The following is a 72,089-nucleotide window of genomic DNA, read 5'->3' on the forward strand; positions in this document are numbered from 1 at the left end:
GGTCTCCCTCCCCAAAACCCCAAGACACTGCTCACTGCACCACCTCAATGCCAAGGAGAAGGAGAAGACCCCCAAGCCCATGAGGGGCAGGATATTATATGATATGATAGGTTATTTATAACGTGCTTAATACCCAGAGGTTTCTAAGCACAGACCAGGGATCGAACCTGTGGTGCTCTGTGTCGTCTTATGGATTTAGGAGTCATTTAAGTTATTGGGTACTATGCTGGATGTGAAGGATGAGTTTATCAGAGAGATGATGAAAGGGGCAAGATGTTTGGCCGCGTCTTTGATAACTGGAGCTGGGCAGATGTCACCTTGACATTTGGAGGGTTTAAGAGAATTGATTATATCTTCAACCTCCTTAGTAGTGATGGTGGAGAATTCGAATAGGTTGTTATTATCCGTTTGTATGGTGTGGGTGTACAAGTGTTGAATGTGCTCAAGGAAATACATATTTACAAATGTGCAAGGGAAGTGCAATTTGGTGGTTTTATCAGAAGAAGATCACAATAAGCTCTTGGCAAGCAGGTCACCCGAGCCTGGACTCCACACGCTTAGTGCATGCATCCATGGCACCTGCCTGCATCCACCACATAATACTCCTCAGGGGGTGTCCACATCTGGGGTCATGAGTATATTGCGCCGGATGCAGGTGTCATGCAACATTTCACGTGCCAGAACAATCTGGCCCACCTTCTCCGACCTGCACATGAGTGCACCCCTGTCCGGTGTAAACATTGGAAGCGGGCTTTCCACAGGCCAAAGGTGTGCTCAATTGAAACCCTTGTCTGCACATGAGCTTGGTTGTATGCCACCTCCTGTGGCGTCAGGGGATTCCTCAGAGGAGTCACCAGCCACGGAGCCCATGGGCACCCAGAGCCACCTGCAAGGGGATTAGACATAGGTGTCAATCATGGTAATCTGTGGATGCGTTGCCTGTCACAGGAACATCTCAATAGGCAGTCTGCGCATGCATGTCTCGTGTCATCCCACTACACTATTTCACCTTCCAGCCTTTGCATGTGTAGTCAACTACTCAGGGGGGATGTTCGGTCTGTCATGGCACAACTTGCACACAGCTGATACTCGTAGCTTCCATGGTCGGTGGTTCACAGGTCAGACCAGTGTGCCATGTTGGTGGTTTGGGCCTGTACATTGCTCCCATGCATGTTTTTTTTAATGACCCCTGCTGGGGGTCTGGGTTACACGTGCAGGTTGTCTGTATGGATCAGTCGATGGATTCAAATACATAGTGCCCTGGTTACATGTTATGTCAAATGCCAGTGTCATGTCCCTCAGTTGCAGTTTATCAGATGACATTACATGTATAGCAGTGTTCTTCAGGCCTTGACATGCCAGACACCCCATGGGCTCCATTGGTGTTGGTGGGTCATACACCTGGTCGTTCCCCACCCCACTCAGCTCACACCAATGGTGTCTGGGGCTGGGCAGACTGTTCGAACTTCCAGGGTGTCCTAGCGGCAACTACTCTCCTTGTGTGTAAATTGTAATGTGTGGTTCGTCCTTGAATGTACGGTAACCTTGGACATTGGGTATGTTGCCTTCTGTCATCTTCACACTTCTTCCCTGGCTCTTGGGGCACCCCTTGGACATACGTTGGACACCCGGAGATGGGCCAGGCCCCTACCCTGGCAGACCATGCATGTAGTGGGATGTCTGATGTTGCATTCTGGTACCTATAGTCCAGTGTGTGTGGCTGGCCTGTTAGGGAAGTATGTCTTGGCCATTCAGTGCTGCATCGTGAGTCATGTCCTTCTCTGGTGGGTTGCAACCTGCCATGTGTTGGGTGTGCGGGTGGGTCCTGCATTTATAAGGCCTTGTCAGGGCATGCAATCTCTATGCGTCGTTAACACCCCCCATTGCATGCCACTTGTGCAGCAAGGTTAGTGTGATGGAACATGTACTCACACAATACCCAGGTCCGTTGGCCTCTTTGCCCCTCCATGTACACTGGCAGCGTGCTGTCCCGCAGGAACATGGTATCATGGGTTTATCCTATGAACCGGGAACTGCAATGGGTGATGGTGAGGTCAGCGTTACAGGTGACCAGTACATTAAGGGAATGGAATTGTTTCCGGTTTCTGTAGACCTTCTCCGAAGCTTGGGGGGCACCAGTTCCACATGCGTGCAGTACAATGCTGTTACCACATTGGGCATGCCTGCAATTGCATAGAAGTGGCCTTAGGTGGCATTCAGCTGTGCCTGGGTGGTTGGGAGGGTACTGTGCTAACCCACATGGCGCACAAGTGTCTCCGGCACCTGCACCAGCACTCTGGAGTAGGCAGGATGCGAGATGCCATGCAGCTGGCTCACAGAGTGCTAGTATGTTCCATTGGCCAGGAAGTGCAGGACCAACACCAGCTTTACCAGCGGTGGTATGGCCGTCCTGATGCCGATCCGGCTCCCTATGTCCTCCTGTATGCGGGTGCAGAGTTCTGTGATCGTCTCCCTGTTAAGGCGGTACAGGGCGAGTATTTGTGTGTCTGTGAGGGGCCACAGTGTGGCCCTTTTGCGGGGTATGGGTGCATGCTTTGCATAGCATCTCCTCACCACCTGCATCCTCCTCCTCTCCAATGCCCCCTATTGCCTCTGGTGGTCGTCCAGCGCCTGCAGCTCTAGGTAGCACTGTAATGAGTGGCAGCATGGTTGAGTGGCACAGTGTTTTTGAGGAAGGTGTGGCCCTTTTGTACTCTTCCTGTATGCATTGGGTGCAAATGGGTGTATTGAGTCCACCTGTGGCCTCATTTCCATCAACTGTGTGCATTTACCGGCTTCTATGAGGTGTTGATATCTCTGCCTTGGTTTTGCCATTATTGCCAGCTAAATTATGAATTCGAATTTGCCGGTAATACTGGTGTGCCGGTAATACCGCCACTTGTTTAAGGTCCATTCGGAAATCACGTTGGCGGTATTTCTGTAGAAGACACCAACTAGTCTCTTAACAGAGGGGTTAGATTAAAAAGAAATTGATTCCTTCACATCTGTTACCGGCCCACAGACAAGACCTACAAGATTTATTGGACCAGTTTCCAGATGTCTTCAGAAATGAGCCAGGGAGGGTAAAAGGGTTTTTTCACTACATCTGTACCCCCAAGGGAACGTTGTCCATTTAAAACCTTATCAGATCCCTGAAATAAGAAAAGAAGTGGTTATACCGGAAGTGGAGAAGATGTTGCACTCTGATATTATTTAACCACCCCAGAGTCCTTGGTCCTCCCCAATTGTACTTGTTGCCAAGCCAGATCAATCGTGGAGGTTCTGTATTGATTTCTGGAAGGTGAACACGGTGTCCCAATTCAACAGTTATCCTATGCCAAGGATAGATGACCTGATTGACCGATTGGGAGCCGCCGTTTTCCTCTCCACAATTGATGTGACAAAAGTTTAGTGGCAAGTACCTGCCAATCTGGAGCACAAGGAGAAAACAGCCTTCACCACCCCTATCAGAATATTCCAATTTGAGGTATTACCCTTTGGACTTCGCAGGGCACCAGCTACATTTCAAAGGTTAATGGACCAAAGTCCTTCAGCCATACTCCTCCTACTGTGGAGCTTATATCGATTATATAATCATCCATAGTAGAACATGGACAGAACACCTGCACAATTTCTATTTAGTCATCAGAGCCTTGAGGAAGGCCCGCCTTACTGCAAACCCAATAAAATGTTGTGTCCGGTCAAATGTTCGAAAAAAAGGATCGAATGACCTTTTGATCGAAAACAAAAGGACCAAAAAAAGGATCTAATTATTTATTTATTTATTTATTTACACATTTGTTTAGTTTAGCATGTATAAAAAACTTTTTTATAAAAAGAAAATGGGGGGTGGGGAGAACCCCCCCATAAAAAAAAAATTAAATCCTTTTTTTCGGTCCTTTTACTGTTGGAAAAAAGGCATTCGAGCCTTTTGTTTTCGAAACTTTAACCTAGAACCATAAAATGTCACCTGGCACAGTCAGCAGTCAAGTACCATGGGTTTTTTGTGGGGAGTGGACTTGTTCAATGTCACAGGTGAAAAGATAAAAGCTGTATAATAGACTCCACTACCAAATACTAAGAAAGATCTGAGAGCCTTTTTAGGGTTAGTTGGGTATTATAGACGATTAATTCCCAATTATTCCTCCATTACGTCTCGTCTTACTGATAAGCTTAAAAATGCACAACTCCAAAAGGTAAAATAGAGTACAGAAGATCAAAACTATGTTGGTAGACTTAAACACATCCTATGAGGTGAGCCAGTGTTCAAAGTGGCTAATTGTAATAAAGGATGCATCTTACAAACAGACACCTCACATGTAGGGTTAGGGGCTGTCCTTTGCCAAGATCATGATGGCATCGAACCTCCGATTCTTTATATCCGTCGGAAGTTATATCCCAGGGAAAATAACTATGCCTCAATTGTCCTTGAGGCCCTAGCCATAAAAGGGACAGTCTTTACCTAAAGTACTATCTCACTGACCGAAAATCTAGACTTATCACTGATCATTCCCCATTAGCATGGATGAGCCTCCGCAAAGATACCAACGAGCGAGTCATGTGCTGGTTTTTAGATAGGCAGCCCTATTGTTTCACGGTGAAACACTGAAAATGAAGAGACCAGGGAAATGTAGACTTCCTTTCCTGTTTCCCAACAGATGCTGAGAGAACTAGCAGCATTAAGGTAGGGTATGCGATGAATCTAATGAATCTGACTCCTTTCCCAGAGGTAACTTCTTCCCATGTGGCATGGGGATGGCAGCTGATACTGATCATGACCCTGTGGGTAGTTATGAAAGAGGACCACATGGGGGAGGCCACCCTCAAGAGGATGACCCGGCATCATTCGATGAAAACACATATCCCCTTTCCCTTTTAGGGATATCCGCTCAGTTCCTCTTGCCTTTATGGCATACTGTGGTAGACCACTCCAATCAACTATAAAACCTGCCAATAACATCTTTCATTATTCTGGAAATGAAATACCAAAAACTGCCTATTATTCCCATCTGTATGGAAACACTAGGACGAGGAAGCTGAACGGAGCAATGAAGATCAAGGAAGCCAAGAAGCCCAGGGCGAGCTCTAATGGTTGTAAGCTCATGAGAGGTGCCAGGCCATTTAAAACTCCAAACCAGAATGAAGAATTGAGATGCTGTCGGAAAGAGCCTCATCCTCTCGATGCCAACCAAGGCACTGCTGAGCCACAGAGGAGACTGTGGAGCCGGAAGGCTTGGGTAGTCGGCAGAAGAAGAAGGACTGCAGAAGCAGATTTACCATGCTGGGACCGTAGCAGGAAGCGAAAGGAGAAGTCTTCCTGATGGCCACGGGAACCGGAAGGCAGTTTCAACAGAGAGGGGCTCAACAGCTCAACAAATATAAGGAATAAACAGAAAAACAAGAGCCGCGAAGGACATGGAAGCCGCTCGGTGAAACCGGTGGGCCTGTGAATCTGAGATGGTTTTTGGGCACAGGATTTCCTGGCCTGTCTGGTTCTCTAAGTGCTGGGACATTCACCCCACCATTACATATGGTAGCAGCTCAGATGGGTGGCCAGTACACTCGAAATTATCGAGTCTTCCTGTTGCGAGGCTAAGAATTGTGGAATGGCCCGTGGAGACAGGAAAATCACACGTGACCTAAGACAGTCACCAGGAGTCCCGTTGGAGAAAATCATGCCTGATCACTGCGGGGCACCCTGCAGGGCAAAAGGCAGAGTGGAGGAGATAATGAAAAATCATACTCTTCCAGGTGAAGATGAGGGAGAAGCAATATGAAGGAGAATCGGTAACCTGTACAAAAACTTGAGGGACAGTATTGTTATCCAGAAGGTAAAAAGGAGTGTAGTAGGATATCCACAGAGACAGCCAAGATTATTGGAAAAAGCATTGAAGGGGATATACGGGATACGCCCTTTAAAATAATTGGATTTTGAGGACAGAGAAGACAAAGAAAGTGATGAAAATTGTGGGACAATTTTTTCAGATGAGGAAAGGTATGAAAGTGAAAATGAGGAAGGGAGCCGTGCAAGGCCACTCTACAGGCGTGAACCCAGAAAAAGAGACAGAGTGGACCGATATGGAAGAATTAGAAGGGAAAAAGTCGGAAACCTTTGTCATATCGCAAGCACCCAAAAGGACGGTCGCGAAGTGTAGAGGAGATAACCACATATGCAAATAGGTTAAGGGCATTACCAGGAAGAAAGAAAACGAGCATGGCACTCCCCTTCATAAAGGCGAATGATGCAACTGGATCCAAATATAATGCAGAATTAACAATATAATACATGCCCAAAAATGGAGAAGGATAATTTAAGGTGTAAGTTGCCAACTTTGACATTGGGGCCGGGAAAATGGAGTTATGAGCTAGAAAGAATGACCTTGGGAATGACGTTAGCAGTGGGTGACATAAAAAGCCTACTGGCTTTCACCATTGGGGAGAGAGCTGACGACATTGGGAAATGCGCAGGAAACCCTGGGGTGACCGCGCAGAACACAGCTCATGACAGAGCACCATTTAATAATTACATAGAGTGCACTCAGAGTACAATATCCTGATACGCCAGACATGAGTGTGATCATGACACACAAGATGCGTGATGACAAAGACCCCGTTGCTTACATTCAAGAGATTCAAGAGCGATGGCGTCTTGAGTGATTGATTAATTTAATTTGTGTAGAGCCTTACATCGCCCATAGGCCTCAAAGTCTTAAGAATTGAGAGCCTTGGAACAAAACTAAAGCTATTTGTGATCACATATTGTGTCAGGGCTACCCGAGCCAGTGCAGAGACAATTGAAAAAACTAGTGGGAATGGAAGCGAAGCCATGGTCAGAGATTCAGCTGACTATAGTACACAACACCATTGTCGATTACAGCATTATAGCAAGACAAAACCAGAAAGAAGCTTGAGTAAGGAAGGCTTTAAGAAGCAAAGTTAGTTCAGAAAAAGCTGTCATAATCTTCAATGGAAGGAGCCCTGTTGACAAGTTGCGAGGGAGTGGTTACACAAGACACACAGCAGGTACAGACAATGGCTGGAGGGAATTTCGCAGGAAGGAAATAATATAATTATTGGTCACAAGGAAGAGGGGTTGCACCTAAAGGAAGAGGGGTTGGATTTGAAGCTCCACAAGGAGGAGGGTTTAATGGGGGACAGCCCAGATTTGGAGGACCAGCGCAGCAATGTTGGGAATGTTGGACATGTGGAAAAATGGGACACATCGCTCGAGTATGCAGAAGCAGGGGAGTGAGGCAACAGAATTGTCAGGATCCAAGAGGGGGGATGGAATTTCTGCCTACATACAGTGTAGAACCACACAAATATTATGCCCAAGATCACACATAGCATCATACACATGTGCCACAAATACAGCCACCACAACTGGTACTGATGAAAGTACAACCAGCACCCATACAGACACAGCAAACGCAGATGCAACCACAAGCACCAGTACAACATAATAGTGTGGTGACTTGGAACGCTCTGGAGACCTTGTGTATACAAGTGCCAAAAAATGTTTATTTCTGACCATCTGTAACTTGATATGATGGTCCCAGCCCTTGCAGTGTTATTGTTTGTTGTATACTCAACACGTGTTTGTTTATATGTATTCAATAATTATGTCAGTTTGTGTATCGTTTTGCACTGTATTTACAAACACAAAAAATTATGTTGAAACAAAGAAAGGAACCATATGTTTCTTTGTATTTTTGCAGACTGACCCTGCAAATCCAAAACATTCCAGCGTTTGGGTGCCAACAGCAAATTATTTATTACTACTAGACCCTGTAAGTAATGTTTGATATCCCCTGAATAATGCAATGTCATGAATGTTATGTGGTAGGATACCCCCGTGTTGCATATACCTTGAGCCCTTTATCCTCCCACAAAGAGGGCAGTCCCTCCTGTTACCTAGGAACGCAAGTGCAGCAGCGCAAACACCTACACCCAGAATAGGGAGTGTGGCCGTAGTAGGAGGGAATCCTTTTACTGGGACAGGGATGAACCTATACCCACAATAGGACAGCCCACAAACTGAGTTGATGTGTTCAATCCTATCTGTTACACCAGACCCACAAGAGGAACCACAGGTCGGGGTAACCATAGGTGACAAAACATTTTCCTTCCTTGTAGATACAGGGGCGACCAGGTCATGTGTTTAAGAGGGGCGATATCCAATGTCAGGCATTGCCATGAATGCCCAATGGATAGGAGAACATGACCTTCTCATGCCACTATTATACTCCCACCAAACGCTAGTCAACATGGTGAAGAGGGATATGATGAGTAAGCTTAACATGACCATGGGCTTCATCATGAGTTGGGCAGAGCAGTAAAATAGAGCGGTAATAGTATTTACCACTCCCCCCGATCTTGAGTTGGGCGGAAAGTGGGAGTTTTACCTCCAGCTTTTTGCTGGAGGTAAAAATCTCCCCTTTCTGCCCATTATTGGCGTTATTAGCTTGGCACTAACTGCGCCAATGCTAATCGCACCAAGAAACCCCCATTTGGTCCAGTGGATCCAATGGGAATGGGGATTTACCTCCCCACCGCACCTCAGGAATCTGGTGCAAATTGCTGAGTTGCGGTAACGCTAATTGTGTTGGGCGGTATCCCGGCTCAATTAGCGCTGGCATACCGCCCAACTCAGGATTAGGCCCCATATCATTTACAGATCAGGGATTGTGTTCGCCACTCCAGGGATTCATTATATGAATGCACAGGAATTTATATCAGCATTTTTAGGGCAGAAAGCACAGTGGGGCATGCCCATGGATCTCAAAGTATTTCCATATGGAGTGAACCTCTTGCTAGTATGGTTTCCTGGGAAAAGGGCAAGATATTGCGGCTACCTGCAGAGTTTGTATTGAGGCCAGAAGTTCCCATGGATGAGGAGGAAGGACATGTGTTCCCACTAGAATTAGAAGCAGTTATACTAAGAGAGAGTGATTATTCTTGGGACTGATGATGAAGGAAAGGCGTGGCGATCAGTAATAGCTCTTCACTGAAGGACGCAGACTGACTGATTTGACAGGTGAGGAACTATTCAGAGACGAGAATTCTGATGATGAAGTAGTATTCTTCATAAGCCTCACGCATTGGGTGAAGATTGAGAACAGGGAAGTGCCACAGAGGATGGCATCGAAAGAAAATACACTGTATGATTTGGCACAGGTACCAAGCACACTGTAGACCAGCAGTCCTTATGATGTTGGCCTGCTGAAAGGAGTAGGTGCAGTTAAAATCAAATTAAAGCCAGGAGCAATCTTGCCAAGAGTGAGGCAATATCCCATGTCAAAAAAAGCAGGTGGGAGCATTTATGAGACAATTCCTGCGTTAGTGCAACAGGGAATACTAGTGCAATCAGAGTCCCCATGTAACACAGCGGTATGTACCCAGTGAAAAAATCGACAGAGGTATGGGGTCATGGAGATTTATGCCCCCTAAACAACGTTATTGAATCAGAATTTCCATTGGTTCCAAATCCAGCCACGATATTGTGTAATATCCCATCCACAGCCAAATATTTTACAGTGATAGATCTAAAGAATGCATTATTTTCAATCCCCCTTCATGAGGAGTCACAAGACCTGACCTAATTATCGTATAGAAATAAACAGTGGACACATACTTGTTTACCACAGGGTTACCGTGAGTGCCCTTCGATATTCAACAGAGTCCTCCAGTTGTATTTAGGAAACATACAATTTGACAGTACAGTGATTCAGTATGTATATGACATTCTGGTGTGCAGTGAGACAGAAGAGCAGTGCAGAAAAGGCTCAATACAGTTGATGGCAGTTTTGTCAGACAAGAGATACAAGGTAGACCAGGATAAATTACAATATTGTTTTTTTGTTTGTTTGTTTATTATTTATAATGCGCATCATACCAGGGGGTAACAGGGCGCAGCGGTTACAAGTATATGCGAAGATTAGTTACACAAGTATATACAGGATACATACAGATACAAATTATATACAGAGAGCCATATTTACAGGCATGGTATGCAACAGGAGAATATACAGCTCATTCCCAAAAAGGTGTGTGCGAAAAGATTCTGGGAGAGGGATAATTATAAGCTACAGTTGTAGCAGTGAGCATAGTATGATGGTAGTTAGGAGTGCTGGTTGTTGGATTTTAGCCATATGATAGTGTTAGCTCTAAACTTGTGGTAAGTTTGATCTAATATTAGGATAGGAGGCAGAGTGTTCCATAGTTTGGACGCTTTCACCGGGAAGCTGTTACCTCCAATTGTGGATCGTTTGTCATTGGATTGTCAGGAGGAGGTCTTGTACATTGGGTACTTGATATTTCAAGAAGGCAGAAAAGTGACCCCTGAAAGAGCAGAGACAATCATGAAAACACCCCGGCCAAAGACTGTAAGGGAAATGCAAACATTTCTGGGTCTTTGCAACTACTGCAGGTCTTTTATTGCAGTACATACGTCAGACCCTGTTAAAAGGACTCAAAGAAGCTTAGAGAGATGACAGTAGCATAGCCTGGACAGGCAAAATGACAGAAGCATTCAACGAGTTAAAAGAAACAATATGCACGGCACCCGTTCTAGAGATCCCTGATTACAGTGCAGAATTCTTTCTATTCTCGTATTCGAATGGGGTAGCAATGACAGCACTGCCCACACAGAAGACTACCTTGGGACACAAACCACTAGCATATTACAGTGGGATCCTAGATCCAGTGATGAGAGGCCATTTATTTATTTGTTTATAAAGCGCTAAAAGCCAGCAGGCATCGGAGCACTACGACTAGACAACAACTACAAACATAGAGAAATCATAACAACAAAAAAACATAAACACACAACAAAACACAACAAATCAAGGCTGATCATAATAAGGGTCATTCAAACAGGGAATTAAGCCTACGACTAGTCAACTATAAGACTTAGATTCGAAGAACCTTTAGGCAAATAATGACAAAAGGAAGTATGGCAGGGTACTGATCCTACATCTTACCACAACACAGTCCCTATTCTCCTGGGCACACCAGTCATGAATCTCAAGCCTATGTACGACTTTTAGGTTGGAGCTTCCCACCACTCCTGGCACAGTTCTTTGGCAAAGCCAAGTCAGTACTTTATTCTGTAAGACCTTGCTTGGCTCTTTCCCAGATGGTTTCTCAATCTTAGTGATAATAAAGTTCCTATGGTCCATGACAGAATCTCTTGTGGACTTGTCCCTGTGAACAATCTTTGGCTGCAGCAGACTTTGCAATTGAGAAATCTGCCAGTATCACGATGGGCTGTGAAGTAACGCTATACGTGGACCAAATTTCCACAGGTTAGCTGTGACCCATGCACTCCTTAGCTTCCATTATTTATTCAAGACATTGTGCATAGGAGAAAGTGCTTTCTTTATAGTCTTTTTTCCGTATTCTTAAGAAATTAATGTCTGAGCAACACAAAGCCGACACATGTTTCGACCTTCACAAAGCCTTCATCAGGGAAAACTTTAAGTTAAATCGTCTCTATGCTACATAAGCAGTTTTCTCATTGTATAAACGTTCCACTCCTGGTTGGCATTGCTTCATTAAGTCCTGTCAACTGATGTTTAGTTGCCTTCGATAGGTTACTGCTCTATAACATTTAAAAGTGCTATGCTTCAAGTCTTCTTGCTCTAGATCCTGGCTTCTGTTCCTATTATTTTGTAGTCTCTGCACCTATTAAGCACACAGTTTCCGTGGCCGGAAAGTGGTATAGTACTGCTGCGTGTCACCTGACTATACATGAGGATGAGGAAATCACAGTGCATTCTGATGCTGCCTGTGTGACGTCCACAGAACAGGCAGGACAGTCACTTTTGAAAAGGTGGGGCTTTCTACGCACCATCATTGGACAGGCTCATAGACGCGCTATACTCCCATCTGCCATTGCTGTGGTGAAGTGCGTGGCCCATTCTAGAGGAGGAGATTTAATTTCATACGGCAACAAGGCTGCTGACACATAGGCCAAAAAACCAGCATACTTTCCTGAAATATTTGAATTTGACACACCACCTAATAAGCACATGCGAGCGTGGAGCATGGTAATCAAAGAAGGCTTTAATTCTTTGCCCATAACACAGATAACCAATTGCAGGGACGCACGACACCTGAAGAGCAGGAGCTGTGGAAACGGAGGGGGTGCTCATTGTCCCCCACCAATGCAATGATAATGATTTGCTATTTATACAGCGCCTTAATCCAAAGCGCTTTACAGAACACATATTTACATACAATATCACCCAACCGAAACTGGTACTCATTTATCGACCTCGAAAGGATGAAAGACTGAGTTGGCCTTGCCGGGATTCGAACCTGCGACCTGCAGATCACACTCAGATCGCATGTGGCGACAGGACAGCACCGGCAAACCGTTCATGCCCCTCGCATTACTTAAAGTAACATTAGACCAGCTTCACTATCCTGCACACAGAGCACAAGAGAGTCTTGCAGCTCAGATCTCGGAAGACAGTTTTTTGCCCAACCTTGCTGAGCACGTTGCTGCATACATTGTCAATTGTGTAGTTTGCCAAAAGTTCACGGCCAAGGCACACTCTCTGAGTAGTAAGGGGAGAAATACCTTGTCCTGTTGGGCCTTTCAAGCATTTGTATAACGATTATGTGAATATGCACCAAAGTTGTAACAGCTACAGATACATGTTGGTAGTCGTATGCCCTTTCTCCCGATGGATCAAAGCAGGTCCTTGCACACATCCCGATGCCACGTGTGCTGCAAAATTCCTCATCAAGAGGTCTTCCTGAGATGGGGAGTGTGCAAAGTCCTTCGGTCAGACCCCCAATGGTGAATGTTCGGCACTAGTACCGCCGGCAGTATTACCGCTGGCGGTAATAGTGTTGAAAACCCGCAAAATCGCTGCAGATTTGCCCCCAGCTCAGAGCTGAGGGTAAATCCACCAAGCGTGCGATTTGGCGGACCCTTAAATGCAGTAGTAATAGCGTTACTGCCGCATTTAAGGTTTACCGGCAAACTCATGGTGAGGCAGAGTGTGTCACCCACAGGCAAGTAAGTGCCTATTATATCACTCTCCATGATGTCACTTCCTATGACATCACCTCAGTCAAAGGTTGCACCAAAAGACTTAGCTTCCTTTCCTGAGGTGAATTTAAAATGAGGCACTGCTGGGGTTTATATGTGTACCTTAAATAAAGTGCTTAAAACCATCACTGTGGTTAGCTCTCCATTTCAGATCCCTACCAGAACAATGCATCTAAAATTCTCCCACTCACAATCCCTTGATAAAACAACAAACCCTCCCTTACTATTTAAACCAAGTTGAATAAGAGGGCCCTGCACCCTCCATAACCTTTGACATCAATGGACTAAGGTACTGGAGTCCAACCAAGGAGGGAGACGGACGCCCGGGCTGTGTTCAAAATCATCTTTAATGCATCACAGGACATCAAGAAACAGCAGCAATGAGCTCCCAACATCAGCTCCTTTTATACTTTTTTAAGACTGATGTAACATGTCTTACAATTGCGGAATACGCATTGATTGGTCCCTGCAACTAAAAGCAAACCCCTACTTGCCTGTGATTGGCTGGTTTAACTACCACTTACCAAGCCCACATGACATATTTTGGCCTGCATGGTTTGACTGACACATAGACTAATTATACTTGTGTGAAATCCTACCGACCTTCATTATAATTCCTTCATTGCCTGCCAAAAAACAGATCATCCAGACATGCCAACTTCACTTGGCAGGCAATACTGTGGGAAATGTCATGAGCTCATCACATTTGTTGCAAGTTTAAGCAGCTGTTCTGTATATTGGTAATTTCCCAGACCTTTAGCTGGTTCCCTGACCCATCACTGTCAGAGGTTCCTGCCAAGAACTACTAAATATACAAACCAGACATTCATCTCTTCAATGAACTGCCAGTGAAATAAAATACCTGAGCCTTGGCCTGAATATTCTGTGCAGCTACCAAACAATGAGTTATTATTTCTACTTTTATGCATAACTTTTTTCTATTCAGTTTGCAGACTAGATTTTTTGATATTCATGATGTACATGTATACCCTCCACTGCGTGGGGCATTCTGACCCTAAAAAATATATGTCGCACTATTATGCATTTCTTTAAAGAAAAGTACTATAATTCTGATGTTTGCAATACAGGAACCATTGATCAGCCTGACATGTTACCTTAATTCAGTTCGAGGTGGGGGGGGGTGTTTAGGATCTCCTCTGCACTCCCCCCTCTGGCCTGTATTTAGACACCTTTTCAATACAGGGTCACTACACCCAATGTCTACCCTCCCCCATATTCAGTGTACCTATGCATCCCTGTCAGTGCGGTGATCTATCTCAATATGGGAGGTATCATAAAAACATTTCTACAAGCTCAACATTTCTAACTTAAGATATATATATATAGGTTTTTTTTAATTTAATTGCTGATTTCTTGTATCAAGCTAGTTGAGCTGCACTCTCCATAACGGTTCTAATCCCAAAACCGGATACATGTTTCATCAAAATACCATTTCTTCCTTTATTTTTTTCAGGGAAAAACACAGTAAAATAGTACAAAAACCATCAAATTATGGTCCTCCCAAGTGTAGCAAAAGGTTTGCTGAAGCGTTTACGCGTTTCGCGGCTCACTCGCCGCTTGTTCAAAAAGTGCCTCATTCCACAGGTGTTCATAAAAAAGCATCCAGCCACTGGTGGAGGTGAAAAGGAAAATAAGGACTTTTTTGCTTGCCCCACAATTACGTGCAGAACCTGTCGGCCATCTTAGCCTAGTTGTTTATATGGATAGTTAATGGATAATTCTATTTTACATATGTATCATCTATGAACCTTGCTATTTTGCCAAATGCCTATTTTACACAATTTGATATAGAATAGTCTGCTGCGTGTATGTCCTGCCGATATAATTTGCAGTGACATTGGATCCATACTGTTATATACTTGTTGTTGTGTGCATTCAAATAGTATTTAGGTCACTTTAATGTTACACTGTTCAATCCTGAAAATAACTGTGCAATCTGGTCATTTTGTATAATTACAAAGTACCTTAGTCAAAAGATGAACTTTTGCAGCGTCGGCGGCATATACCATTAGTAGCAGTTCCCAATTCTAATGGGTTATGCAGCGAGAATTCTATATATACAGAAATCTAAGTTTGCTATCTGATAAGTGCAAAGTGCAACTGCCAGCATCCAATGTTGCTATTAAAAATAACATAAAGTGCATAGTACGAAAGCAGCATATGTAGTTAATTTAAGGTTCATAGTGCCTAAAGTGCGTAGTGCATAGCAGCATCCAATAGCATATACAGTTGGTATAAAGTGCATAGTGCATCACCTTGCAATACTATACATTGTCAACAGACCATATCCATTAAACAATGTGCCTTCCTAAATCTATATCCTGGCTGGCTATCATGCCATTTTACAATGGTGTAAACTCCATGATATAATAACAACTTTTCTCTGTTTATGACAGCTGTCTTTGTTGTTTAACAAACAACTAGTTATCCATAAAGTGCCTGGTGCATAACATACTCATCTAGCCATACAGGTCCCCTAGCTATATCATAAATAATTTTCAATCATATGATTTCACATTCTTAATTACATATGTCCATAATAGCTATAGAGTGATTCAATCCATCTTTAACTTTAAACCAGGCTGGAAGCTACACAAGAAACTTGTCCAAAAAAAAAAAATATAAATATGTATCTACCTTTAACAAAAGGTTAATTGCAACGTTTTTCCTTCATGATTTATATACGTATATCCCTAAAAAGTTTTGTATGCTTCTATCTGAATCCCACCTCTATTAGCTAGTGAAATTTAAACTATTTAAGTACATCAGATGATTTTTGGCCACTATGAGAATCGAGAGAAATCATCCCTTGAGGTAACCCGCCGGCCCAACGTCTTAGTCTGTCCATGTGCACCTTTTGGTGTGCACTTTTTCCTTACTCCCACCCCACGACATATCCTTGCACCCATGCCATCTCTTTATTTATATTTCAATGTTCGGTTCTTTTCCTCAGTACATCTTCCACCGATTCGTCTTGCTTCAGCTTCTTCCACGTCCACATATCTTTTTCCTGATCTGGTAATTTTATATTTTTGTCTTTTAGGCTGCTTTGCAGCAAGTTCATAGGCCCTTTAATTCTCAGGCCAGTCCTTTTGCATTTAGTGTTTCCTTCATCACAGAACACTCGAACATTCGATTTGCATTGTCAAAGAGCAGTCAAAAAAAGGGGGAGCATTTGATTTCTTCTGGAGAACACAAGGATGGGGAGTCTTCTTAAAGGCAATTCTCAAACACAGAGTATTGAAACGATTATGACTGGGCTTCTGGCTGGGTCCCTCGATTTTTTTCTCTCTGCTCGCAGGATGGAGTGCCGTCAATCTCCTAGTGTATAGGTCTCTCCCGTCTACCTGTAATATAAAACTGAATGAGTTTCCTTTGAAAAATAAGTATATCTCTATCGTCAGTACTTCCTCTTCAAACCCTACCCTTAAAAAGCTACTTGTGTGTTTCTTTCAAACATTCCTGCCTCCTAAACAATCTCTACTACATTTTTCTTAATTTCTAATATAACAAAATGGCTGTTCCTTTCTTTCTCTTCGCACATTTTTACTTATTTTTAAATTGATGTTGGCTGATATCGGGACTTGGCCTATGATCTCGATTTAGGCAATATATACATCCACCTGTGTCTGACATTGCCCTTATTTTCTTATGGGCTTTCTTTTCTTCAAAACTACATATCTTTTTAAAGGACACATTTTTTCCCCTAAGGTCGACATTCTCAGACCAAAGAGTCATTTTTGGTCTCCTTTTTTTATAATAAAAATAATAAACAACAAACAGACAACATAACAAATTCATAACACTTCAAAAAAGGATCTCTACTTTTATTGTCCCATTTACAGAATTCTTGGAGCAACGGTAGCTAAAGAAGACAACGCTGGTGTGGGTTCTTGCTTTCTGTAGAAAACCAAAATAGAGTTACAGCCATATCTTTGCTGACAAAAGAAATTATTATTTTATTTTCAATCAAAAATGTTTTGCTAAGATCATTTCTTGACACTCTCAGCCCATTTAACTATAGGCTTGCTTTTTCTGGATTGTTGGTGCACATTAAAATAGTTGATTAATTAGCGTGGTACTCAGGCCTGTTTTTTATTTTCTTCTGCTTTGCTGAACATTCTTCTCTTTGTCTTTTGATGTCTTCCTTCTGCTCGGGTGGGTACGCGGTCTTCTTCTTTCCTTTACTGTGCCTTGATTCTGTTGAAACATAATTGACACATTTTTCAGCTCGCTGCTTGCCGCCTGCGACTCGACCTACATTAATCTTGCCTATCCCCTGTGCATACGAGTTTGACATATAAAAAAATACATTGTTTTGCCTATCCTAAACATTTCTATACTTTTGCCAAATATACCCTTTTGTCATCTGGCCATTTACCAGAATTTCAAAAAGGTTATTCCACCTTTTATCTGAAGTCTTCTGTGTCCTTGTCGTTAGAGATGGCCATACTTGCATATATACATGCTATTCTATACTCACACCTGTTTGCGCCTATCTTGGGAAAATGCTATTTATTTTAAAAACTGTATCCCTTACTGCCTTTTTTCTGTACTCACCTGGGTCCTCTTACTCCTAATAATGATCAGCGGTGGGTTCACACATTTGCGGTGTGAGCTGATACTTACTTCTTCTGACTCTAATTGTCTCACTAGTACTTACCTATTTCAAAACATAATGTTTCTTCTCATTATATTGTTATACTCTTCTAAGGCCATACAGACACTCCTCCCATGCTCAAGAAAGGACAATAGGTTTCGTCTGTAAACCATAAATCACCATCATCATATACATTCAAAATAATGTTTTGTTACTTACTCCCATTTATTCTTTGGTCTTGTTCTATAAAAAATTCTCTTATATAATCAGAATGTTCTTGGCCAAACATGCCCCTTTGGCCCTTCATTAATCACATTGGGGGTCATTACAAGTTTGGAGGTAACCACGCCGCTATTTGCGGGTGGCTGCCTCCAAAATCTTTCCGACTCCGCCCTGGTGAATGGAGTAATTACCGGTCCATTCCAAGGTTGGAGGGACCGGTAATTTCCCATTCACCAGGGCCCTTCCCCATTCCCATTGAGCCCTTATAGGGCTCAATGGGAATGGGGAAGGCGTTATTAGCACTAAAGTCCCTTTGCGGGTCCCATCCTTAAAGCCTGCTAAAAGCAGGCATTAAGGAAGAACCCGCAAAGGGAACTCGTAGTAGGGCGGTAAGGGTTTAATGCCACCGGTCTTGTTACCGGTGACCGTTAACCCTTACCGCCCTACTCGGAATGAGGCCCATTGTCTCTTTTATTAAAATACACTACACTATTCAATTATAGCCAGCACCCTCAATTGTGCTCTTTGTTTTGCAAATGTGGATATCTTATTAATGTATGCTTCTTGCTGCTTTAATATCCATTCATTCATTCATTCATTCATTCATTCATTCATTCATTCATTCATTCATTTTTTATTTATTTCACTAAATTGATGTCAATTTTTGGATTTGAGCTTCCCATTCCTATGTTTTTATCCCTATCTATTTATAAATAGCCTATATTAATTAGTCTAGTTACAACACAAACCTTCATATGTTTCATATTATAATCCCTTACCTAGGTATATTTTTATTTTGTTCCCCTATTTGTTTTAATAGAGCCATGTCAAAGGGCCTACGATCCACAGGACACTTGGCACTCTCTTCTCCAAGCGTTCCTTCATTTATGCTAAGCGCTGGTACATCATTTACCATGCATTTATAAGATCTTCTTTTCCTCTTTCAATGTGTGATGCTCCTCAAGAAACACCACTTCATCATTTGTTTAGTCTTGTCTAAATATGTCATCATCAATGATGTCAATCAACCTAGACCCTTCCTCGAGAACTATTACTGTCCTCTATAGTCCACTCTTCTTGTCCATTCCCTTGAACATTGGCATTTTCTTTTTGCACTCATGGCTGCTTCTAATTCTAGAGGGATTATCTGTCCCCCCTCTTTATACATAGGTATCCATGGTCGGAACAAAAATTCATCAAATATTCTCACCATTTTCTTCACTAGGCCAAATAGTCATGTTTAACACAAAGCTCATCTCATAATAGAACAGACCTCAGGCTCTACTAAAACACAGAGCCAACGCCCTGTGCATGCCAATATAAACTCACCCTCGTTCAAATGGTGTATCCCAAAAGTGGAACACACTATCCCTTGATCGAAAAAAATAAATCCTCATGTTACGTTTTGTCATCCAATCCCTTCCCAAAAATATTTAAGTCTGTCAAAAATATAACAAAGATCAATCATAACACATTTGTCTATAAAGACTGATTGATGATACATCAACAAAAAGAAACTCAACTTATAACTCCAAAGAACCCTCCATCTTCTGATAATTCCCACCATTTGACATCTTTCCTTCTTTGTTCAAAGACGTGCAGTCCCAGCATCTACCAATAAAGCAAAAGATTTTGCCTCCTACTGCCATATTAACCCTTGGCACCTTTTAGGGCCTAGCATCACTTAATACTTCTAAACACATCATTTCATCCTATGAGCTTATTTTATTGTGGGTGCATTCATAGCCCTGTTCATGTGAAAGAATTTCCTCCTACCACAATGGCACCTCCTATCCTGGGTGTCAATACCTATCCTGTGTTCACACATGACTGAATCTGCATGGGGGCTCACTGCACTTGCTCCTTCAGTGAATTTGTTTTTCACTTGCTCAAGCTACTGTACCCGTTATACTCTCAGTGCTCATATCTGATATACTGTCTGATCCTGGGCAAACCCTTGCCTAGTTTGTGAGCTATATACTGGAGGATAAGATGTCCCCCCTCTTGAGAATTGGCCACCTTGTGCATCTACTTGGCTTTTACATGTGCGTGCAATGTGCTCTGTCAACCCATATATTTAATATACAGGAGGAGCTCTTTGGACTAGCCCCTATGATTACATCTTCTTTCCATATTTACCATTCTGCATATTCTGGAATCTACCTTGGTTTTTCCACAAACCACCTCTTTCTCTATTTCCCATTTTTCTGCCTCATGGACAATCCCCTTCCCTCCTTAATTTACTTGGTGCTGATGGTTCGCATGTGATGTACCCATTGCCTGCTGCATTCGCAATCCTCCTTCAATCGTCAATATTGCCCCTTTTATGGCATATTTTGACAATTCCTTTTTTGAACTAACTTGGCTTTCTCGAGTTTTCCTAGCATTGTTTTTCATGTTATTCTCCCCTTTCATCAGCCTGCAATAATGCCTGATAGTCAACTGTCTCTTTGCCCATGACCTTGCTTCCACTCCCACTTGCTTCCCAAGCATCTATGTACTTGCTCAAACAGTCTCTGACATAAACTGTGGTGAAATACTGCCACTGTTTTCACCCCTGCTTGCGCTCTTCAAGAGTTCAATGCTCCTGAATTTGTGTGTGTGTGCATTTGTGTGTGCATGTGTGTGTGTGTGCATGCGTGTATGTGTGTGCATGTGTGTATGCATGTGTGTGTGTGCATGCGTGTGTACATGTGTGTGTGTTGTTATAACAGAGATTCTATCCTTAATTATCTCAATTTGTACCCCTATAAATAATGTCATCACGTATAGTAATACTCAATGCTGTACTCAATAATTGTGCCAAACCTGCCTCAATTTCCTTTGTCAATGCCCAGCCTGGCTATACCTCACTCATAAATACTTTTCTGTTTAAACAGCCCCTGCAAAACCCCCAAATAATACCCTCCTTATTCTTAGAAGCCAAACCATCCGGATGTGTGTTTATACAAAAAATACTTTTTCAACCTAATGTTTCCTCAATCCGTCTGTTTTAAATGTACCAGGTCTTTTACTCATTTTGTGTGTGCATTTAGCCTCAGTGCGCTTTTGCAAGCACTTCCCCCTATTGCCCTTGCTTCCTCAGTATAAATACACATTTTAGCACTTTTAAATGCAATTCCCATGTTTTCCCAAAATTGTTTTTGTCTCATTTACCCTAGCCATTCCCCATAAATATTCACTATGCTTAGTTCAATATCATCCACTAATAAATTAGCCTACTTTTTGCTGTAATTTGCACTCATAATTACATTTTTACTCTCAGCAACACTGTGTGATCCTAGACACGTATTTTATTTTTATTCTCCAAATGTCCCCATATTGCATAGACATAATGTATGGTGAGGGAAACATTGTTCCCCCTCTTGGCACCCCTCCAATGTGCTCTAAATCTTTGGTGCATATATCTTACATTTCCATGCATAACACCCCTCTACATTGTATTGCAATTCATATCCCATGCTGCTTTTCTGTCCCTTAATTATCATTATTCGCACTAATGCAGTCACCCACAGTACTCCAACTGTGCTTCCATTTAGCAACCTGTCCTTTTTTCTCCTATAGCGCATTAAAGACCATTTTAACATAAATAATATTTTTCTTCTTTCCTTCTCATTTCCATAATTGGTCTGTGCATGTTCCAAGATCCACGCTCTTTCTAAATGCCCCATCCCTCCTCAATAAGGGAGGGCTACTTGCCACACATAAAATCAACATAGCAGGGGCGCTCTGGTGTGTGCCTAACAATAAAGCATTCATCAACACCCCATTAAATGACCAAACAACCCCCTAAAAATAGGAGTTTGACTTATGCAACCCTAAACAGCAACTCAATGGGGCCCCCAAGCTCTCTCATATACAACAGCTTGGGGGACACTTCCAATACAAATACAATATATTCACAACAAAGTTAAACTAAATATATAACTCTTCAAAAACAAAAAAGCAATTTTTTCAAAAATGTACACTTTGCTTAGCTAGATAACTAGGGGTTAACTTACCTCGCAACATATCAATTAAAACCATTGCATCTCTCAACATCTATTTTTAACAATCATGCACTTAATACCATAGAAAAATGATATTTTTCAAAACATATTCATTTGTCAATTGCTCAATAAATATAAGTCATTTCAACCCCTAACTAAGTGTCCCCACTAAGGACCATAACCACTACACAGCTGTACCTTAAAAACTTCAAAACATAACACATTAATTTAATGCATTCGGGTTCAAGTCCATATTTCCGTTTTGGAGTCTAGTCGTACTCCACTGAGCAGAGTGTTGGACCCGTGTTTTTGTATTCTACTGGATTCTACTGCTGAATTAAAGAAAAAGGACTGTGCCTTTAACTGTAGGCACCTCCTTTAAAAACTCCTTCCAGGTGCATAGCGCCGCTTTGGAGTCCAGTCGTACTCCAGTGAGCAGAGCGTTGGACCTGTGTTTTTGTATTCTACTGAATTCTACTGCTGAATTAAGGAAAAAAGACTGTACCTTTAACTGGAGGCACCTCCTTTAAAAACTCCTTTCAGGTGGGTAGCGCCACGCATGAGTCCATGTTGGAGTCTAGACGTACTCCAGTGAGCAGAGCGTTGGACCCGTGTTTTTGTGTTCTAATGCATTCTACTATTGAATTAAGGAAAAAGGACTGCCTTTAACTGGAGGCACCTCCTTTAAAAACTCCTTGCAGGCGCGTAGCACCACGCGTGAGTCCGTGTTCGAGTCCAGTCGGACTCGAGTCACAATCCAGCTCTATCCGGAGTCATAGACGCTGAGGATTCACAAGACAACCCCAGTCGACCGAACACCAGAGCGAAGTTGCGTCTTGTGACACCACAGGAAAAAATGCTGATTGGCACAGCGCGGACTGCGAGGGCAAAAGGCAGGCCAGACTCTGTAAGTGAAATCAGCATAAACACGAACATTGAGCATGAGAGCATGGTGTGTGGTGAAACTGAAAGGGGTGCGCATGCGAGCAGTGAGAAAGATATCAGCCGGGAAAGCTCCAAAGCGATGAGCAAAGCGATGAGTAGTCAGACAGTAAACCTCGATGTGACTGATGCTGAACTGAATGAGATCGGGACATTCATAGACTCGACTCGCGAAATGCCAGGCTTGGGTTGCACAACAAACAAGAAGTCATTGACGATAGATTCAAACTCAGCAGTACTCCCACCACACACTCCAAAAGAGCCACTAAGCGAAAGCCAAGCAGCACCATTCAACCTAATGGGTGCAAAAGGGTCTTCGAGCGAGAAAGGATAGGGTGCCCGATTCCCAACAAGGGAAAGCAAAACCAAAACTGAAAACAAAAGGCTAAATAAAAGCCAGTCGAAAACAAACAGTAGAACAGACCATGGAATCTGCAATGCCACTGATGAAGGAGGAGATTCTAAGGTGGCAGATACGGAAACCACCAACAGTGACATCACCAACATTACAGCCGATGGGGAACATGCCGTGAACACAGACGAACAAAATTATCAAGGAAAAGTTCCAAGAAACGATTACAGTCTACAAGAGGTAAAACAGGCTGTGAATGACAACAAGGAAAACAAGGAAAGGAATATAACTGAATCAAATGAAAGGAGCTCAATGGAAACACATTTTCCAATGGATACAAAAGGTTCAACAGTCACACTCAATGAAAAGTCCATCGAAGAGTCTAATGAAGAAACGTTTAATATTTATGAGGATGAGGACTCACTGCCAGTGGCCAAATTACAAGATAAAGGCTGGCATAACGAACATTCTAATACGAATAAGGAAGTGGATCGAGACGAACCACTGAACAACCCGTTAAGGACGCAAATGTCAACTCTGCTGATTGGGAAGAGGAGAAAATCACGATGTGTAAGTCTCTAAAAACATCAATAGCAGACAAGAGTTTGAATGGCGTCAGGAATAAAAAGGAGACATTGCGTCAAGGGCCTCAAAACTCAGAAGGAAATACGCGACCAAGTATGAATCGAATTAGAAATAAGTCCACAAATGGACAGGTTGGAGGACAAGACAGTATCTATCCAGTTTTTCTCACAAAACCAGTGCAGTTGAAAGAAAGAAAAGAAAAAGTAGATAACACTGAAGGACAGCCAAAAAGCAAAAATAAAAATATGGCAGAAAAAGAAAGAAAAAAAACCCAAAAAACATAAAAAATGGAGTAAGAAGAAAAGTGAATGGGCCTCATTACACGGTAGGCGGTAAGGGTTTACTGGTACCGGTAAATCCTTACCACCTTACTACGAGGTCCCTTTGCGGGTTGGGGAATTTAACGCCTGCTTTTTGCAAAGGGACCAGTGGAGCTAATTACGGTACCGCAATTTGCAGTACCGTAATTAGCGCCTTCCCCATTCCCATAGAGCCCTACGGGGCACAAATGGGAATGGGGAAGGGCAATGGTGGAAGGGGGAATTACTGCCCCGCGAACCTTGGAATGGGGCCGTAATTCCCCTTTCCACCAAGGCGGTGCCGGTATTTTACTGGCATGAACCATGGCGCTAATAGCCTACTGTGTAATGAGGCCCAATGGGTTTACGAAACATTCAAACGCTGCTGTGTACTAAACCTTCAACACAACGCAACCGGCAAGAGGATGGTGAGCAGGGGAACAAACCTGAACATACAAGAAAAGTTGCTATAAATTTAGATACAACAGAAGATGACTGTAAAAATGACGCAGACACAGAAGACAAGGAGATTACACATGATCTGATAGACAACGCATATTTCTACATTGAAGGAAACAAATCCAAATCAGACATTGAAGCAACCGAAGAGTTGCAAAATGAGCCGGCAGCATCATACGGTACTAATAGAGAACAAAATGCAAGTGCAAGCTCTGTCAGTCAAGAAGAAGAAGCAGATGGTGAAAGCTCCTGGGAAGAATCACCATTCCTCACGATGGAACAGAAACAGAAATTGAGATGTTTTCAAGAAAAGAAAACGACGATGGATCAGGCAAAAAGCGCCATAGCAAACCCCAAAAACTGGAATCCTAAAAGAGCAGTGGAAAAAACAAACCACCTACATCCATCAAAAACGGGCGTGGCTAAGAGGCCATGAGATAGTACGTAACTCTGAGGGAGCTCCTGTTGATCCGACAGAAGATTCATTCGAAAATGCTGCAGAAACATCGCCCAGCAGAATGAAATAAGGAGCAGGGACGTGTGAATAGATATGGCACGCGAAGGGGGAACAACGGAGGCTGATGATGTAGTGTTTGACCCACAACGGGTTAAAAACATGCGAAACCCCCCCAGACCGAAATCCAAGATGGCGGTATCCCGGGAACAAAGAAAAGAGGCGCAGGACGAAGGCGACCGTAGTAGTTGTACCTACATCCATCAAAAGGGAGGGACTACATCGACTCAGTTAGCTCAAAAAATAGACTAAAAGTGAGACTTGAAAATATCTCTAAGGAAAGGACTGACACAAACCTATACTGGACAAATCTGCTTCACTTGCTTCATTGTGAAGCATCACTGAAAAGCATCTCATCGGACGACATCACTGTAATAGAATACACAGACGAAACAAGAGTGGCCAGAGTGATTTTGCACCTAAACTCATCTAAAGTAAACAATCTATTAATGAAAAGAAGCACAAAATTACTCAAATTGGGATTTGAAGTTAATGAGCACAGGCCAACCGCTGTTGAAAGCCCAACACAAATATTTAAAAACAGAGAAAGAGAAACAAAAACAGAGGAGAGGGCAGAACACAGGACCCAACAAAGAGATAAGGCATCAATGGGAAGAAAAACACTAAAGATCACGTTTGAAAATACCAGACTAGAAAATCAGAACACCAACTCAAGGAACAATAAAAGAGAATAACCACAAACCAATGCTTACTGGTCCTGGCTGGCAAAGACATTAACCAACCCAAAAAAGGATTAGCAAACGAAGGAAGAGGAGAGCCAACACGACTATTTAATATCATGGAAAACGAGAGGATTCATGCACTTGTTCAAGAAAACAGACCAACATCTGAGAGAGCAAACATCATATGTCTACAAGAGACCTGGTTACAGGAAATGCCATTATGTAAAAACTACGAGGTACTTATGAACTCAGCTAAAAAAAGGAATCAATGGAGGACCCTTTGTAGGACTGTTGATGCTGGTGAATCAAATTTCAGGAACCATAATAATAAACCATGGAAACCCAACTACATACATGCAGTGGGCAATAATTCAAAACAAAGATCATGAATCCTCAAAAGAACGAAAAATATTGGTAATAAACACCTATTGGAACCTAGCAAGAATCAATACGTTAAAGCTGATGAGTGGAATTAACAAAATAATAAAAGAAGCAATGGCAGCAAATCTTTGGCTGAGCATAGTTTTTTGCAGAGAACTAAACATAAAATCCATGAACAAACAGGGCCTCCCGATCCTCGACTACTTAAGAATAGGCAAGACTAATGTAGCTAAGTGGATAGAGATGGCAGAATCAAACAACCTATACATGTTGAATGGACAAGTAAAGGGAGACATTCCAAGCAATACAACTTGGACAAATGGGACTCACAAATCAACAATCGATTATGTTTGGATCTGAAAGAACCATTTGCACAATATCAAATGCTTCGAAGTATTAAAACAACATGCAAGCGATCACAACATTTTGAGACTAATATGGATTGGAGAAAAAGACAACAAGGCAAATGAGAAGGTAATACCCTTGGAAGTGAATCAGGGAGGCAATCGGTTGAGGCTAAGAAAAATTGACATCTTAGCAATAACTGAAAAATACGACGAGCAAACAAGGCAGGGAAAATGTGACACATCATATGATTCCCTATAATAGATCTACAAAGTAAAAAATAACTGGAATGAAATTGCCACTACTAGAGCCAAAACACCAATACAGTGAGACAGTGGTCAAGAAGAGGAAACAACTAAGACAAGAAATAAAACAAATAAAGATATTAAACAAAAGCTCTGAAGAAAAAACACGTCAAATTAAAATAAAGAAACAACACTACAGGAACTGGCGGATCAGGTTTAGACAACATCTAGACCAAGAACAAGGGTGAAAAGATGCTGAAAGCAGTGACACAAGCAACAACAAGTAACATGTGGACAATAATAAACAACCAAACTTTAAACCAACAGAGTCGCTTGATGAGCGAAGTCTCAGAAACAGACTGGATTAACCACTACTCGAGAGTATTTGGCAGTGGAGACAACATACTAGAAGACTCATCGATGAACACCAATCATCAATGGAGACTGGAGACAGATGAAGGTCAAATTGTGCAAATGATAAAAAAGCTGAAAGACTCCTCAGCGGCAGGGCCAGACAGGCTAGCAAACTTAGACCTAAAAAAAGATCAACAAAGTGGACCGCATTGATTAACCTGATATTCAAGAACATTGCGAAACAAAAACTAATACCAGTATCTTGGACAACAAGCATTAAGGTTCCAATTTTCAAAAAAGGAAAAAGAGACAACCCAACAAACTATCGGCCCATAGCTTTGCTCAATGGATTTAGGAAGATGTTATCTCAAACCTGCTGAGAAACCTGACGGAGTGGGCTGGAAACAACCAGATCATCGACCCCCGCCAAACAGGCTTTACGAAGGGTACCGGGACAGAACTAGATCTGTTCATTTTAGCATTATTTAAATTGAATGCCATCAGAGCTAAAGACAAAAACATCTAGCCTTTATAGATCTAAGGCAAGCTTTTGATGGAGTGAATCGGCCCAAGCTATGGAAGAAATTGCAGAACTGGAAGTGCCCAGAAGAGATCCTACAGCCCATCAAAGCCATCCACGAGAATATAACCACGTGAGTAAGGATCAACAACGAACAAGCCCTATCCGCGGAAATAATGACAAAAAAAGCGGTTAAGCAGGGATGCCTACTTGCCGCCACCCTCTTCAAGCTTTACATCGCCGACCTACCAGAAGCTCTGAGACAAACAAGGCACTTTACCCTGAAAATCAACAACCTTGAGTTCTTGATGATATGCTATGCGGATGACATAGGGCCTCATTATGACCCAGGCGGCCACGGAATGAACGGGGCCGCCCTATTCCGAGGTCTGCAGCGGGTCTGACCAGACGTCCTTAGCGGGACCCGCTAGCAGTAGAGGTTGCTAACAACGGGCCTGTTATCAACGGGCCCGTTGTTATCACCTTCCCCATTCCCATTGAATGGGGAAGTACCGGGTCTGGGTCCCACGAATGGGATTTACTGGGCCCTCCAAGGTCGGAATGGCCCAGCAAGTCCCCTTTCGCGGGACCCAGACCTGGAACCCGGTATGGAGGCAGCCATGCCCTTAGTAAGTGCATGGCTGCCTCCATACTCGTAATGAGGCCCACAGTACCTGTGGATCAAACCCAAATCATCCTACAACATCAACTAAAGAAACTTCAAGAATATATGCAGACAAATAACCTTATAATAAGCATCCATAAATCTAAAATCCTAACAATAGGAGAAACAAACAAAGCCAGCAACAAGAGATTACATTGGAAAATTGGAGAGGAGAGATTGGAAGAAGTAAGAGAGATTCCATACTTGGGAATAATATTCAACCAGTCTGTGGCAGAAAAACTGTGGGAACACAAACTTTCTGTAAATGTAACAAGGTTATGCACACAAGGAACTATACTGAATGGGCGATTTGGAAAATTCTCACTAGTCCCCCTGCAATCCTTTTATGTACAGAAGGTGATGTCTATCATTGCGTACAGTGGGGAAGCAGGGTTTAACTTGTCTTGGAGAACATGGGCAAAGATAGAAAGCAGGTTTTGCAAACCTATTCTGAAGCTGCTGAGATGTCTCCCAATTGCTGCCATAAGAGCTGAGTTAGTCCTACAATCTCTCTACTCAGTAATAAGATGGAAGTCAATAGCCCTGCTGAGAAAGCTCGCCCTGCTTGAACCAGTGATTGGCTATGAAATCCTATCAACACACGAGAACGGAAAGAGTGCAGTTCTACTGAACAGCTGGAAGGACAAATGGACTCAACAATTACAAAAACTAGATTAATCACTGGAAGAATTGATCACGAATCCAGACAAAGTAAAAGAAAAACTAAAAAGGGAGGACTGGATAAGAAAAAGAGAATCAAAGCATGACTACAAATCACAACAAAATGCAGCCAATGAACACCGGAAAAGGGACACTATGCTTCAATACCTGACGAAATTTCCCACAAAACACCTTCGGGAGAAGATGATGCATATAAGATTAGATGTCTACCCTACTAATGAGTTTAGACAATAGAGGCCAGCGAGGCGTGAATGACATACAGTGCAGATTCTGCAAAATACAAAGATCACTGGAATCCACGAGACACATGCTATTGGAGTGTACTGCAGTAGCAGATGAAAGAACATGATGTCTAAATAGCTACTCGGAACACTTCAAAACTAAAACAGAAGAGGAATGGCGGAGAGACTTTGTGCAATGAAGAAACTCGAGATTCACGTGCGCCGGAATAAACTTCTTAGATAACTTGATGAGAAAGCTAGAAACATCCTAAAAAGGGACAAGAAACAGGAAGAGAGTTAGACAAGCACCAAGTCTGGACATATGTAAAAAGCGATACTGAGATCTTAGGGGAATAGAGTGATGACAAATAAGAAATAGATGTAAACAATGGTAATTGGAAATGTGTAAAATGTTTTTGTATAAAGTATGTCACAATAAAAAAATATATATATTTCCATATGCGTCCTGGTGAGCCCTGGGCCACTTCCAGGCTGGCACCAGAAAAAAACTGATTTTTCAAAATTGCACAATATAAATCTCTAAACACTTTCCTTGCATGCTTACACATATATTACGGTCAATCCCACAAATTTTAATCATATTTCCATACATTTTTTATGACAATTTTAATGTAATTATTCCGTTTTTTCAATGTGAATGCACATACAAATGATGTCCTAATCCACCCATAGGCTTGCTAAAACATTTAACAACCGCATATTGCTTTTTCTCCTGTGCAAGCTGTCACAGTTACATTAACTCAAATAACTATTCCTGTCTCCTTCGTGCAACAGCCCTGCTTTTTTTTCTTGCAATCATAAATTACCCTCTGAACTTTGCCAACTTGTTATCTCTCAGTCCTTGAATCAGGCACCGTAGACGTTCCCAACAGCGGTCTCAAACACACAAATCTCCATTGCCAACTGTCAATGATGACTTTTATTAGCTGCGTAGTGCATCTAAAAGTGGTGCTGAGTTAGTAAAATCTCACTTTAAAAATGTGCAATACACTTTATCTCCTTGGTTTTCACTAGTCCCTGCCTATTTTTAGATGGTGCACACCACCTTTCTTAAATAAAGAATATTTTTTCTTGACTTCCTCTTATTTTATAGTTCATTGTCACTCCTCGACATCTTGATTTCACAACAAACATATAATGGACAGACAGACTAGCAGTCTCCAACATGTATTTTCTCCCAGCGCTCCTTGCTGCTATTACTTGCCCCTAAAATACCCTGATAGGGGTGTGAATTGTCTTCTCTCACAGAACTATCTGTGTGCAGCCTAGTTTTACCCGCTTTGGTTTTAAGACAACTCCTTCTAGACGCTCGTTGAGTGTAGGACTCTGGGCTTTCTTTTGGAATGCTCCTCGTCCATATACCTTATTCGACACTCTTCGTCATATGCTGAACACCTATCTGCCCCGTTACTGTTCACTATTATCACAATCCTTATCTAAAATTACCCCATTCTTCTTCTAAACTACCAGATACCCCTTAATAATACATGCCTTTATTTTCTCCCTCCTTATTTCAGTGTCAAATCCCTTGACCTCCTCCTCCCCTGAATCCCAACTCTCCTCTTCCTCCTCACCTGAAATGCGGGTGTCAGGACTACTCTTTGCCAGAGGACACCGGGATCTGTAGTCTTTTTTTTTAAATGTAGGTAAGGCCTACCCCGGGAGGAAGCCACAGTGACTGCCTACCAAAGCGCAGATCCGTGGCTCCTCTTCCGGGATTGGCAAATGGGGATAAAGGCATAATGCAGCAGAAAAAACCCCAATGGCAGATGAATTAAGCAATGTTCTTCTGTAACTTGCGAAGGCAATGGCGTCCCGGTGGAAGGTAGGCTCCAACTATACCCACAGGATTTAGGAGATGGGTTGGTGAAGATGACGATAGCCTAGAACAGAAGGAGTGCAAGCAGTAAGCAGCAGGGCCCAGATGGATCCGAGAGAATAGGAGACTTCACTCCTTGAACCAGTAAGGAGAGGACGGATAAGAGACAGACGATAAGAGAGAGAGCCAGTGAAGCAAGACAGAAAACAGAGGAAGGAGCCCACCCAGAGGAGTAGGGAGAGGACCGCAGGACCAGAGATCCAGCTGAGAGTAACGAAAGCCGTCGCCCGGCAGAGGTTGCAGGAGAGGTCGCAAAACCCAAGCAGCACCGGAGCAAGGAAGGTGGAGAGACAGAAAAATAGAACGAGCAAGGGAGAGCGAGAGACCTGGACAAGGGAGAAAGGGAGCCACGGCAAGAGGCGTGGAGAACAGGCAAAAAAAATACAAAGGGAGTTCCAACAAGGAACAGAGGGAAACACTAGCGTGACAAACCAAAAGCCAAGGGAAAAGGTTGCAACGCGCTGCTTGCTGGAGGGGGAGTGACTAAATACCTCCGGCAGTGGCCATCAGGGGAAACAACTAGACTGCTGCTGCAGTGTGGGAAGGAACGTGGCAGAACTGCCTAATGGCCGCCCAATCTCACCCGAGGCCACAGGAGCCATGCAGACAGGCGCATGAAACCCAGTCCCCCATAATACATACCTCAATCCACAGATGTCAAAGCGCCATGCTGTCAGTCATAGGAGAGCCCCCCTGGCAAGATGAGGGCACACTACAGATTTCTTTACTTACCCTGCCACTCTTACCAGTTCCCATCTCCCAGTCCTGCCAGCATGTGCTTCTGGATTCTTGGCTTGTGGAAAGATATTTCAGAGTCCCTTTGTGGTCGCCAAGTGAAGAGGAGGGCCCTGCATCCTCCATAACCTTTGACATCAGTGGGCTGAGGTGCTGTAGACCATCCAAGGAGGGAGACAGATGCCCGGGCTGTGTTCAAAATCATCTTTAATGCATCACAGGACACCAGGAAACAGCAGCAATGAGCTCCCAAAATCAGCTCCTTTTATACATTGTTAAGATTGATGTAACATTTCTTACAATTGTGCAATACACAATGATTGGTCCCTGCAACTAAAAGCAAACCCCTACTTGCCTGTAATTTGCTGGTGTAACTGCCACTCACCAGGCCCACATGACATCATTTGGCATGCATGGTTTGACTGACACATAGGCTAATTAAACCTGTGTGAGATCCTACTGACCATCATTATAATTCCTTCATTGCCTGTCAAAAAAAAGATCGGCCAGACCTGCCAACTTCACTTGGCAGGCGATAATGTGGGAAATGTCATGAGCTCATCACATTTGTTGCAAGTTTAAGCAGCTGTTCTGTCTAATTGGTAATTTCCAAGACCTTTAGCTGGTTCCCTGACTCATCACTGTCAGAGGTACCTGTCAAGAAATTCTAAATATACACACCAGTCATTCATCTCTTCAGTGAACTGCCAGTGACATGCTGATGAACTGTTGCCAAAGAATTACTTAATTATCTTGCATGAATAAAGGCTTTACCACCATTTTGTTTCATCTGCATCCATTTGAGAAAATACCTGAGCCTTGGCGTGAACATTCTGTGCAGCTACCAAACGATGAGTTATTATTTCTACTTTTATGCATAACATTTTTCCTATTCAGTTTTCAGACTAGATTTTTGATAATGATGTACGTGTACTATCTGAAATACCCTCTACTGCATGCATCATTCTGACCCTAAAAAATATAAGTTGCTCTATTATGCATTTTTTTGTCCTAAAAAGTACTATCATTCAGATTTTTGCTATACTAGAACCATTGATCAGCCTGACATGTTATCTGCATTCAGTTTGAGGGGGAGGGAGGGCGGGTCTAGGACCTCCTCCACAAAGCCATTTATCTTAAACATTGCAGACAGCAGCGTCAAGTCAGTCACTTCTTTTAAGGGTGTTAATCTCATCTTTCTTAACACCAGCCTAAGACTAGGCCAAACAAGAAAAAAAAGATAATAAAAATGTAAGACTTCAGGGCCCAATTAAATCATAGCCCCTTAGATACCCTTTCATCCTCCCGCTAACCTGATGCAGGCAGGTTAAACATTTCCTAGTCTGGGATCTTCTGTGGCGGAAAGTGCGCTGTGCAGGCAGTGGTTTCCACGGCATACTCCTCTTCCCTTCCGATGTTCATTAGGGACAGTTTCATGCAGGTTCACCTACAGAATGGTGAGCCATGGATGACTTTATTCTTTATTTTATTCTCAGGTGTCCTGGAAGAAGTTATATAAGCGCCCCAGCCACATAATCTTCCGTGATCATGTAGACGAGGTATACTCCCCTGTGTCGGATTTTCAGACGAAAGGTGACTTGAGTTGCAGCGAGGCCGTTCCACATCTGAGGTTAAGTATACAATGTAGTGTTAAGGCTTAAGGCTCTATCTGAGCATTGCATGAAATGTGGTGCAGCCTATAGGTGGATGTGATTCACAGATTGGGCTTTGCGATGCTGCCCATTTTTGTGCACCATGTGTGCCCTGGCACAGTGCAGGAATAAGACACAGGACACATCTGTGCAGCTTCTGTCTCAGACTCCCAAGCACTGGGGTAAGATATTTATTTTCAGGCCGAGATGGCAATGCTTGATAGGCCTGAGAGTGGGTGTAAATGGCTGGGGGAGCAGTTCATTTAGATACAAATCTATGCGGGGCCTCACACATAACTGATGGGACAGGTCTCCTGAGGCTCATGTTTTATCAAATTAGGAAGTTAATAACTTGTGCAGATTCCCTCAGACCCAAGTCTTCACCAAAGCGAGACAACACAAAATATTCCAGATTGCCTCAGAAATCAGTGTGACCAAGCAAAGCAGGGTGCCTCATTCTTCAATCTTTATCAATGCAAAAGGTCTCTCAATGAAGCAGTGAGACAAAGACACACCGTGCAACCTTCATGTAAGACCCAGGGAGCCTCTGGGGACCAGAGACACCCATCTTCTGTGCGAGAGCTCCCTGGAAGCGGTGCATGGGGGATTGCCTAGTGCCTCTCTATACACCCCTCGACCATGTTTTCCACATTAACATCCCACTTCATTATGTCCTCTGTTGTTGTCCCAACATATAAAATCTACTTCTAGAGAGAGTACACACAACCTGCCTACTGGTAGTCATGGGCTAAAACATAACCCTGTTTTCTCATAATTACCCGAGGGAAGCAGTATAGAGAGCTTCCCATGTGATAAGGCTGGTGATGGGGAACCCATAGACCAAGCTCTGGTATGATTCACATGTGTTTATCATGCCTTTAAGAACTCTTCCCAAAAGTACCCTGTGACAGTCGCTTGGAGGAAAGCATGCACTGCCACTCCCCATAGAAAGCACTTCGTCTTATCTAACTGTGTTGCGGAAGACCACTACCCCTTACCTTTTCCCTGAAAGGCTGCATACTGATGAAGCACAGCAGAGCCACAGAGTGTGCACATTACCCCCGCCTAACTTCATAATGGTGAGTCAGCATTTTAAATCCCATATCCTCCAAGAGGAGAACACATGGGTAAATGGTGAGACTAACTGAGGCTCACACGTAGCATAAGGGGGAAGAAGTGCTTTCTGGTAGACAAAGTCAAGAAAAGAGCTGGGCCCTACAGCCCAGAAATGTTGCAGTTAAGCAAAGAAACAGCTTCGCACTATAACCCTGGATCTGCATTATAATATTTCCTGGGGAAGACAAGTATTCCCATAGAAGGCTCCTGGAATCACAGTGACCCACCCCACCCTGACACCTTAAGGGAAGATCTATACACAAATATACAAAATTACATTACTAGGCAGCAGTGGAAGGAGTGGCATGTTAGGTAGGGAGGATGGGGGAGTTGTTGGGGAAGCTTCCTCTTTGGCAAGCATGTGAAGTGTAATGCAGGTTTTGAAGAGATCCAAAGTTGGGCTGATTTTGATTGTGATGGGCAGTTGGTTCCAATGGAGCAGTGAGAAAAAGCAGGAGTGAGAAGCATCATGGGGCATGGGACAGTGAGGTTGAGTGTAGAGGAGGGGTGGAAAGAATGAGCTGTTTGTAGACAGGGACACAGTTGACCAGGTACTGAGGAATCAGACCATTGATGGCTTTATAAACAAAGAGATGGAACTTGAAAAGGGTGTGGTTGTGCATGAAGAGCCAACCAGCATGGTGTTGATAGGTAAAAATGGGGAGGATCTGGGAAGGTTGTACATGGCAAAGTTGAGGACTTTGTCTAGAGGAAGCAAGGAACAAAGGGGGGCAAGGTGTTAGCATTAGCAGTTGCCGAGGTAGGTGAGCACACAGCTGGAGTATAGAGGTTTTGTAGGGTGGTGAGTAAACAAATTGATGCATTTTTAGAATGTTGAGAGGGTTACTATAAACAGCAGAGGCAATGGTAGTACTGATGTTTTGCAGTCAGTGGTTGCTATCAAAGGGGACCCCATGGTTGTTGGGAGAGGGTGCACAAAGTTCAATCGTGAAGAAGCTAGGAGAAGCCAGGGAAGGGGTGGCATTGAACGGTGGGAGAAAGAGGACTTACATTTTTGAAGAATTCAGCAGGTGGCAGCAGAGAACCAAACTGTGATTGATTGCTGAGGCAGTTTGTCATCTGTTCTGAGATGGCTGATGTGAAGGAGAAAAATATTTGAGTGTTGTCAGCAAAGTGGTGATAGTGAAACATAAAGGACAAGATACATCTTCCTAAGACAGAAGGAAAGAGGGTAAAGGGCAGAAGCCCACAAACTGATCCTTGGGTGATACTGACAAGGACAGTGGTGGGTTTGTAGGTTTGCAAATTCCAGGAGATTTGAAAGGAGCAACCTTTCAGGTAGGAGGCAAACCAGGCTTGAGCATATATGTAAAACCTAAGATCATGGAGTGCAAGGAAGAGAGAGGACTGTTTGCCAGTGTTGAAAATGGCAGGAACATGCAAAAGTAAAGAAGTGGTGACCATCAGAGAGAAGGTTGGAGGCATGCATGAGTGCAGCATTGGTGGAGTGCCAAATTGAAGTTGATTCCCAAGGCCATTGTACTTAAGGTACTTAGTGATCCGGTTGAAGACCACCCACTCAAGGTCCGTCGAACACTGGGATAGGAGAAAAACAGGGGCAGTTTGGTCAGTAGAAGGTTTTGCTAAAAGAGGTGGGACAGTTACAGATTTGAAGGAGACAGGAGAGAGTACAGCCGAGAGATTAAAGAGCTCAAAGAGATGGGAGCAGGTGACTGAGATTACATCTTTGACCGTTTCATGAGCAAACGGGTCCAAGCTCATTACCACCTGTAGACCATTTTTATTGCCTGACAGCTGCATCACTCTACCTAGAGCACTAATACTGTCTAGATTACACTATTGCAATGCACTCTACTGAGCTACCATGACCCAAAATATCAACAAGCTCCAAGTGGTACATAATAACGCTCTCCGAGCTGCATTAAACATTCCTAAGAGTTCACACATCTCAGCCACCAGAAGAAACCATCAATGGCTCGCAGAGCGTATCCAATTCAAAACACTTGTGTTGACATACAAATGCATACACAAGCGAGCACTGAAATACCTCACAGACAAATTCACTCCTAATCAATCATCTAGAACTACACGCGCTGCTTACACGCACTGCCTCACCATACCTATGTTCAAGCGCCAGAAGTCAGGCGGATGCAGCTTCCCAGTGATAGCAGCCAAACAGTGGAATAATCTACCGGCTACACTCAGATCTGCTAGTGCCTATTGGGCATTCCGCAAACACCTTAAAACGTGGCTGTTCACCCAAGAACGTGATAGATAACAGACTGCTTTTTATATAGCCTGAATTGTCTCGCCCATCTTTTTTCGCTGTTACTGCTGGCAACCTGTAACCCTTGCCTTATGAATACATGTTATCACACTGAGCCTCCTGGTATTATATCAACAATGCACTGTCTGCCACTGGCAACATGTAATCATACTATCCTATGTATAACACTGTACTGCATTGCATTCAAGTCTACAACCATGTCAAGTACAATTATGTAACCTATGCAACCTATGCAACTCACGCTGCGGGTTATTTGTCAAGAAATGCGCCTAGATGCCTTCTGGCTATGAGTGCTATATAAATAACAAATAAACACATAAATAAACAGGAGCCAAGATGGGTTGGTGCTGCAAAGGATTACGTTGAGAAAGATTGCTGGCAAAGGTGTTTAACTGTGTGTCTGATTTTTATTCTGTTGATCCGTCACAGGCAGATTCTCTCAGGCGCATATACTTGACAATGCTTAAGCACATCTTTCAGACCCCAATTATTGATGCTAGATGAGCCCACTGTATAAAACTCACACCTTTCTCAAACCAGGAAATAGAACTTCAGGGAAACAATGAGCAGCTGGTGCGTGACTTTATGAAATCCGGCACAGGGACTCCTCCTGCCTGCCATCAGCATGAAACGCTTCTTGTCAAACAGATAATGGGTCCAACAAATGCTTTATGACACATTAAGCGGGAGCTATTAAGATTACTATTACTGAAATAGCCGCAGTAACTATTTACATTGATAGACAGATACCGAGGGCAGACTAGAGCCTCCAAGTCCCACAAGTTTGCCCTTTACCTCCCTCTCTAGGAAAAGTGGATGGTAATTAGTCACCAGGTCCCAATAAAGTAGTGTCTTCATGTGGAGGAGTCTTAAAGGAATGTGACCAAGCAGTTCGGGCTGGACTGCCTCTTTTTGGAGTGGGATGAAGCCTGATTTGCATATGGTCTTTCCCCTGTATTTATGTATTGGACATTTGTATGGCGCCTATACACACATTGTTTCCAGGTGCCACAAGACAAGAAGGGTGAACAGGGGGTGCATGGTATATCATAAGAAAAACAGCAATAAGAAAAAGAGATGGTTATATTGACCTTGTGACAATCCCATTGTGCAAGCGCTTAAGGAGATAAGTGCAAGAGGGAGGGGGTAGAGGGAGAAGTGCAATAGTGGCAGGGGGCAAGTGCTGTACAGGCCAAGGTGGCAAGTGCCAGGGGAAAGATGGGGAGGCAAGGCAAAGTGCAGTGGGCAGGCGGACTGGGGAGGGATAGTCCGGGAAAGTGAGCCCAAGGGCAAGAGCTGGCAAAGGATGCTGAGAGGGACTGGTAGCGGGTGGTCTGGTCCCTGTAAGACTCAGAAGGAACCAGGCTCCAGTCACAGCTGAAGGTGGAGAGCTTAGCAAGGGAGGGGGAAATGGCAGGCAGAGGAGAAAAGGAAGGTCTTGAGAAGTTTCCGGGAACTTTAGAAGATCCAGCTCCAGTCTGATGGGTAGAGGGAGGATGTTCCAGAGGGAGGCACCAGCTGAGGAGAGGGATCTACTTCCAACTCGCTGCTTGGAAAAAACGTTTGACCTGCATAGAGTTGGAGCCAAAGGACTGAAGGGTTCCGGCTGGCGGTATTTAGGGAAGGAAAGCTGGATGTAGAGGTCCCAGGCCCCCCGACAGCCTTGTGGATGATGCAGATGATTTTGAATTTGATCCTTGCAGTCACCGGGAGCCAATGTAGAGATTTTAGGGCTGGAGAGATGCAGTCTCTGAGCTTGAGGCCAAGGATAAATCTTGCAGCCCTATTCTGGATTAGTTGGAGGGGGTGAAGGGAGGAAAGAGGAAAGTTGAGGAAGAGGCTGTTATAGTAGTCAGTTGTAGAGAGAATTATAATGCAAGGTTCGGGCGGGTATCTTGCGCTCAAACCATATATTTTTTTGCTTTAGTTACAGAAATTATTATTTTTACAAGTCCATCCTTTTTATCCATAGATTACTTCCAAATCAATCCAAAAATCAGTTGGCATAATGTTTCTCCAAAATGAGTAATTTTAATTCCTCAAGCAAACTCACAGCCGACACGTGTTTCGACCTCAGGTCGTTCTCAAGGCTGTACCAAATTACATATTCATCAGGTATATACATTTTGTATATGTTTTTTGAGAAAACCATACCATACAGTGTCACATACCAGGGTAGGATGATGGGAAAGTCACGTCATATTCAAGTAAGTAAATTCCAGTTTCAAAGAAAAACAAATAAAAACCATAAATTAGTGTCAAATTTTGGTCAAATAAGCATCATTACACAAGCCTCATGTATAGTTGGTTATTATCATTTGTCAATTTATAACCCACACACCATGTGAACCCATTCCAGCAAACCCATAATGTGAGTAGCTAATTAGAAACTAGAAATATGTTGAAATATCATATTGTTGCATTATTGAACACAAAATTAAAGGGTGTTGTGGGATTTATGCTTACCCCAAATGTCCTCCCTATATCTTTTTGATTTTGGTTTTCAATGCCCGGCAATTTCATTTGACAATTCCTTTCAAGCCTATATAGAAAAACCCTGATGTATTATATAGTATTGTGAGCAGTATCTACAATTCCATAAACCGGTCCTTGAATAATTGAAAAATTCACCGACCTGTGCGGATGATTGTGTTGGATTAGAATCAGTGAGTATTTGTAAATTCCAGTAGTCTTAAAGTTCGTTATTTTTTATGCTCCAAGGTTCGTGGACCAACTATAAAATAATAATTTCAACTTAATAAAATCATACATAAATTGTAACCATTCGAAATTATAGATAATGTATTTATCCTTAACTAAATTTCCCCATCTCCCTCTAAATCCTTTTCTGTCGAATCCCATTGTCCCATGTCTTTCTATATTTCTTAGTTTCTCGTTAGTAAGTGGGGCCACAATAGACTAGCTTTGTCCCATAGAGACTGTGCTTTGCAACACCACCAACCAAACCTATACTAATACCAGATGCCACACAAGGGGCAGGGGAGGGGGCAAGCGGAAGCGGGAGTGGAAGCTCCGACGACGATCAGGGATGTCCTGGAATTCTGATCAGGTCAAGCAGCAAGAAAGGACAGGGGATTCAGAGAAATGTGATATAGTGATAAATGTGTCAATTATTCAAGGATCAATTTATGGAACTGTAGATACTGCTCACAATACTATATAATACATCAGGGTTTTTCTATATAGGCTTGAAAGGAATTGTCAAATGAAATTGGCGGGCATTGAAAACCGAAATCAAAAAGATATAGGAAGGACATTTGGGGTAAGCATAAATCCCACAAGACCCTTTAATTTTGTGTTCAATAATGCAACAATATGATATTTCAACATATTTCTAGTTTCTAATTAGCTACTCAGATTATGGGTTTGCTGGAATGGGTTCACATGGTGTGTGGGTTATAAATTGACAAATGATAATAACCAACTATACATGATGCTTATATAATGATGCTTATTTGACCAAAATGTGACACTAATTTATGGTTTTTATTTGTTTTTCTTTGAAACTGGAATTTACTTACTTGAATATGACGTGACTTTCCCATCATCTTACCCTGGTATGTGACACTGTATGGTATGGTTTTCTCAAAAAACGTATACAAAATGTATATACCTGATGAATATGTAATTTGGTACAGCCTTGAGAACGACCTGAGGTCGAAACACGTGTCGGCTGTGTGTTTGCTTGAGGAATTAAAATTACTCATTTTGGAGAAACATTATGCCAACTGATTTTTGGATTGATTTGGAAGTAATCTATGGATAAAAGGGATGGACTTGTAAAAATAATAATTTCTGTAACTAAAGCAAAAAAATATATGGTTTGAGCGCAAGATACCCGCCCAAACCTTGCATTATAATTTTTACTTCTACAAGCTTTGTGGGAAGCTAGAGGGTAGGATATAACTTGCTGCCAACCTGTTCATTTAAGGGTTTTGAGTGGGCACTAGCACAAACAATTCAATAGCGATCCCACTTTCTTGTTAGGTGTAGAGAGAACCAGAGCTCTGGAGACATTAAACTTCTGGGGGTAGGTGAGGAAAGGTAGAATGCCCCTGAAGAGATGGAGCTGAAAATTGGACTTTTGTCAAGGTCCGTGATGTGTGTAGAGAATGAGAGAGAGGAGTCAAAGATCATTCCATTTCTTTTTGCTTCACAAGTGAGTGAGGGGAGGGGACCCAAGGAGCCTTGCCAGAGAGTGAGGGGGAAATTGGGCATCCCAATGAGAAGGATCTTAGTCTTGCTGGCATTGAGGAAGAGCACCATGCTTGAATAGCAGTCAGGCAGTCAGGTATAAGGCAGGAAGAGGAGGAGGAGGAAGGGAAAGGAAGCCGGAAGTAGAGCTGTGTGCTGTCTGCGTAACACTGGAAGTGAGGAGAGTAGGTGGAGATCAGGTGGGCAAAAAGGGCCAGTTAGATGTTGTAAAGCCAGGGCGATAGGGTAGAGCTCTGAAGGACGCTACAAGTAGAGAGTGAGGCGGAGGACAGAAAATGACCCATTTGAACTTGGGAGGCTCTGTTAGAGAGGAAAGAGGTTAGCCACGCCAGTGCCCTGTCAGTGATGCCTAGGGTATCACAGAGACGGTTTATGAGGATGGAGTGGTTGACAGTGTCAAAGGACAAGGAGAGATCGAGGCGGATCAGCACAGATGGAGAATTAGAGTCGAGATTGGAGAGTAGGTCTTCTCGGGTATTCAAGAGAGCGGTTTCCATTTCGGTGTGAAGGGTCAGTTAGGGGATGACCAGCTTCTTCATGAGTTTGCCCAAAAAAGGGGTGATAGAGTTAGGTTGATAGTTAGCCAGGCAAGAGGGGTCAGCAGACAGCTTTTTTAGGAGAGGGTGAACAAGGGAGTGCTTGAGGGGTTGAGGGAAAGAGCCTGTGGCAAAAGAGTGGTTGCAGACGTTAGCCAAGGCAGGGGCAAGAATGTTGATGTTGTCCTTGATGGTCCTAGAGCAGCAGAGTAGCACCTGTTTAGAGGAGACTTACATAGAGCAGACAACTCTAGAGATCTTATCTGGTGCAATGGGAGAGAGTGAAGCGAGTACGGGAGAAGGGAGTCAGAAGAGGTGGATGGAGGAGGGGTGTGGGGATAGGGAGCTGATGACAGAGAGGACAGGATGTCAAGAGTTTTGGAGGAAATGTGGGAGGCCAATACAGAGCATAAGGCCTTAGAGGGGGAGGAGAAGAGGAGACTGCGGTAGGATTGGCGAGTTCCTTGTAAATTTTAAAGAGTTGAGCCGTGTTGTTTGTTGCTCCAGATATGCAAGCTTGGACATGAGCTCTTTTTTTGGAGCAGATGGAGGGACTGTTGTGATGTGCTTGGTTAGTCTGATGTGGTTTGTCATGTGATTTATGATGTCACCTGAGTGCCTGTGGAATGTTGATGTATGAGTGGGAGAATGCTGTGGTGAGTGTTCTATGTTGTTTCAGTTGAGCCCTCCCTCCTGGATGACTAGTATTGCGTCGGGATGACAAGTGGTGCTTCAGGGTGGCAGCCTGAAGGCTCGCCTGTTGGCAGGGGCGAGCAGGAGGACCAAAGTTGTTTTGTGTTGGTTATGGTATTGTGGGTTAGGTATAGCCTTGGATCTGGGCTGGTTTGTGTCTAGAGTGGGAGTCTAGAGTCTGCCCGTGGCAGGGGTGGATGGGAGGTGATTAGTGTTGTTATTGATGGTGTTTAAGAATGATAGGCAGAGTTCTGGAATTGCATAGTTGTGGGTTTCTCATGTAAAACTTCCATTGCTCTCTGGTTTGGATGTGATGTGTGTTGTTTTGTGAAAATGTTTGGTAAGGAGGGAGATGTGTTGTGAAGCTCCTGTTGCAAGTGTGTTTGGTAAGGAGGGAGATGTGTTGTGTTGTGCTTGGTTAGTCTGATGTGGTTTGTCATGTGATTTATGATGTCACCTGAGTGCCTGTGGAATGTTGATGTATGAGTGGGAGAATGCTGTGGTGAGTGTTCTATGTTGTTTCAGTTGAGCCCTCCCTCCCTGGGTGATGGGTGCCGGTGTCTCTCTTTATTGCTTATGTCTAATACCTGATGTCTAAGTGTCATGTAACAGTAACTGAAGAAACCAAAGTAAACTTATCAAGTAACCTAAAGCAGTCTGGACCTTCCTTCATAACAGGGACGCTATTGCATTTGGAGTAGGCGGCAGGCCAGTTTGTCAGAGGATGAACTAGATGTCTGCCACTTACGCTCAGCAACTTTGCACTTTAGTTTCAGAGCGGCTAAGTCAGAGTCATACCAAAAGTTGCATTTGGTGGCAGGCTTCATGTGAATCCTCATGACAGGGGCAAGGATGTCCAGGGTGTTAGTGATAGAGAGATGGAGGTTAGTAAGGACAGAGTCAGGGGGAGAATCCAAAGCAAGGGACGGGGGAGGGATGTAGGAGGAAGGAGGAGGCAAAGGCAGAAACTGACACATGCTTCATCAGTCGCATGACGGAGAAGGAGGCTAGTGATGGGATAATGAGAATGGGGACAGAGGAGGTCAATGAAGGAGGAGAGGAGAGAGTGGTCAGAAAAGAATAGAGGGGTAGTAAGGGGGTTGGAAAGAGGAATGCCTGCCTGTCGAGTTGAGAGCATCCAAGGTGTGCCTTGCAAAGTGGGTAGGGCCAGAGGCAAGGATAGTGAGGGAGAGAGAGTTGCAGAGGTCACGGAAAAGAGAGGTGGCCGCATCAGGGGAAACGAGATGGATGTTGAAATCACCAAGGAGGATGAGTTTGGGGGAGGAGGAACGAACGAAGAGAAGAGGCAAAGTTGGCCTATTCAGAGAGAAAAAGGCATGTGGTCTGTAGATGGTAGCAAGAGTGACAGAGAAAGAAGGTGAGGTAGATAGACTGCAGACTAGGCTTTCAAAGGAAGAGTAGGAGGGGGGACAGAGGAGTAATGGAGAGGGTTAGAGTCACTAAGTAGCTAGAAAACAATAGGTGTGCTGCAGGTCTAAAGGCTTGGCAGTCTGAAGAATGATGGTTTGAATGGTTGCCCAGAGCTATGCTAGAGGTTAAGATTACATTTTACAGCCATCATCTCTCTTGCTTCAGTTATTTTACTCTAATCATATTTCAGAGGGTAATGCTATTATAATGATCAAAGACATTAATCAACTAGACATTTAATATGGCAGGTTGTTTTCTTACTGGGTAATACTGGGTATTATTGGGCATTGCTGTCATAATCTTCAGGGGTATTATGATAATATGCCAAAGGTATTTTGCTATAACATCATAAGGTAGGGTGTTATGACTGCAGGCTAGGAGCATGTATCAGTAGCATTACCTAGGATGTACATCTGATGTCTAATCCTTGGCCCTGTGTCCACTGGCTGTGTTCCAGGCCTATTGTGCTCTCCTCAGCCACATCCATCCCCCTCCGCTATCAATGGCATTTCGCACCTTTGAGCTTGCGCTCGCAAGGTGGCCGGACCGATGAGAACGCTCAAGGTGCAGTATATCATGTACACCTCAAACAGTTCTTTCTCATGGGCATCCTTATCCACACGGACACCCCAGACCCGGTGTCTTCAGAGTCCCCTTTGAAGACCCCTGTCCTTGCAATCAACCCATGTCCGTGTCCATTGACTGTTTTCCGGGCCTTTTGCGCTCTCCTCATCCATCCCCCTCCGCTATCAATGGCATTTCGCACCTGTGGGAGTGCACTCGCAAGGGGCCTGGGAGGATGGGAATGCTCAAGGTGCAGAATACCATGTACACCTCAAAGGGTTCTTTCGCATGGGCACCCTTAACCACGTGAACACCCCAAAACCAATGTCTCCAGACTCCGCTTTGAAGACCCTGTCTCTGCAATCAACACATGTATGTGTCCATTGACTGTGTTCCAGGACTATTGCACTCCCCTCGTCCATATCTATTCCCTTCCGTTATCAACAACAGTTTGCACCTGTGGGTGTGTGTTCTCAAGTGTGCTGCACTGGCGGGATTAAGAAGGTCAAACATTGTCATAGACGCCTGGTGGTGTCACACATTCACATACACACCCACTTTTGTAAGCCTTTATAAACACTTTAGAAGTTGCCAAGAAAACATCTTTGGAATCGACAACGGATATCGCCATCTCTCCACCTTTTACCTTTCTCGCTGAATCCCCTTTTCTATTGCTTTATAGTCAATGTACACCCTATACTCATTTTATTTTATTCAAAAAGTCTACACTATTATCAACTGTCCTACACATTTCTATCTCTGGATTTAGCACATAACAGTAGAGTATTGTTTCCAAATGTAATCTTTCGTAGTGCATGTTTTAAATGCATGTTTGTTTAGGTGCCTTTTTTTAATATATAAAGTATATTTTTTGTTTATTATCAAAGGAATGTGATGTTTGGTTTACTCACTGTGATACTTTTTTAATAGTCATATTTATTTATATTTCTTTGACAGATCATAAGGACAATCCAACAAAGGCCTTATTGTATCATTTTGAGTTGAACTAATAGCAGCCACGCTAAAAGTCAAAAGTACAGTCCTGCATGTTTTTCCAAAGGATTTAAATTTATTTCAAAAATGGCTCTTGCGCTGCTGATTTACAGTTTCCGAAATTGAAAGCAGAGCCAAGGATGTCTTGGATAATGTAAGGGGAAATACATTTCGCATCTGCAGCATGAACTTCTTAATTTTGCATTTATATAGCGCTACGAACCCTCAGGTATCTGAGCACTGCTTATTATTACCCACGTTGTGTGGTGCTCATTTATTGACCTCGGAAGGATGAAAGGCTGAGTTTGGCCCTGCCGGGCTTCGAACCTGCGCCAGCAGACTCAGCATGGATGTCAAAGTGAGCGCTCTACTCGCTGTACTATCTTAGAAGATATTTACGAACATCGCAGTACACCAAGGCATAAAATAAGCAGTGTTGCATAGTAATTTGCTATGCAATTCTGTAGGTTTGCTACTTGTTTAGCACAGATTGTGTTTGAATTACCTTGTTCAATGAAAGCACAGCTCACCTTGCATTACTGTCTTCTCCCTTGGGCTCTCAGAACCCTCATTTCTCTGTACACCGCAAGGTAAAAGGTCAAAGGGGCCCCCCTGTTAAGAGCCAAATGCCTGTGTGGGAGTGCTAAACAAGAATTATTTTTTCTTTTTCCAATAATTGCAAACCAGAAGTAATAGGGGTGATACTTTTACTAAGCCAACTATATCCACTTTTGCATAGACTAGTGTGTGTTAACTTAATTTTTTAAATGACAGTTCTGCAATTCCATTCCTAAAAATGTAGGTTGTTACATAATGCATAATTACAATATTGTTCCTGCAAAACACATAAATGAATTTTATGAATTTGTAATGTGCTATGTATTCTGGCAGAATAAACTGCAGTAAAATTCCCAGCAAGCTCTAACCGAAACTCTCCTGAAAAGTATGGGTTTATTTTTGAGGGATTTACGAAAGCCAATAAGTTCTGTCATGTTGCGTAATTGCCAAGGTAAGTATTTCAGAGTCTAAGGCCATAGACTGAGAACTGACATGTACCTCTAGAAGAGCAACTAGAAGATGGTACTACCACCAACAGCTTATCTGAGGTCGGCTTAGTTGGTACCAGCTCAATATGGCTGCAAGATGAGCAGGAGCAAGGTTGCAAAGGAACCTGAAAACCAGGCATAAAAGATTGAAATAGATTGTTTTCCTTCTCCGGGAGGCAGTGTAGAGCTCTGCGAAGTGCTTAAATGGCTGTTATTTGAGGAACTTTAAAGATTAGCCAAACAGAGGCATTTTGGGCTCTCTGGAGTCTAGTCTGTTGATTCTCTGGGGTGCCTGCAAGCACGCTATTTCCATCAAGCAAAGTGGGAATTGACTAAAGATCCTACTACTGTATCATGGTCTGTTTGTGGTATAAAGGGGAGACCAATACTCGGAAGGCGTAAAGAGTGGAAAACAGATTGAACCTTGGCACCAACCTGGTTTTCGCACACCGGGTTCGCTTGCCACCTAAAGCCGAGGGTCTTTTGTTTAGATGCATAAGTAAGACTTGATCCCCGAAAATGAGAGGGCATTTAGAATCAACTTTAAGCAGATGTTTGGGTCCAAAAAAGGCCACCTGTTCTCGGAAAGGACTCCTGACTGTTGCCAACTTTAAAGAAAACTGGAGTATCGTCTGCAGATTAGTGGAAACTTAGATTACATTTCCTGGAAATACTCGAATGGTTTCATGTACAGATTAAAAAGGAGATGCGAGAGTTGAAGAACCTTGGGGAACACCACAGCTCAGTGGTAGCGTGTCTGAAAGGTACCCATCGCATTTAACTTGTTGGTGATGTCCAGGCAAAATGGAATTTAACCATACTAGGGATTTCTTCTAGACTCCCCCTATTGTCCTTAGGCTTGAGAGTAAAATTCTGTGATCTACTGTATCAAAAGCAGGGATTTCTTCTAGACTCCCCCTATTGTCCTTAGGCTTGAGAGTAAAATTCTGTGATCTACTGTATCAAAAGCTGCAGAGAGGTCCAGCATCACTAGAAGGTAGAGTTCAACCGTTTCTACCCAGTCAAGAACATTGTCCCACACTGCCACCAATGCCATTTCCGCACCATGTTTCAGGTGCAAAACGTTTGTAAAAAAGTCCAGAAGTTAATGTTTCTCCATGTGATCTTGGAGCTGAATGGTCACTATTTTCTCCAAGATCTTTCCTGGTCAAGGAAGGCTGGCCACTGGGCGATAATTATGAAGGTCGCTGGGGACAAGATTAGATTGTTTTAGAAGAGGAGTAACTATGTTCCATTTCATTTCAGGTGCAACTACTCCTTCTAGCAATGAAAGATTTATGAAGTTGGTCATACACTGAACATATCAGCAGCATGATATTTTGCTGTACTGGCAGGAAGGACAAAATGTGCTGTGGGTGGGTTTCAGTTAATTTAATAAAGCGCAAATGATGTCCTGGAAAACTGGCATGAATTCAAACTTGTAGGGGTATCGTAGTATGCAATGAGGAGAGAAATAGTGGTCAGTATATTTGAGATTACTTAAATTGTATTGATAAAGTGTTAAAAGTGTTGCCTTGAGAGGATAGGGGCACAATGAACTATGAGATGCAGCTAGAGTGAAAACATAGTTGTCAGAGAACGATTCCGGGGGTCTGTTGTATGATGCCTGAATTATATTATGTAGATATTTGGATTTGGCTTCAAAAATTGCAACTTTATTTCGTTTTAATGCCATTTAAGCATTCGTTGCAGATAAATGGCTTCTCTGCTTTCTCCATAAATTTTCCATCTGTTGATATGTTTTCTTCAGGGAGGCTAATTGAGGGGAATACCAAGGGATGCAAGGTTTTTTAATTTTCTTCTGTACAAAAAGCAGATATTCATTACAGATAGCATCTAATACCCTACGTCCTTGTCTGAATAACTCCTCACAATTAAGTCACATGTTAATGGAGGCTAAGGCATTTACTTACAGAGTATTGGGAATAGCCTCGAAATCCTTTCTCCTCCGGTAATATGAATTGTTTCCTATGAATGAAGCTGGGAGGTTGGCAAGACACGAGTGAGAACATGCTAACAGAGTGATCCATCTAGGAAACAGGGCAAATACTGGACAACATAATTCAAGGTCAACGAGTTAAAATATGTTCTAGGCAATGGTCATGAAGGTGTGTAGGGGATACATCCAACTGACTCCTATCATGACTGTTCAGAATGTCCCAGGGATCAGCTGAGTCTGGTGAAGAGGGATCCTCTAACCATATGTTAGTCTCTGATGCATGCCATCTGCTGTTGTCTGATTCCTATGTTGGGGAGGTAAACGTCAAAATTGGTGAAGAAAGTCTTTGTGGGGCCGGGGGAGGGGGTGATAGGCTAATGTAAGTTTAAAGAAAAAGATGGGGGAAAGCCATACCTTTAAGTGGTCATCCTGAGAGACATTGTTCCATTTTAAAGATTCCATATGGGAGACCTTCAAGCTGGATCTATGGATGACTACAAAACCTCCTCCTCTTTTTGACGTGTGATTGATAGTTTGATTGATAGTTTGAATTTGGTACTCTAACGGGACTAGGCGATGATACATGGCTGGCAATGCCTCATTGAACCATTTTTCGGTAATGAATAGTAAATCTAGGCCATCTTCTTCTATTAGGCCATTAAGTTCATCTGCATGAAGAACCACTGATCTAGCTTTCACTAGCGCTGCTTCACCTAAGAGTGAAGGTGAAATGTCATCACTCAGACTTTTATCTAACGAGAGGTTTACAATGTCAATATCTCAAAGTCTGCATAATGTACATAGTTGTTAAGCGCCCTAGATTGTACCTATATTTTAGCCGTACCTCCCTATGATACCTAATTCTGGCCATGGGATTTGACAAACTGTCTGCAAGGGCACCAATGTAGGGAACTTACCCGCAGGTCTTAAAGTGAGAGGTGTGAGCAGACTCTGTTGAAAAACAGGTAGTGTTCCGTGCCAAGCTGCTGTCCCCGGTCAGAACAGGCCAACCCACCAGGCTTTACGTTGATACAGTATGTTAAGGCCTGTGGGTAGCTAAAAAATATGTTGCTAAGGAGCATGACGCAAGGTCTAATGGGGCTTGTAATGCCCACACAACGAAAATGAGTGGCTGCGTATTTCAGCGTAATGAAAGCATTAATGAGAATTGATGGAACCTGATCAAAATCGCACATTAAATACATCTCATAAAAACATGAATGATTATACAATTCTAATGAATTCAGTTTATAAAAAGAAACATGAAAAAGTGCTGCTGAACATAATGAACATTTAAAATATTTAAGATTCTAATAGCTGTTAAAAGCAGTTAAGGAAGCCAGCAATACTGATAAAGTGAGCCAAGGAAAAGAAGTCAAGCAGGGTGTCACCAAAAGGTTCTACATAGCCAAACGTCTCCATTGTCTCCATGTGTTTCAGAAACATTTCTTATTGGATCTAAATCTCATAGTGTCAACTATTTTTCATTTTGTTGGTAAAGTTATCATATTGACAAGTGAATGCTTTTGAAAATGTACATGATAAAACTGCCAAATGCTTTTGATGGCAAACCTAGTCCTGTGACATCCTGGTTGCATACCTCTGTGCAACTGTTACTCAACCCATGTGCTGATCCAAATCTCCTTCACATTCTATCTTAACACCCTGTTGCTTTATACCAGCTACACTCAAAGTGAGATGGGCACAAGCTACAATATTCCACCAAGTTTGCCCAGTTCTCTGCCTGCTTCGTCATCCACTCTGCTCAGTCTATTACTTTCTTTCAACCTACATAATGAGTACACAAGACAAACTAGATTTATAATGCAAATTAGTGATCAATAGTTTCTTCCATTATGTACATCTACAGATCTACAGCAATAACATACTCTGTAGTTGGCCTCCAGTGCTCTCCTTGCTCTACAGTTATAATTGCATATATTAGCACCTGTTGAATAGCTGGCCAATCCAAGACGCAAGCAGAATTTGAAAGTAGCCACCTGCATTTTATGCCAGCCACTTGCGCCTCTGCCATGCCTTCACCCTGTCATTGGAGGTGGTGCCCCAGGCCAGTCTACAATGGAATGCCACACCTCTACCCCCCACTCTCCCATGCCCACTCACCTCCAGTCTTGGATATAGGCATTTCCAATCACAGACATATGTGTCATTTCTTATTAAGGAAAGCATGAGTTGTACAAAGCTTGGTTCCCTTAAAAACAAAAACAAAAGTATCAGCACCACGAGATGGCGATGTGCAGGACCAGAATGCTGAGCTTGGGCCTATCCGGTTTGAAGACCGTTAGCAGCCATGCCCTCCCCAGAAAGTGTTTTTAACACTATATTGAAAACGGTTAATATCAATGACAGTGAAGCGACATCTTGATCACCTTAGGATGACCTGTCAGCTGCAATACCATACTACGTACTTTAGTCTCAGGCTATGACTTTCTTTTAACATTGTGAACCTTTTGATGGGTTAAGTGTATGGGTCAAGTGTAATATACAATTCTCCCCGGATGCCACATCATGGATCACCTCATTCCTTGAAGGAAGACTGATGAGAGTTTTCTCAGACCATGCTTGTGCAGTTCCAACCACCATCCATTGTGGTGTCCCTTTTGTCCCTAAGGGGTCCTGCACATCGCCCACATTGTATAACATTTTCGCTGCATAGCCTACACAAACTATGCTGATGATACTCAGGTCCTCCTCCCCCTCTCCGGTTCCTACGAACAGGACTCAGCTAGTCTCCGTAAAATAAATGCCTTAATCCAGGCCTGGATTGCGGCTAATGGCCTCTGTTTGAATGGGGACAAAACAGGGATTGGGGTTGGCCCAAAGGAAATTCTCAACAAGCTGGACAGTCAATACAGGTCCTTCAGCATTGAGAATACTGTCTCTGCTTCAGTCAAAACTCTGGGAGTTTTCATCGACTCTACCCTCTCCATGATGCGTCAGGTCAGCGCCATTTCATCATCCGCAGCACTTACTACCAAAATCATTAATGCAGTGAAACCGTAACTCTCCACCAAAAACTGTCTCACCATTGCTAGGGCCACCATTGGGGCCAAATTGGACTATTACAATGTCCTGTTTTTAGGCACATCAGGAAAAAATCTTAACAAATTACAAATATCCCAAAACAACGCCCTCAGAGCAGCGTTAGGCATCCCCAAAAGGGAGCACATCTCTCGGGCTAGACGTGATGCCCATTGGCTCCCACTCACAGAGCGCATTTTGTTTAAAACCCTCGCCATCACACACACATATCTCTCTCACACAGCACTGCCTTACCTGGCAGAAAATATTTGCTGTGTCACTTCGGACAGGCCCAAGCAAGCCCAGCACTCCAATCAGCTCCTTGTCTCTGCTGTTAAAAGAGCCAAAGCCGGAGGATCCAGCTTTCCATTGCTAACACCTAGAAACTGGAATGTCCTCCCCACCTCACTCAGGAACGAGACCTGCCTCACAGCCTTTTGGAAAGCTCTCAAAACTAAGCTCTTCAGCTAGTCATGCCCTCCTACACGATTATATCTACTGGCTCACTTATAACAACAGAACCAGATTAGTATTGATCCCAGATTAGCTGTATTAACTTCATTATAACTGTTGCATTGTTTATGTATCTATGTTCTGTACTGTATCTCCAAACCAATGTAATTAAGTAAGCCTTGATTTTAACAGCACCACGATGCCCGAGGGCCGTATGTGCGCTTTATAAATGCAAAAAATTAAATAAATAAAATACAGGACACTGCCCTGTGCAACGCTGACTGCAGCCAGCCTGCCAGCGGCACAAAGCCTTGCATAAAAACTGTTTTCAGAGCCTTTTTATTATATCTATTTGTGTCCATTCTTGCAGCTAGCATTTACATTTCACAGACACTCATCTCACTAATGTCTTCAGCTGTACACAAAAAAGCTTTATTGTTGCTCATTTAATGACTTGGGTACAAATAACGTCTGGTGGGATAAGAGTACAAAATTAGTAATCAAATAAGTGTGTTTGCTAATCAAGTCAATTTTAATTAACAAACTCTGACAACCAATTTTTAAAAACTAAATTATACCCTGGTACACTAAAATGTGTTTCCCCAGACTCCATCGCAAATTACTTTCCAATGCAGTTACAACTGAATTTGAGCACACGCTGACACAGGTGAGTAGTGGACGCTGAATTTGTAAATGTATTTTTACCAATTTCTAAATTTGTCCGTACAATATGTCTTATAAATGATCATTCAATATATTAAAATAGTCTGTGGACAGGTAACATAATGAACAGTTTTCAGTTTTTGGGGAATATTTCCATTGATATTTTATTACACAAGTTTTCTTCGTGACATGATGTAATGGGGTTTATAAATGTTTAACTTTAGATTACTTTGTGAATCCCTACTTTAGGGATACTCGAATAGTTCAGTGCAATTGGAGCCTTTCCAAACACAGACACAACGCGTCCTTTAAAAAAAAATTTTTTTAAAAAATTACCATGTCTATCTTTACATAGACCGCACTGATGGAATAACACACCGTTACCATGGAGGAAACCACAGAGACGTCCAACATCTTAATGGTGAGGCCAAGCAACATGCACACAAAGTTTTTCTATCGTTTTTGGTTTGGTCTAAATTATAGCACTGATGTCCATTTTCTATTGAACAATGGTATGAATAGATACATCAATTAAAGGACTGTGTTGCTACATCGACCACTTTTCCGGAGTCAATAGCAACTTCACTCACCTGTCGCGTAATTTGTTTTAGAATATTCCTTCAAAATATGTATTTGTTCCAGATCAACTTAAAACATATTGATAATTGTGTATAATATTAGTTTTGATACAAACTGGCCTGTATGATTCTTTGTCAATATCGATCATCTTTTACATGAGATTTTTTTAGGGATGTTTCATCTTTATTATTACAATTACTGTTATATAGGCGGAGCCTGGAACTTCAACAAAGTACTGTTCATCTACTGGAACTGGTCTGGAAGATGAGGTATGAAAAGTTATAATGTATTGATATATACTAATAGTTAGTGATTAACAATATCTTTTTTACATTTAAGATAACTTATTTTTTTTGATAATTTGCAATACTGCCAGGAAATTGCAAAGCATTAGATCAACAACCTTGATATATATATTGCCAATACATGTGCAACAATGAAAGTAAACCCTCAGAAAAATGTACGTTGTCAATGAATCACATAGGCCCTTTCACTATATGAATGATAGCACAGTGACGACGCGCTGGTCTTGGAAGCAAGACCATGCAGAGCAACAGAGGTGCGAATCTGCGCTTAGAAAGCAAACTCAGCTATGGTATTTGGCACGTTATAAAAAAACAATTAAATGTTCTATGGTTTTGTTTGTAAACCTTCACTGCTTAGGGAAAAATTGAATTGTTGAAACAAAATAACATTACAACACATTAAAGGGGCCCCAATTTAATCATTAAGTTTTGCAGGATGATCTCTGCGACATCTCGGAAGGTTATCAGGTACAGTTTTAAAATGTATTTTTTCAATACTAATTTAAACATTTTAATCAGACGATTAACCGTATCTTTTTACATAGTTTAACTTATATTGTAAGGTCGAAAATCATTAAATCAACTTTCTCAAGATGTACTTTGTGAGATAAAGATTTTAACATTAAATTGTTTAACAATGTAATTAATGTTCTATGAATTTGTTGTGTACAAGGAATGTATTACTGAAGTGGTTGAAATTGAAGAGACACATGGAGAAGAGCTATACACAGATATTGTAAAATATCAGTTATCATCCATTTGAACTGTGAGGTAATATTTAATCTGTTCTAATGGATTCCATAGTGACATTGTGTTATATATGTATATATGATACATGATATATGTATATATGATTCAAGTGGAAGAGCAAATTTCAAGGTTTAAACAATTTAAAAATGCTGTTTTTCAGCTTGGCCTGGTGGTCGGCAAATCCAATTTGACTGTTTCAAGGACAAATCTGAAAAAAGGGTACATACAGAAAAGTTGTTTATCAATTATTTCATTGATATTACAGTTTCATGTTGTAATTCATATATTCTGTATGTGTGCTATAAATTAAGCATTTCTTTTCTCTTCGATTAGAGGCCTGGGAAGAAGAGGAGCATAACGACTCAGACAACTACACAAACTAATGATGTCGCTTGCCAAACGGTTGTAACTTGGGAGCAGCTACATTTTGAGGCTCAGCATGGTCCTCGCAAGAGTCAGTGCTTTGATGCAGATGTCCAGTGGCTGAAATTTGAATTGAATGTCAGCAGTGACCAATGAAAAGTAACCCTGGATCATTGTTACAGAACACAACGTCAGCCAGAACAGACAACACAGAAGATGTTTCAGAACTGCTTGCAGAACCGCTCACACAATCCACACCCTCTAAAAAAAATGCTATCTAAGAAAAAGATAATGTTCCCTGTTTTCCCAATAAATGTGGACAAATCGGGAATATCACACACAGAAATAACCAAACGTTGGGAAGCGCATGTGCCACATTCTGCACTTCTCACCACGCTGGCGAATGGAAATGGGACTGTGGGGATTATCAAATCAGGTACTGAGGGTGTGGATCACAGGAAGGCGAGGTCATACTGTTTTACATTACTCTGCGTAGTGAGGCTGGCTGACATGGAGAAACGCATTGTGTTGACTTTGGGTGATGCCTTTGTGATAGATCTGCACAAGTATGCCCAGGAAAGACACTTTGATGGCCATTTCAGTTTGGAAGGAGTGGATGCATTATGGTGCGCTGTCGATGTCTGCCGTTTCGCCGATATGCATGCACTTTGCAGAAACCTGGCCACTTTTGCTACTGTTGATGTTGTCGTCGTGCACTACGGTGGCATTCATTTGGGTTATGTGGCTTGTTTAGGTTTGTTCCGTTGACTGAAGAGGTTGCTGAATGTAGTGAAGAGGCTTTTTCCCACTGCCCAGGTGCTTTTCTCATCCATAACACCAGGAGGAGTATGGGACAATGCTAATGTATGTTGTTCCTAGCCAGGGTTTTTCCATGCAAATGGCATTTCATTGTCGCCCATTGGTAATGCTGTTTTGTTTACCCATCTACAGGATGCGTTGAAGAGTTTACTGTAGAAATGTCAGCACAAGAAAACACAAAATCAAATAAAAACCAAAAAAAGGTTTTTCTCTCTCAGAGCTGCCACTAAAAACAGACTTCCCTACCCTGGTTGCAATTTATTCCCCCACGCCTGCACGCAGCACAAAAGCTACATCCGGGGATTTTGAGGAAGGCGGCCATGGAAATGAGACTGTGGAGGCTGAGGGATTGCGCAATAACATTTCTGGGTGTGGTGTGTACGCAGAGGACTGTTGTACAGAACTGATACTGTTACATGGAGAGCTCTTCAATGTGATTGGTGGATGCGTGTGGAACTATTTAACAGTACCCAATGACAGCGTGCTGGGAAAAAGAAACTGGAAAGGGAACAAAGAATGTTTCTGCTTTATTGGGGCACGGCCCTCGCCATACTTGGGGAAACGCATGTGCCACATACTACCGTTTTCAGCATGCTACCCATGGGAATGGGACAGTGGGAACTATCGCAACTGAGGGTGTGGTTCACAGGAAGGGCCATTAATACTTTTCTCCATTACTGTGAGTAGTGAGCCGGGCTGACATGCTTGCCATTACTTGCAAAGGCAATGTCGCAAAGCAGATTCGGTCCAACATCAATTACAGGTCAAACCTATGGGGCCTGCTACTCTGTTCTGAAAAGCTACAAACAGACTGTGGAGCAGTTCTGGGTGTCGCCTTTTGTAGGGCTGCTGTGGAGAACTTGCACCCGGAAAACAGGCCTACATTGTTCAAAAACATATATACATGTGCAATGGCACATTGTGGTGTGTTTGTAAGCGTGTACTTTCCGTAAAACACTCCGTTCATTGCACAACACTGTACTTTTCTGCTGTCCGAGGGTCCGGATCATGTCCCTGAAATAAGGGCCCATGCGCAGCGTGGGTGCGGTCGCATGGTGACGTCGCCACTGTTCTCCCTTGAAACGGCTGTCCGCAGTACGCGTTTGGCTGGAATAGGTTGTGCGCATGTGCATAGCTGTCCTATGCACACCGTTGCCACTTTTCAACTGATTAATAGTGCGACACACGTGCACCGACAATTTTGGGACACGCTGGGTGTTTATAGGGTATAGCAGGTGGGAGGTTTATGTGTATAGCTACCTGTAGGATGTGGGTGGGCGGCTCGAACAAATTAAAGCTTGTTCGCATATTCTGCACAGTGGCGGTGTTACCAGGACACAGAGGAACAGATACACATGCGTGTACTTGCACAACAAACAAACGTCCGCTCCCACACGTAATTATAGGTGGTGCCCAAGATGCAGACATGTGGGTCGTACTGGCGTCCTACGGATGCCACCATTGTCATTGCGGATAGGCCGGACAGGTGCGGTGTCTGTAGGACACCTCCCTTTTTCTTAATTGCGGTCATTCTTACGAGGACTGAGCACCGCTGAGTCATAACAGCATTTTAAAAAAAACAATACCACATATACACTCAGCAACAATTTAAATATCAACGTTTGCTTGCACACATTCGTACACACCATTAGGAAAGGGAAGGGGTAGCAGAAGTGGATACTTATTCTGGGGAATTGGGGATTTGCACAAGTTGGTCGTGAGGGGAGGAAGGGATTGAGGTATCACTGTAATGTCTCCCATCACGGATTTTGTGGGGATGGCAGGTTGTGACATGGGGAAGGGGTACACGTGAAGGTCTGGCAGTGCTATTTTATTTTGTCCGTAATATACCCTTGTACGCAATCTTTTAAGGCGGCACAATTGTTCACCAATTCCACCATTTTGGCTTCCAGGCTGTCCATTTTTCTATTTACAGAGTTTCTTTCCTTTCCTATGCCTGTATGCTGTAGTGGAAGGGGTGCCGCTTGTGCTGCTTTGCTTTCCTTTCCAATATGTTCTCTTACAGAAAACAAAATGTGTTAGGTGTACATGAAGCAATATATATTTCATAATTTACGTTTTACACTACTGTGAGTACCAATGGGGTTAGTATCGTAAGTCATTGCGTCATGAGGGAAATTTTCTTCCAGCCACTGTATGGTGCTTGCCATTTCTACGTACAAAACAACTTTTTATGCTTCTGTACTATTGTATACTGCAGCACCTGGGCAATCATCAGACAAACTGTAGTGTGCTTGCTAAGTTGGAGTGATGTTCTGGTCCTAGTACTTTCCCGTCCTTACTCTGCCCGTTCGTTCTCTGTTCCCATGCACAGTAGCAGTGCGGTAAGATTGTTGAAGGGAGACGTCACTTCTGTTGTTGGTGCATTCCGTTATGGTGTAGTCCCTATGCCTTTGTGCTGTTTGCTTCATAAGTACATAGTTTGCAGACCTACTCTATTTTACCGTGCAATTCATGTACATGCTGCTGCTTGCATATGTTCCTTGTGTTTGCTGAATGGTACCACTATGTAAGAGAGCCCCAGCCTTTCTGAGCAGGTTGGATGCCACCCGATGACCGCGACCAGACGCATTCTCTGAGACTGCTGTGTGCATTAACATGGTGCCCGCACGTTCAGTATTTTGTACAGTACATCTTCAAAAACTAAGGGTATCCTGCAGAAAACCTATGAAATTCACTGAACAAACATTGTTAAAGGAATATTATGCTTAAGTTGCACTAGTAAAAACCTATGGAATTCACTTACAAAAAACATTGTTAAAGGGACGATATGCTTAAGCTGCGCTACTAAATACCTATCAAATTCATTGCAACAAGTACTTGAAAGGAACACATTACACTTACTTTAACAATGTTTTTTGTAAGTTAATTGTATAGGTTTTTACTAGTGCAAATTAACCATAACATCCTTTTAACAATGTTTTTTGTTATATATATATATATATTATTTCACAGACATTCAAACCTGAGATTCGTGTCATGAAACTGAAAACACAATAAATAGGGACTCTTGGAAGGGATATACCCAATATTATATCTATGCGTTGTCAAACTAAATTCCCTAAAGTTTCAACTTACTACGAAACCAAAACATATGAAGAGTTGTTTCACTGTCACACCTGCAGGGCCAGTACTTATCCATATCCAGCAATTTACTATGCCATATTTTCCAAGTTGAGTGTATCCCAAGTCAAACTCTATTTTCCACCAGGATAATCCTGAACAAATATCAGATAAAAATGTCCTCCTTTCTTCTTTCTTTCAACCAGTAAATGCAGTGTCTAGAGGACAAAGCGATTTCATGTTTACTAGACAAACGAGGAAGTACTTTCGTTGACATATTTTGCCTCCCCCTTTCTCTTCAATATTTTCCTTATTGCAAAGAAAGGTAAAGGTTTGCATCCAGAAATTAACCTGAACGCACCGAACAATTTTGTAGTGTACAGACGTTTGAAGATGGGGGGATTCCCCTCCTTTGACACACTCCTCTTCCCAGAGAATGAATGGTAAAGGTAGATATAAATGAAACAGTCATTGTTGTTTCCATATTACCTTCCCATCAGGAATGCTTCATATTTAGTGCAAAGGCAACGTTTGGCCGTTTTCATGATCTTCACTTCAAACTGTTGTTAGTCCCTGGGTGTTTCACAAAACCCCTTCACTTAGTGATGACATTCCTGAGGATACATCAATACGCTTGCATCCTCTGCAGCCTATACATCAAAACTCATAGCGCTAAGCAGACAACTCTTAACCCCGACCAACTACCTCACCTTGGCCAGAGCGTTGGTACTATCCAGACTGGATTACTGCAACGTACTACTGTCAGGGATTTCCACTACCAACCTTAGCAAACTCCAACTCTTGCAAAACAAAGCCCTAAGAGCAGCACTAGGGATAAAAAAAACACAAGCATATATCCAAGGTCAGGAAGGACACCCAATGGCTGCCCGTTAAAGCAAGGATTATCTTTAAAACATTGTGTATCGCACACAAATATATCACCAACAAAGCATCCCTCTACCTTAACAGTGTCCTGCAAAAAAATGAAAACGTGAGATCCCTAAGATCTAACGATAACCAAAGTCTAGTAACACCTCGTTACAACATTAATAAAGCAGGGGGTAGCAGCTTCTACGTCCTAGACCCTGGACATTGGAACTCCCTCCCGATCCATATTAAAAAAGAGACCTCCTTCCCCCTCTTCAAAAAACAACTGAAATCATGGTAGTTTAACTTATACTAGCACAGCACAGAGGCAACACCACTGTAATGGCTTGTATTGACTATGTAATACCACTGTCCTATGTATATTATGTATAACGAATTGTATATTATGTGTAACCAACTGTATATATCAATATATTCTAAAGATGTCTGTAACCACGCTGTGATACCCCAGGGTCTGGGCGTGTAACAAATGAACAAAATAAATAAATGAGGTCTATAGAAATTTGCTAAATAATTTCCTTAGGTGACTCGCTGCTACTAGTCGAAGACAAAAACCCTCTAATTTTATCACCTTCACATCATAACTTCTCTTCTTTAAGATTTGGGAATTGTAACCCAATTCAAATTGAAGAGAATCCAAAAAGAGGTAAATATGGTATTTTCCTTCTAATTATAGATCATATATATGGTTGTGCCTCAGCTCCGCGATTTTCTTGAAGGCTCCACCATTGTGGATGCTTTCCAGTCAGGGTTTTGCACCGGAATGGGTACAGAATCCGTGTTTGTTTCTGCCATAGATGATCTTACAATGACAGTGGACCAGGGAGGGGTGGGCCTGCTTATCCTGTTAGACCTGGCCGCAGCATTCAACACAATTCATCATCTCATTTTGTGTCAACGACTGGAAAAAATTGGTATTGGTCGTCTAGCGCTTGAGTGGTTTGGATTATTTCTCACCAATCTGTCTCAGGTTCTCTCCCTCCTCTGTTCACTTCTGCCCCGTCTACTCTTACTTGTGGGGTCCCCCAGGGCTTGGCTATATCCCCTCTGCTCTTCAGTGTCTATGTCTTGCCACTTGCTAGATTAATTCACTCCCAGGGTTGTCTCTTCTAAGCTTATGCAGATGCCACACTGCGGATTGATCGCGAACATGACTCTGTGGCATCCCGCCTGAGGACCTATTTATCCAAAGTAGGCCATTGGATGAATGGCAATTATCTTAAATGTAATGCAGAAAAGACTGAGATCATATTGGTGGGTCGTTCTCCAGACATATAATCGTTGTGGACGTCTGACTTTTGGCCTCCTACACCGGCACCTCTGCCCACACCTGTTTCCCTGGTCAAGAACCTAGGAACTAAGATTGCTATGTCCCTTTCTGCTAAACCACAAGTGTATGCCAGATGTGGCTCCAGTCATCTCAAATTTAGAACACTTAGAAGGGTGGTCCAGTTCGTCCCCCACCCACCTATGTGGTATTGTGGTATCTGTTATCATCTCGGGGACACTTGATTACAGTAACTCCATTCTCTTGGCCCATCATACATTTTTGATCCAGCGGCTGTAGGTGCTGCAGAATTCTGCTGCACGTCTGGCAGGGGGTCTCCCCAAATTTTCCCATATTCTTCTACGCTCTGGAGTCTCCATTGGCTTCATGTAGAGGTGCAGATTCTTTTCAGTTCTATGTGCATTGTTCACAGGGCCTTTTATGGAACCAGTCTTATATCTGCATGACAAACTGATCAGATATGTACTGTCCAGGCAGTTGTGCTTCACCAATCAGTTGTTAACTGTTCCTCACTTTGCTCGAACCACTTTTGGGGGACGGGCCTTCTTGGTGGCCGCTCCTACCCGGTGGAACTCTCTACCTTATTCCTTGCATGCTATCATGGAAAGCACTGAAGAAATTCTCATTCCAGTAAACGAGAGATCCTCCTCCCTATCACTTCTCACTGTTGGCTGTCCTTAGCGCCAAGAAACCCTCGGGTCAAAGTTGCACTGTATCATTTCTGATTTATTCATTCATTTTCAAAATATTTTGTGATATTAAGATTAACCTTTTTGCTTTTTGTATTTTCCCCCTTACTCTTTATGATTTTATCCATTTCAATTATTGGTTTGACGTTTCTTATACTTTTGTTATGTTTGTCTATACTATTTTTATCGGTTTATCAATATTTTTATTTAAATGTATTTAATACTAACAAATATTAATTATGACTGATAAAAAGTAGCATAAGGAGTTAAAAAAAAATTCCCTGAAGAGTGTGACTCGAAACATGTATATATGTAGGCTAAAATGTTTTAAGAGAAGATGACTAAATATTGGTGAATACAATTCTTTTAAAGCATTTTTTAAAAGGATCAATATGTTTTTCTTATAAACATATAATGATGATAAACATTTAAGATTAGATGGAACAAAAAAATGTATTGATATATTGCTAAAGAATAGATAGATCAATGTGAATATAAACAAATAATGAGCAAGAACTTTCCCAATAAGGAGACTATAATTGGTTTAAGTAATATTTGTTCCATATAATATCAGTGATGGGAATGCTATCATGCGCCCAGTCGATAAGATTATCCCAGACATGAGAGGGGGAACTCCACTCAGGGTTGAAAGACATGGAAGCCTCTACTGGCAGGGCAATCTTCTAGAGCTCTCCAGACATTGGGCATCATTACAAGTATGGCGGTCTGGAAATAAGGGTGCGGTAGCAACATACTGCCATCCTGGGTATTCATGCCCCGTCGGACCCTGTAATTACCCATCGCCGGGTGCCGGTACCCATTACTCCCCATTCCCATTTCAGCCCCATAGGGCTCGATGGGAATGGGGAAGTAGGATGCACCAGCACCATTCATCAATGGTGCCGGTGCATCCGTCAAGTTGTGCTCGTGAGTGCCGCTTTGCCCGCCAGGTCCGACCTGGCAGGCAGAAAGGCACCCACGAGCACAACTCGTAGTTTGTCAGTCTGGTAGCAACCGTGCCAGTAACTTAACAGCACCATTACTACCAGACCAGCAAACTTATAATGAGACTCATTGTCTTTCAATCAGGTGCCAGCAAACATGGATTTGGGGGTAATAAGTGAGATAGTTTGACAGGAGGAAAATGGCCATAGAAAGAAAGGTTGCTTTACATCAATTTTCTAAAACTCTTAGCAGGGTCATTTGCACTGAACAGTCTATTAAGGAATTTGGGAAATTGTTGTGTCCTGCAAATTGATATCTCGGCAGTAAGGTATGTGAATCATTTCATAATACCAAATCCTCGGGTCTAGAAGAGTTAGCAAATCATTTTTTTAGCATTTTCAGCTAGAGTGAATTATTTTGCTCCAATCACATTACTTTGCTGAGGCCTAATTATTTCACATTTGTACTGGTACTAAAATGTGAACTGCCTTCCCTGTTCACTGCACCAGACTCTGGAACCTCCTCCCCATCGACACTAGACTCAGCACCTCAATTCTACATTTCGGGGAAGAGCTCAAGACCCTCCTCTTCAAGGAATGGCTCCTGCCTGGCATTTACGTCCACACACACTCTACTCCCCACCTAACCTGAGGCTGGTTGATCTGGTCCTACCATGTTTCCGAAGCTGGCCTCTTGCTGCCAAATCGACTGCGCTCCCCCGTGGTTAGCATGCTGCACCCTTGTATCTCTGCTTTCCTCACCATGTCCTTCCCCGTATGACTTGCAAAGCTCCCTGTTGCTCCACAAAGCTAAGTCCATGCAGAAAAAATACCCTAATAATAATAATTAATGCATACAGAACAGGTTTTGCTGCATATGTAAAACAGAATGTAGCAAATTTTGTCCCAATCTGTAATATCTAAAAACATTTGCACTAGAGCAAACATTTATCAGACTGTTTTGTATTAACTACATTTCTTAATATATTCCCCAGGAAAAATAGTAACAGGATTCATTTTTTAAACTTGTAAACACATTTTTACATTTTCTAATTTGAGTAAAATCGATTTGATCCATGCTCTATTTACAAGCAGCAAAATTGGTGCTGAATTGTTTTGCTTCATTTTCTGCACCACAGCAAAGTGTAGATGATCTGGCCATGGGCCTTTGCAAAGTAGCAGTTGACTGGCTGTTGAAAGATCAGCTTTTAGCCATTAAATGTAAATGGGGTCCTCTGCATGTGGACCTAAATTGCCAGATTTCTAAATGTTTCAAGACCTGGAAGCACTGGGCCAACAAGCTTTTCCCTAGGACTGATCCAGCCTCTCAAGCTATGCCTTTCCTCCTTTGTCTGGATTCAAAGGTTTCTCCACCAAGTCTGCAGAGAGTGAGTGACCGTAGTTCTAATGAAACCCTTGTTGGTATCTCCAATTTGGTTCCCATTCTTTCTGGAACTCTTTGGATCCTCCCATCATTTCCTCATTTCATGACAGATCCTACTGGCAATCGCCATGGCCTGGTCCTTCAGGGACACGTAACATTGGTGACATGGAAGAGTTCAGCTTAGCCTGGTATTTGCCTGGTCTTTCGTCAGATGCTCTCCAAGTTATTGAAGTGTCTTGGGCAAAGTCTACACAATTTATTTTATTTATTCTTTCAAAAAATGTATTAAGTGCCAAAACCCTACCCCTAAGGTAGTAGTGCACTGTACAAAAGCTGATAGAATATGAATACATAAAAGCACTTTCTATATATGAAATAACAGTAATGGAAGTAAAAAAACCACAGACAAGTTTAGACTAAAAAAGGCTAGTTGTAAAAAAAGGACTGTGACAAATCCTTAGATGTCGCAATTCCTCCCAGAATGCCCCTTCCCATGAGCCCATGGAGGTGAGGCAACTACCCAATAGTCCCCCTGGGGGTAGTACATAGCGGGAGGATCGCATGGGAAGAGAGTCCCCCTCTGGGGACAAGGATGACCAGCCAGGTAGAACGTGGTACAATACCCCTCACCCTCCACCCACTTTATTTGCCTCCCCCCATTGCATTAGGCCGTTTTATCATCCCTCACTTCCATACCACACACTTCCATGTATATTTGTGAAACTGAATACCCTACAGTTACTGAGGCAAGGAAGAGTAGGGATGACTTAATGAAGACCTCCTTGACAGGTACTCAGACGAGGTGGGGATGCAGAGCAATGAAGAGTCCTCTGAAGAACTTGAATGAGCATTCTAGCTGTCATCACTCATTCAACATAAAGAGAAAGGAAGGACTTATCTTTTTGTCAGACCCTCCCATGAGGACACACGAGCGAGAGGACCGTCGAGCGCGGAAAGCAGGGAATGCTACAGACCGGGACACGAGCAAGGAGGCTCAGGCATCTCTACTCGGTCCAACGTGGGCAGACCGGTGGGAAAGCTGGAACAGCAGAGGTTCGTTCAAGAAGAGCACCTTCCTCATGCTGGCAAGAAAGGACAGACAACCTGCCAAGAAACAAGTGCCACAGAATTGCAGCAGCCGAAGTGGGAACCAAAACAGTGACGAGAGACCCGAAGTAGAGGTTGGCAGACCCGCGTACCACCGAGCGACACCAGCAGAGACCAGAAGGGTACATGGGTGGTCTGGATGGCTGGTAGATGGCTACAGAGAGAGTGCAAGAACAGAAGAAACAAGGGCTTGGGACCACCATGCACAGATGATCTCTACAAGTAATCTTCTTTGTGCCAGTACCTGGCAGGGGATTGAAATATGTTTGCCAGATATAAACTATGGAGATAATAGGGTCAGGGACCCTCAATCAAGTACAAAGATTCCTACAAGTCATCTTCTTCATGGCAGTACCTGGCAGGTGAGTGAACCAGGTTTGCCATACCAAATATATTGAAAAAGGTCAGGGGAAGGGAGACATTTTCCTGGTGTTGTGAACTGTGAGATAAGCCTGAGAAAGGCCAGGGGAAGGGAGACATTGCAAATGATATGATAGGTTATTTATACCGCGCTTAATACCCAGAGGTTTCTAGGAGCGGAACCGGGGATCAAACTGTGTTGCTCCACGTCGTCTTGCTTCCAAGGCGAGCACGTTGCCCCTGAGATATCCTCCCGAGACAAGGAGTGGTGTTGTGAACAGTGAGATAAGACAGAGATAGGCCAGGGTAAGGGAGACATTTCTCCTGGTATTGTGAACTATGAAATAATCTAAACCCGAGAAAGGCCAGGGTAAGGGAGACATTCCAATTGGTGTTGTGAACTGTGAGATAAACCTGAGAAAAGCCAGGGGAAGGCAGACATTTCCCCAAGTGTTGAGAACGGTGAAATAAGCCAATAAAAGGCAGGGGAAGGGAGTCAATCCTCTTAATGTTGCGAACTGTGAGAACAAAGCCAAGAAAGGCCAAGGGAATCCTGAAACCAAGTGACAAGAAAGACCAGGGGAAGGGGAGTCGTTCCCCTGGCTTTGTGCATGAAAAATGGTGAGAACCAGACATCAGGAGAAGGGAGTCATTCTCCTGTAGTTCAAATTGCAAAGAGGATCAAATCAGTGTTCCAGAGGAAGAGGGTAATTTCCAATGGAGTGAAAGAAATATTGCACTTTCTGATATAGAGTGGCAAAGGATCAACAATCCGTTGTTTGTGAAGTATCAAAACAAGGGGAAGGTCTTGCAAAAGAACTGTGCCATCCAGTCCAGGAGGAGGGAGTCATTCTAACTCTGGACTAAGAACATTGGTGCAACCGTTAGTTTAGTTATAAGCGTAAGGGGACAGAGATGGGGATGTTTGACACAGGGCGGTGGACTTTTTGATTTACAAAGTCATTCTGACAGCCTCCACTTGCACTGCTTTATAGGTAAGGCAGCAGATGTGTTAAGTGGAGAGGAAGTCAATGAGGAGAAATAAGCATAGGGGTAATGAGCTCAAACATTCGCACGCCGGGTATTAAATGAGCTGCCGAATGCAAAACAGTTTTCAAGGGGGCCCAGAGTAGGAGATGGGGGGCCAACTAGAACTGCACTGCACTGCCATAGACCAGTTTAGATAAACCAGAGACTGGACAACTATGTGAAAGTATGAGGGAGTAATACAAGTTCCCACCTGCATACTAGGGATTGCTGGAAAACACTTGAACGTGATACCCAGAGTTTGGGCATTCTTTAGAACGAGTCCCAAAAAAGCACTGGCTGACTATTAAATTCTTTAATAGAATTTACAACATATGGCCTCTAGTTATGGATGAGCACAGACATGCTGGATTAGCTGCAGTGTGGATAGGATCATTGATCCCATTTTTGCTCCTCTAGTACACATGGTAAATTTGTTTTGTCAACATTGTCAGGTCAGCCATGCCAGAAGGTTGAAAGATAACCAAACTTTGTTTAGATCAAAGAACTTTACAATGAATCACGTTTCAGATTCCTCCGAAACCTCAGTATTTAGAATGATGGGATGTGAATATAGCATTTCTATTTAAGTGCAGGCCTGTCAATGACCGTCCATGATTTATTTCAACAGTTATTTTCTACATTAACTATGCTAGTTTGTTTAATATCTATTAGACGAGTGCCTGACAGCAAAGCGTTAGATTTTGTCAATAGTACTTTTTCTTCAGGGAGTTACATATTTCATTCCACACTAAATGCATATCTACCTTCTATTTCTTATCCCTCCATTCTGAAGGAAGAGATATTGGGCCTCAAGAGTATGGCTGTAATCCGCTGGTGCTAAGGGCGGGTTGCCGCCGTACCTGTAACACCATTACAAGTCTCGGCGGAGCGGGAAGTCAGCCGGGGTATTCGTAAGTCCCCATTCGCGTGGAAACTGATAGGACCACTCGAATGGGGACTCGAAAGCACTGGCACCGGTGCTAACGATGCCTCCATGACAACTCTGCCTACTAGGGCCGCTGTGCCCAACAGGGTCAGACCTGCCGGGCGCAGCAGCCCTGGCAGGCAAACTTGTAGTGTAGCTTACCGGCACCCTTGTTTCCGGGCCACCACACTCGTAATGAGGCCCATTATGTGTTGTCAAATGCCTGAAAGACAAGGTTCTGCAATTCAGAGCAAAATCATGTTAGGATAGCCTTTGCTACGTCCAGTTATTTCTCTGTTACCTTTGTCATATGTTTCACTTCTGTCACTGGATAGGTGTTGCGCCCTGTTTGTAAAATGGGCAACTCCTTATGTACTTCCCGCCCTATGCCCACTGAATAGGTTAAACCCTTTTACCCCTTTTGCGCCTCTGACCAATTCTAATCAGTTTCAAGTTTTTTTCGCTGGTCGAAGGCCCTAGTTTCCGAGTGGGTTACTGCCTTAGGAGAGACTCTTCCCTTTCACTGGTCAATTTCCTATGAAACTCCCCATTCCCTGTACTGGTCACCAAAAATCTGGTTATTAAGTTTGACAACACTCTATAAGTGGATATTCACCGCAAGGTGAACCGGCTTGCCAGGCTGGATGCGGCAGTTGCCCATAAACATCGGGTCTGCTTAGGCCAGGCATTGGCTATCTCCAATATTGTCTACTGCTGCAGCATTTCCCCCTAGTTGCCATAAGGGTCTCATTTTGAAGTTGCAAAGTTTTAGAATTCGCTGATTTTTTTCATTTACCATCATATGTGGTAAGAGCATACCATCCTGTATAGGGGAAGTTTGGGCGGGCGGGCTGGCTGGCTAACAGTCCAGAAGATGGTGAATCTTAATTTGGGCTGCCTGAAATGGAAGGCTGTTTCTGCCACATGGATCTCCTTCTCAAAGGCCTGATTTCCCGTGGTAAATGTAAAGAGGTTCTTCGTTCGACCTGCTCTTTCAACGGGGAGGTGGCTAGGCATTGCAAGTTCAGGATGAGCGATAACATGCTAAATTACAGCACCATGAAGAAGTCATGCTAATATTTCTCCCATGCAACTCTATCCGGTTTTTCTTATGTTGAAGAGGAGGCTGAAGGGCTGGTTGCTTGACCTGAGGTAGGGTCACTCTTGTTTTGCTGCTTGGGTCCTGGGCTTTCGATGTCATGGACTTTCATTTTTCTGCAAGCTGTTTTTCATGTGTGAGTCTTTGTGCTGAATTCAAATCGGTCTTAAATTCTATCCATGGCTTGTGCATTAGTGTCCATGGTTTGCTGTTTCTATTGTGATTATATGTTTTTGCAGTGCTTGGAAACTTCAGTAGCTATGTATATTTTGTTTTATCTATTATGTTGGTACATTTTCAGGGTGCTTGGACACTGTTATGTCAGTGGCACTATGCAATTACATGTTTTTTTTAAAAGTTTCATTTAAACCATATGAACCATCATCAAGAAGCACGTTACTTTCAAATGTTCATTTTAAAAACTTCTTAGCACTATTGTTCAAATGTTAAATTTATTTGTTTGTTGGCTGCTGGGCGAGTCGGTAAAGAACTACAAGGTGTAAATATTAGCTTCTGTGTCTTTAATAGAAACTACACCTCCTGTCCAGTTAGTGAGGGAGATTAGAGTGTGTGGTATACTTAAAGTGAACCCACTGGATTACAATGGTTTGTTAAAGGAAAGCCCAGGACTGGGGGCAGGCTGTCCTGGTATCACGGAATCATATGAGCTCCCTAATCTTGCCGAAGTCGTTTATAATCAGCTGAGTGAAGCCCACTTGTAGCCCGTGCCCAAATTGGACTCGTCTAGGGGGGCGTGGGGGCTAGCTACATACTTGTCCCCTATGGAAAATCTAGAAATAAAGACAAGGACACCGTGGTTTATAAATAAAATACTTTATTTAGTGTAGTGTTTGTGTGTGTTTCACTTGGGAACCTAACTGGGCTAATCCATCCAGCCAATCATGGGGCTAGATGGAATGTTGAGAAAGGAAGAAAAGAAAAAGAGAACGATGAGTATCGGAACTCCCCTTCCCCAGAAGTGAGCCGGGCAGGGGAGAAGATTCTAAAGAGAAAAAAAACGTTGAAGGAAAAGAAAGAAACACGGAGGAAGGAGAGAGACTGTTGGCTCCCTTGTGGGCTGCTTGGGGGCCATGGCATAAAGCAGCCCCACAGGGCATGATTATTACTGTGGGCCCGGGCTACGTTCCTGGGGCAGGCCGGCCACCTACAGGGCCGTGATGGCAGTTGGCCCACCCAGGGCCCACACCAGACCAGACGGGCCCATCCTTAAAGACCCCTGACGGCGTGCACAGTGTGGTCCAAGGTGAAGAATGAAGAGCCATCCAGTCATGACCGTATGAGTGAAGGTAAGCCCTGGGCAGCTGGAGCCCAAGTGTAGAGAAGTCCAGGCCCCTCCCAGAGACGTTTTTATGGGAGGGCAAAAGGGGCACTTGCCCAAGGCCCCCACCTTGGAGGGTGCCCAGAAGGCTAGCTGATCTGAAGAAGTAAGATTCCATTCTTCACCAGTCTTAAATAGCACACAGCAGGATATTTTATGGGGTGCCGCTGAGGCTCTAAACTCATTGCCTTTCTGTTTTGGCAACTGCATTCTGCCTTGATCAATTCATCATGTATTGCTTTCTGTGCTCACTGTGGTATACATAGTTTGTGTGTTCCTTATGGCACAACTCTGTAGCATTCTTTCCTTCCTGTGGGAATTATATTAATCATGTGCAATAGGCAATGGTGAAATGCATATTGATAAATTGAGTGCCACAATGGTTCAGATGTTAGCTCAGTGTATGAAGCACCCATTGCAAAGATATTTGTTCATATGCAAAATTAGAATATCACATTTCAGCAAGGCTGGCTGAGGAAACTGCTCTCCTGAACATCCGTGAGGACCTGCTATTGAACCTCGACTCCAACACACGTGTGTTCTCATTCTGCTCGATCTCTCTTCTGCCTTTGACACTGTCAACCATGCCATCCTGCTCAACCGTCTCCGTGATAACCTGGGTATCACTGGTCAGGCTCTGGCGTGGCTGACCTCTTTCCTTTCCAATCGACCCTCCCAGGTCCAACTTGGGTCCTTCCTCTCTGACATCTTTTTCTCCACCTGTGGCGTTCCCCAGGGATCTAATCTCTCTCCCTGGCTGTTCAACCAGTATCTGGCACTCCTTGCCCACCGCATCGCCGCCCTCTGCCCCAACTTTCAGTGCTATGCGGACGATACCCAGCTCATTTTCAGGCTACCCTCGGCCTCCTCCTCTCCCTCCCTCATCTCCGACTGTCTGTCTGCTATCCAGGAATGGTGTGCTGCCAATGACCTCTGCCTTAATGCTAGTAAGACTGAGATCCTACTCATCGGCACACCCACTCCCTCCTTCCCTGCAGCTCTCTGGCCGGCCTCTCTTGGCCCTCTTCCTGCTCCTACCTGCAAGGCAAAAAACCTCAGGGTCATCTTCGACTCCACACTCTCCTTCTCTCCTCATATATCTGACGTCTCTAAGAAGTCACATTACCAGCTGCACCACCTCAGAGGTATTCTTCCCTTCCTCTCCTTCCCCCAGAAGCTCACTGTCTCCCGAGCCCTGGTTCTCTCGAAGCTGGACTACTGTAACAGCCTCTATCTTAATCTGCCTGCCTCCACTCTCCGCCCTCTGCAACTCATCCAGAACAGAACTGCGAGACTTGTCCTTGGCCTCAAGCCCAGGGACTGTATCTCTCCAGGACTGAAATCTCTACACTGGCTCCCAGTGGCTGCGAGGATTAAGTTCAAAACCCTCTGCATTGTCCACAAGGCCTTCTGGGGCCTGGGGCCTAAATACCTTCAACTCTCTCTTCCTAAATATCTTCCTTCCCGAGCCCTACGCTCATCCGTCTCCAACTCCCTCAGGGTCAGTCGCTTCTCGAAGCAACGAGCTGGGGGTAGATCTCTCTCCGCGGCAGGGGCCTCCCTCTGGAACAGCCTTCCTGCCTCCCTGAAACTAGAGGAGAACCATCTCCGGTTCCGGAAGCACCTCAAAACCTTCCTCTTCACTTCTGCTTTCTCTCTCCCTCTCCCCTGCTAAATTCTTCACCAAAACTGCACTGATTCTGCAACTGGGCCGCTCTCACCCACCTCGGTCCTGGGCCCAGTCACTCTTCACTTGCACTGCCTCCCTGGCAACCCCTGCACTGCGGGACTGTCTCTGTATCACTACAGCCCCCCTTCCCCCAGCACTTGTCTGCACTTACCTTGCACTTGCCACCAGCTGGACCTATTTATTTATTATTTTATTTCTATTCTACTCATTTGTACTGCACTCCCCTCCCCCTTCCCCTTGCACTTTTTCCCTTCCCCCTACCCCTGCACTTGCGCGGTCTGAATGACACCTGGCCTAGTAGGATCGTTGTCTGTCTTCCCCTTGTTCCCCCCTCCCTGCCTCGTCGCGCCTTGAAACACTTGTGTATAGGCGCGTTACAAATGCCATATCATATCATCATATCATATGTCTGAAATGTATAAATCTGCCTGCATATGTAATTGGTTTTGCAGAACAACATCTGCTATTATCAGCAATGTACCTGTACCAGTTAGGGTTGCTATAAAAACGATCATATCATCCGTATGATGAAGGTCTAGAAATTGGTTTGTTCAGATGTGGTGTTGTAAAACCTAGGCAATCGCTTCCAACGATGGCATAAACTGTTAGTCCAAGAGGCTCATAAGTATCCAAATTCAAGACTATGGATTGACAGTGTTCATGTTTGTATCCTTGATTTGGCAGCAGACGATACTGTGATCCTGGTCAAATCATCTAATATATCTTACATTGCTGTGCTGTGTTCTGAGAGGTTTGCCTTCTTGCATGCTGCTGGCATCGTTTAGCCCATTACTTGATCTTTCTTCTTATGTAGGCCATTTGGGTGGAAGGGTTGGTAGACAGAAAAGAGCGGACCATATGTTTCAGGCCTCAGGCAAGCATATTTTAAGGTCTGCTTGTTTGACACAAAAAACTGTTTGCTTTTTGGTAAAAGTCAAAGGGTTTTATGCACGTTTATAAATGAAAATGTCACAAACCATTGTTTTGGAAGTATTTAAAGTTTTAAAATACAAAAGAC

The sequence above is a fragment of the Ambystoma mexicanum genome, chromosome 10 (assembly GCF_040938575.1).
Source record: "Ambystoma mexicanum isolate Mex_15411 chromosome 10, UKY_AmexF1_1, whole genome shotgun sequence".
Classification (NCBI taxonomy): domain Eukaryota; kingdom Metazoa; phylum Chordata; class Amphibia; order Caudata; family Ambystomatidae; genus Ambystoma; species Ambystoma mexicanum.